The 70585-nt window shown below is 41.1% G+C and overlaps 3 protein-coding genes and 1 long non-coding RNA gene across 15 annotated transcripts in view; 3 read left to right on the top strand and 1 right to left on the bottom strand.

The window, feature by feature from the left end:
- RIC8B (RIC8 guanine nucleotide exchange factor B) overlaps window positions 1-20179 on the top strand; it is a 34990-nt gene extending 14811 nt beyond the window's left edge. Inside the window, exons 4-10 of the mRNA XM_027715220.2 lie at window positions 1290-1384; window positions 5903-6056; window positions 6369-6464; window positions 8885-9029; window positions 9183-9327; window positions 11115-11234; window positions 19078-20179. Coding sequence (XP_027571021.2) covers window positions 1290-1384; window positions 5903-6056; window positions 6369-6464; window positions 8885-9029; window positions 9183-9327; window positions 11115-11234; window positions 19078-19189 — 867 coding nt within the window. The 3' untranslated portion in view covers window positions 19190-20179. The remainder of the gene's footprint in view (window positions 1-1289; window positions 1385-5902; window positions 6057-6368; window positions 6465-8884; window positions 9030-9182; window positions 9328-11114; window positions 11235-19077) is intronic.
- Window positions 20180-27757: 7578 nt separating this feature from the next.
- On the top strand, window positions 27758-46638 carry LOC113984897. 4 transcript variants are annotated; one of them, XR_005563363.1, is made up of 7 exons: window positions 27758-29373; window positions 30911-32523; window positions 32703-32819; window positions 34307-34547; window positions 41572-43367; window positions 44051-44096; window positions 45287-46638. It is a non-coding gene; the product is annotated as an uncharacterized LOC113984897 (long non-coding RNA). The 4 variants fall into 4 exon arrangements; XR_005563362.1 differs by having other exon boundaries at window positions 41572-41660; window positions 42000-46638; XR_003539660.2 differs by having other exon boundaries at window positions 41572-46638.
- A 1380-nt stretch (window positions 46639-48018) lies between these two features.
- Window positions 48019-64168, top strand: TMEM263 (transmembrane protein 263). 8 transcript variants are annotated; one of them, XM_039380793.1, is made up of 6 exons: window positions 48036-48103; window positions 49715-49903; window positions 51568-51629; window positions 52656-52778; window positions 56292-56361; window positions 61492-64168. In XM_039380793.1, the coding sequence occupies exons 5-6, from the start codon at window positions 56298-56300 to the stop codon at window positions 61776-61778; spliced, it is 351 nt and encodes a 116-aa protein (XP_039236727.1). In that variant the 5' UTR covers window positions 48036-48103; window positions 49715-49903; window positions 51568-51629; window positions 52656-52778; window positions 56292-56297; the 3' UTR covers window positions 61779-64168. The 8 variants fall into 8 exon arrangements, with proteins under 8 accessions (XP_027570941.1, XP_027570940.1, XP_039236728.1 ...); XM_027715140.2 differs by lacking the exon at window positions 49715-49903 and having other exon boundaries at window positions 48019-48103; XM_039380794.1 differs by lacking the exon at window positions 52656-52778 and having other exon boundaries at window positions 48035-48103.
- A 2571-nt stretch (window positions 64169-66739) lies between these two features.
- The window catches only part of MTERF2 (mitochondrial transcription termination factor 2), a 5359-nt gene continuing 1513 nt past the window's right edge, over window positions 66740-70585 (bottom strand). For both annotated transcript variants that reach the window (XM_027715138.2, XM_027715137.2), the window contains exon 2: window positions 66740-68020. In XM_027715138.2, the coding sequence (XP_027570939.1) occupies window positions 66813-68006 (1194 nt within the window). In that variant the 5' untranslated portion in view covers window positions 68007-68020 and the 3' untranslated portion in view covers window positions 66740-66812. The remainder of the gene's footprint in view (window positions 68021-70585) is intronic.

Genomic DNA, 70585 nt, shown 5'->3' with positions numbered 1-70585 from the left:
GATGAGGTTTCATGTGGCTGCTGTCTGTGGGATGAGGGAGGTTTTGTCCCACAAATCTTTTCCTCTTTGAAAAGTCCAAGCATGCAGCTTTTTTTTTTTTTTTTTTTTTTTTTAATGAGAGTTTAAGACATCCCGGGGCAGGAGAAGTTTATTTTGTGTTTTGAGATAAAGCTTATATAATAACTCTTTACTAGAAGTTCCTAAAAGCAGGGAACCTTTAAATTAAAGAGCTTTTTAGTAGTTGATAACTGTTAGCCAGATATGTTGGTTGACATTCTACTGAGTGAATGTCCCAGTGGCAGTTTTAATGATCTGTAAGAAGAGTAAACAGCGTGTTAATGTTAATGAGGTGGGCTGAAGATACAGAATTTCAAGAGGTTCCAAGCAGTAGACAGGTTGGAAAATAAAAGGAGAGCAGAGAAGTAGAAAGGGTAGAAAGCTAAACGAGATCCATCCTAAGGGGGACAGAACCATTTGAAACACCAATATTTAATGAGTGGAGACGGTTTCAAAGTAGCAAAGGCAGACAAGAGCTGCAGGTGGTATAGCCGGCAGATTTGGATGCTGATGCTACAAAAAATGCATTGGGGCGCTTTGTGCTCAATCAAGCACACCAGAACATATGATGTATGCCAAGAAGACCTATTGAAAAAGGGTGAGGACAAGGTTACACACAGTTAAATGATTGCAGTTACTGGTGCACTTTTGTGGGGCTGCTGTCTGGTGGGAGGTTGGAAGGGGGAATTGCTTGGAGAGAGCAAAAGTAGGGCAAATAAGATTGCTGAGAAGTTACTAATGAAATGGAGGAAAGGTATCAAGGGAACAAAAGCAAGTGAATTAGGAAAAGAAACAGACTGAGTGGAGGGAATGAAACTGTTGGCAGCAAAAGGCCTAAATGAGGAGAAGGCAAATTAAATGAAAATGGTGTGTAATCTAAATCAAGAGGTGGTCTGATGTAAATACAAGAAGGAAAATAGCAGTGGTATATTAAGAATAATGTTATGGAATTGAGCAAACACTTGTAGTTGGTTTTTCTGGTAGCGAAGGCTCATTTAACTGGAAAATACTCCCTAGTGACTTTTACAAGGCCTAGTTCGAAGTCAGCTTATGACAGTTATGTTAAATTAAGCATTTAGTGAACTCTAAGGTACAGTCCTTTTATTGATAGGGATGGATGTTATGATCTAATAGGTATTTCCCATCTTTAATTTTTATTATTCTAGTGACCTGAAACCCTCACTTGCAATCTTCAAAATGAAAAAATATCTTCATAATTTATATTTATATAGAATGAATCTCATCAATTTCGTTACATGGCTGCCATCCTTCGACACTGCTTATTAACCACGGGCCCTACTGAAGACAAAACTGAAGAGTTGCACAGGTTGGTGGAACTGCAGAACCAGTCCATGTTAAAAGATTTTTGTTTGGTTTTTTAAGTAGAAATTACTTTGACTAAAATCTAAAATGGAAATCTGAGAAGCAACAAAAACTATTCATTTTGAGTAAAGTATTATTAATCTTTTTTTGATGAAAGCTATTTGCCTCAAATATTGTTTAGGCATGTCCTCTGTTCCAGACGGAAAGTGACTGACAAGGTTGTTATTTTCTACCAATGATTATGAAGCTCACCTTTTTATAATTTCTTTATGTGCATATGTGTGTATCTGAAGATGAAAATACAAATGGAAGTTCTAGAAGTAGTGTAAGTTGGAGTGGAATGCAACTTCTGTTGTTTTGCACAGAAGTTGATGGAAAAACTACATTTTGAGATTTTCATATGTAAGTTTTGCAATTCTGATGGATTGGGATGGAAGTAACAAGTTGATATTTAATCTCCAGTAGTTCTAGGCTGCTTCATTAAAAGTACAAACATTTTTTTTTTTTTTTTTTTTTTTTCAAAAATGAGTGAATCATCTTGCGGTTTTAGGTATGTGGGTGGGGGGGTTTCCTCAGTCCCGCACCCAACTGTTAGCTATTTGCAGCAAAAAATTCAATCAAAAATCAGATTATTTTTAGCGAGGTGGTGGTTTTCTGTTCAGTGTTATTGTTCTTTTTCTGTGAAACTCTTACTTTTATCCAAGTAGGTCAGCTGTTCACAGGGCCTGACAGTACAGTAGCTTCAAACACAATTCCCTGTTATCTCTCAGCAGTGAAAGAGCGTTGCCATTTTCTTCTTCAGAGATGTCCATAAATCTAAGTGTAGGATCTTTTGAAGATCTTCTGAACCAGCAGTCTCTAGGAAGAAGGATACACAGTTTTTCACACCCAGCAATCTTGAAAGTGTTAAATGAACTTGATTAAAATCTTGGAAATCTCTCAGAGATCAACAGTCTTAGTAGGTGAACCCTAAAATCCTACATCAGAGCCCTGCTCAGCTGGTGCAGACTAGCTTGGAATAATTTAGTATTCTGTGGCAGTAGTTGCCATGACTAAAGTTGGTGCTGTGTCCTAAAAGGCAGTCAGTGCTGCTGCTTATGGTGGGCATTTTGAGCTCTCATCCTCCTTGAAGGGAGGGACTGGTGGGAATAAATTCCCCACTGCTGGGAGAATTTAGCAGTTGTGGATAAATTCAACAACTACGAGAGAGAGCCCAATATTCTGATGAATTATGATACAGCTGATGCTCTTCCCAAGTTCTGTTTCATTGTCCAGAAATCCAGCTAGTCTAATCACCTCATTAACTACATTGCCCTGTAAAATTCAGTTATCTTGTGCTATTTCAGAAGGATGCATGTTATGCAGGTCCTTTTGGTTTTAGCTTTTGCAAACACTTGCAGATGAGATCTAAAAAGGCCTTTACGTAAAGAAGTAGGAAGCTGTGAAGAATATGTAGAATAGGTGTGATTTCTGTCCTTGTTCTTTTCAGTCAGAAGGGATATTCTGTGTAGTGATGCTGCCCATGTGGACCTTTTGGAGACACCGCGTCAAGGCAAAGGTTCTCCGTAATTTTGAGAGGGTGAAACAGAAAAGAAATGAGGACAAACATCACTGCTTTGTGTCACTTCAGTTGTTTCCCCTTCTCCATCAGACTCAGTGTAGCACTGCATCACTTTCTGTTATGCTGAGAAAACAACTTTCTCCCTCTGTTAGCAAACTGTAGCTAGTTTACTTAGCTCGAGTTCATAAAGAGTGCAAGTATAGCATTGTCAAATGTAGTATTTGATCTTGATTCACATGCTAGAAGAGCTCTGTGCAGGTTTTGACTTTTGCGATTCAGATATTTCAGCCCATTTGCAGAACTTGAGTTTTGTCTTTGAATGCTACAAGGATGTAATGAAAGCTGAATAATTGAATATGCTTTTCTACCAAGACTATTCATCACAAGGCAACTCTGGGATAGAAAACCTATAGTCAGAAGTAATACCCCTGCAAATCCTCAGAGGGATTGGGGCCTGGATCAAGGGCCCCACTTCAGTCCGCTGGTGTATTTGGACAAGCAAAACTTTAATTCCTGATAGGAGCTTCACTAAGGAATGAGTAAACTCTTGTTAGGAGTCTGTAGCTAAAAAAGAGAGGCTGTGTCATCATTTAGGCTGTTCAGCATGCTGGACTCTGACCATGCAGTCTTTATTGCTAGAGATGAGGTGTGAGTCAGAGAGCAGAGCATAACTTCCAGCTCTGCTTTCCACTTGGAGCCTATCAGTAAGGCAATTAGGAAAAATCTGTCAAAAGTAAAATAAAATACAAACAGTGTTGAATGCAGAATAAACTTTATGAAGCGTCAGGGAGATGTGTGTATTTCTTAGGATTGCCCATGACTTGCACTTCCCTAAGTTTATTAATGTGCAGAACCCAAGATGCTTAAATGAAGGGTTTAGGCAGCCTGTTAAAGCACATCATTTGAATGCTTGTGCTCTCAATATGTAAGTTGAGGATTTATTTTATGTGAACATCAGTGTTGGATACATGCCCTGTGCTATGATGTACTGATTGTCAATGTGACTCTATTTCTAATAAATAAGCAGAAGTTACCTGTAAGAATATCTTAGCTAATTTAGTACCTAGTATTGTTGTCATTATTCTGTCATGTCATTACTTAATGTTTGAATTAAAGTACCACATATTAGAGTGAGTGCCATTTTTGCCACTAACAAGGTTTTAATCAAGGCATTCAGCAGCTCTAAATAGGCCTTTGCTTTTAAATTTGCATATCAGGAGGGGGCTGGGAGCATGAGTGGGTGGATGTCATGTCCCAGTGATTAATGATCTCTAGGAAGCCGAGAAGGAGAGAGTAATATACGCAGTATTTCTACCCCCTGGAGTAGGAATGCAAACACTATTGTGCAGATCTGTGCATAGTCACTGACTTCCTGGTAGCTGGAGAATTTCATACACTCCTCTACCACAAATAAAACTGTCAGTGGAGTGACAAAGATCAGAAAGCCGGGCTTCATTTATTGAAAAGAATAGCTCAGGCACAGTGATCCAGAAAATTAATTTTGTAGGTGTTTGGGAACTTGGTTGTTTAATAAGAAACTGGTAAAAAGAGAACTTTTGATGAAAGGCCTGAAGGCACCAAATATTTGTTGAATTTCAGTCTATTTTGTTTCTGACTATTCCTGAATTGTTGGAGAGGAATAACTTCCGTGATATAAAAGACATATCTTGAACAGGAATTAGAAACAAAACAAAGAGAACAAGCATTCCCAAAAGTAATAGTTGTCTGAATTTCAATTGCTAAAAGAGCAAAAGGGAGATGGCACAGTGTGGAACAGCCACCCACTCTGATCAAACCAGAACCAGCACATTTGTTAGAAATCCTGTCTTGTCTGATTGCTGTGATTTTCTTTCTCTTTTACTAATTCTTTGTTAGAATTGTATTAATAACTTAAAAACAGAGGGCAGCTTCTAAGTAGATATTATTAAAAGTCTTAAATGAAGTTGTTTGAGAAGTTTTCTGAATTCTTGTAACACTTCACCGATTGTTGAAACATCAGTGCTCATTGCTTCATTGATAGCTTTGAAGTCTGCATATGTAAACTGGATAGTTCTGTAGTATTTCTAAATACATCCATTTATAAGTTTAGTTGGACATGAGCAAGTAAATAATGACAGAATTCTAATTTTTGCAGCATCTGTGTAATTGAGCCCAATATTCAGCAACAGTGCAAACACAAGTCAATGTTGACAATGAGAACAGGATAGATAGCAAACTCGAGGGATGTGTACCTTGCAAAGTAAGTTCCGTCCTACTCCATTAAAGAGGAGGGAGGAATCTTATGGTCTAATTTAAATCACTTAATGGCTCTTTGGGAAGCACTCCTCTGTGTGTTGCAAAATGTGAAGATGCTGGTTACTGAAAGGTAGTGCTTGGTAAATAAACCTGAATCTTTTTTTAATGTCTTAAAAGCCTTCTGTATTTCATTTACACTACAAGCTAAATAAAAGTGAAAATATTGCAGAGGAGCTAAGAAATTACCACCATGCCCTACTGTTACAGCAGGGGGAAATGTTTTCTGTGGTGTACTTTGTCACATTAATGATGGTAATGCAGATATGTGGTAAAATGTTTTAAGTTTCAAGGAGGAAAAAACTGACCACTGCAAATCAATGTGAGAGTTCCCCCTACTGTCCTTTGAGATCAGCTGCTGTAGCTCACTGCTGGAAGCTGTGCCTTATCCATGGAATGGGGAACTGTGGGGGCTGGAAGTATTACTGCACTGCTGCAGTATTGCTTTTGGAGCTTTTTGTCTTTCTTTTCCCTTGTTTGTCCCAAGAGCTGACACTCAGGCGATAATGCGTGCCACCTTCTTTAAAACCCAGAGAGCACAAAATAAAGCATTGTTTGAGTTGTAGGGCCTCTTTTTGATTGTAGTTGTACAAGCAGTTTATGGGGAGTTGTACTCTGTTTTTAATTCTTTCTTCCAAATGAATAATGAATTTTTAAAATCTGTTTCAGCAATGCAATCAACCTCTTAAGCAATGTTCCCGTTTCTTGTTTGGATGTTCTTATTAATCCATCATCCCAAGAAGAAACAGATATAAAATACAATGGTATGAATATGGGAGCAATTCAAATTTTACTGGATTTCATGGAGAAGAGAATAGACAAGGTATGGGCTGGAGGGGTTCCTTGCAAAAGGGACCTCTTTCATTAAAGTAAAAAGTGCACATATGTAAAGCTTGTTCCAAACCTTCCAGCCAGTATTAGCACAAATATGGATGTTCTTCTAGATTGCGAAACACCTCAAAGTTTAGAATAAATTCCTGTGAATATCTGAAGCTACTTGCTCATGCGTGTGTGTGTGTGTAACTATGTGAAGTTCATATTTTGGCTGTCATATAGAACTTCATTGAAGTGTTCATAGAATTTGTAAAGGAAAATTTGTTACAAAATGTTTTATTAGTATTTGGTTTTATTTTAGGGAAGCAGCTATAGAGAAGGTCTGACTCCAGTTCTCAGTTTATTAACTGAATGCTGCCGAACTCATAGGAATATCAGGAAGTTTATCAAAGCTCAGGTAAGTAAAATATTCATCAAAATTTGAATATAAAGCTATTGATAAACTTTGAGATTTGTACATTAGTGCAGGACAGTACTATAGAAATAATTTTTCAGTCATATAAATCAGTAGATATTATGGCCTAAGTTCCATGATACATTTTGTAGAGCTGTTAAGTGTTAACATCAGGGATATTGTAAAGCTGTGTTATTGTGAGTCACCATGGATCATATGAGATGGGGCAAAGAACTCAGTGAGGTCTATCCTCTTACAACTGGCATATAAAAACATTTCCATGCAGCTGATAAAACTTTGCAGAACTGTGTGGTAGCATGTGAGAATACAGGTGTTTTGATGGGTTCTACTTGAGCTTTAATTTGACCTCAGCAGGCAGGAATCATTGGGGTTGAAACTTGTGTGCCAGTGTGTATAAGCTGTCCTGGCAGAGTAAAACTCTGTTCCTGAACAGAGGCACACTTCATCCCTCGGTCTTTGAAAGGAGCAGTTTAATACAGTATGGACTGTGGATTGGCTTTCTACAGGAGAAAAGATTTCCATGCCGTGGTTAAAGATCTAAAGGGTCTGTATAGTTTGGTGGTTAGGTGTGGTGTTTTCTGTTTGTTTTGCTGGTTTTCCTCAAGTCAAGTGGAGAGAAGTTAAAGGATGAGCAAGGGAAAGACAGCTGAAAGTGGCTGAAAAATGTTCTTTTTCCTAAGCTGCAGTGGTTTTTGGGTTGCATCCTAGATGCTGCTCCCAGATCAAAGCTGTGCCTGAATTCATAAATGGAGTTTAAAACGGAAAAGAGCATATATATCATGCCTGTTTTATCTATACTAGAAAAGTAGTTTTGAGGAATTTAAGAAACTTGTTCTTGTTTTTTATTGTTTTTGTTTGCAGCAGTTCTTTCTCAGGATAATCTGCTGATCTGTTAACTAAAAAAAAAGTTGCAGAGCCAAATGTTCAGAAGCTAGAAAATGAAGTTGTCTGCATGTTTTTATGACATCTCGGCATCTAGATGTCAGGATATAATTGCATGCTGACTCCTACCACAGGACCACTGCCTCATATAGTGCAGAGAATGGATGGATACTGTTAACTGCATGACTGGATGTTTGATATTTTGAATTACCCTCATTGTTAAGTGTTGGCCTTAGGCTTTATTTATTGTGCACTATTCAAATTGTGATCTGAAGACAGTATGATTAATTTCCTCATGGACTGTCCTATGGCACTCATCACTGTATTAGTATTAGAGTACTCTAAAAACATTAATTCATTCTTACAACACACTGTGAAATGACAGTCATGGTACTATCCCCATTGAGTAAGCAGGGACAAAGTAAAATGTTTTTGCTAATTGTTTGAATACTTAGTTTGAAAAAGAGGGGTCTGTTTTTTTCAAAGTAGTCAATACTGTAGCATTCATTTGTTTAAGTATCAATTCCCAGTGAGTCTGATTTCAGTAGTAATTGTGCAGTAATTTAGCACAGGACATGACATTTTACATTAGACACCTAGAAGACAAAGGACCTGCAATTTCTTATGACAATTATTGGCATCTTTTTTTTCATTCCCAAGTAAACCATTGAAGATCTGTAATTCTTATTAGAGTCTTCAGATCATTAAATATTCCATATTATGGCCCAGATTTGTTTGCAGATCATATCATATATTCTGTGAATGTGAAAAAATTAGTGTAGATTTTGACTCTGAAGGCATACACACAGGGAGGCAGGACTTAGTTTGCCAAACAAGCCATTATTCACACACATCCTGCCTTTCCTGAGGGTTGAAGTTAACAATATTAATGACACTTGATGAGAAAATAGTGTTGAGGAAATGCTAAATAGTGTTTTCTCCAAAATATTTCTGAAATTTAGCTTGAACTTTTAGAGGAGTGTTTTCTGGGAGAAGTATGCATTTTCTCTATACATGTAGAGCCCATTTTTGAAAGTCAGCAGTAGAAATTTGAAGTAGAACTTGCAATATAACTTATTTTCCTGCTTTTTCATTATAAGCATATAGTTTTTCTATGTAAACTACACATCATGTTAATATTGTGAGATTCCTTAGGATGGTATTTATAATGCTTTTACCAGATACACGAGCAAAACAGAAGACACAGAGAACACGAGGTTACTGCTGCCTGTTGACCAGCTGTTTTGGTACACCCATTTGTGCTCATAAATTCCTGATAATTGTATTTTCAAAGTCTGTATTTGAGACTGAGTGCTTTTCTGCCCTGAATGACAGATCAGAAGACTTAAGAAGCAAGAGTCATTACTAAAGCGTGTAGGCATAGTTGGCTGATTTTATTGCCTTTTTTTTTTTGAAGAACAGAGCTTACAGTATTTCCTTGTTCTGTTGACTGTAGGGGTTTTTGCAAGTATTGGATAGATATTGCTGTGCACTCTATGCCATCTTTTTTGTGCTGCCAGGTATTGCCACCATTAAGAGATGTATCAAATCGTCCAGAAGTTGGCACAACAGTGAGAAACAAACTCGTGCGCCTTATGACACATGTTGACCTTGGAGTAAAGCAAATTGCAGCAGAATTTCTTTTTGTTCTTTGTAAAGAGAGAGGTAAAATCTACTTTTCCTTCTCCCTTCTGTATAAGGTCTTGCTGTAACTTGTACATTTGCCTCTTGCTATAACTCTCAATTCTAGTAGCACTATGGTGGGGTTTGTTTTGTAGCTGATTATAGCTGAATAATTTTCTGTATGGCTCTTTGCAGTTGATAGCCTGTTGAAATACACGGGCTATGGTAACGCCGCAGGATTGCTGGCAGCAAGGGGCCTGTTGGCAGGAGGAAGAGGAGATCATTGGTACTCAGATGATGAAGATACAGATACAGAAGAATACAAATCTGCAAAGCCAAAGTATAGTAGTGTTTTCAATTCTATATATCCTGTTGTAATTTAGATTTTTTTTTTTGACGTAATTTTTTTGTTTCACCTTTTCCAGAGAAGCCAGTTTTGGAATTACATGTGCTTATACTAACTACTGTCTTCTGCTTAATTCATGGTCTAATTATTGAGAAACCAGCCTCTAGTACTGACCATCATATAGTCATATGGCTCCAGAGGGAAAAAAAATCACAATGACAATGATTTAAAATCAGCCTGAATAACTATTTAAAATTCAAGTGTGGAAAGATATTTTTAATCAAATTTTAGAAAAAAAATTATAGTAACAAACTTAGCAAGGATGGCTTTTGCCCCAGATTTTCTAGGAACTCACATGAAGTTGCCAAACTGCAACTGTTGTTTGTGGGGTATATCCCTGTAATGGAGAAAACAGAAGTGTCAGATATGGCTTAAGATTTTAATCGGAACTTTGTTGAAAAAGAACAAACCAGTAGGTCTAGTTTCAGTTTTGGTCTAGCTTCAGAATGGTGGTTACTAAAATTTTCCTAAAGAATCAAGTGGGTCACATGTAAATATGGAAGGAGGAAAATAATTTCTATAGAAGTTATGCATCAGGAATCCAATTGATTTGAAGGATTCAGTGATCATATAGAAGCTGTCTGTTGCTTTTTATTAATTGTAATTGATTGGGTGTTAGAGGTTTCAGTTTGTCATGTTACATCTAAGATTTGATGCCATTTTAAGTAGGTTCTGAAATTGTCGATAGTGGAGATCTGAAGGATGTTATTTTTCTGTTTTACTGTGTTTTCCTTGAATTACACATATATGGTAATATGATATGATGGAGAGTTGTGGTTTATTGAAAGATTCTTATTAAGGTACATGAATGAAACACAGGATTAAATGTATGAGAAGTTACAGGAATTACATTGCTTCTCTGTGAAGAAATTAACTTTAAACCAGGAAGTTTCTTTTTATTTCTGTGCTTCAGGAATTTTTTTCTTGCTGTTTTCTCTCTGTTCTTCTTTGAAAAACCTGACATCCAGTTATATGCATATAAGTGAAACTATAACATCTATTTAGTTAAAAACTGACACTTAAATGAAATATTCAAGACTGTCAGCTGATTTATGCATCTGGTTTTCTGTATGGCTGTTAAATGTTTGTGATTAAAGTGTTTGAAAGGATAATTTGCCCTGAAAGTGTCCTTTAAAACTACTTCTCTGCTTGTTACCCTTTCCGTAACACTGTTGACTTGTTTTAACAGTGAAAATAAAACTGGCACTGTAAATTCTCAAAGTAAAGTAACTTAATTTGCACAAAAAATCATTATCATGGAAGGGCAATAGTAAACTAATACAACAGTTTTTCATGAATAAGGAAATTAACTGGAACCTGTCTATAGTTTTAACGTTAAGCCTGTACAGAATTAGTTTCAAACATGTATCTGTCATTCAGTTCCCTATTTATGTCATTATTACTCATGACATTGTCATTGCACTATCATTACTCCCCTGTGTGTGGGTTATAACATAACAATTACTGGGGGGCTGTGCATTTCTGGGTAGCTAACAAAAAATTAATACAGTGAATCAACAAGAAGATAGAATTACATTTCATGAGAAAAGGCTAAAAAGGGTATAAATATGAAGGTTGGCTATTTATAACAAAAATTTTCATGTGCAGTTCAGACAGTTTTAGTCTTGGTGGTTTCTGTTAGTTCCTTCCTCGCTATTAAGAAGATAGAAAATGTACATATTTCTACAGAAATGTAAACTGTATTGTTTTTCCATCTCCAGCATTAACCTTATCACTGGTCACTTAGAAGAACCAATGCCCAATCCAATGGATGAAATGACAGAGGAGCAAAAAGAATATGAAGCTATGAAGCTTGTCAACATGTTTGATAAACTTTCCAGGTATTGTACTCTAGCTGCTTTTGAGAAAGGCAGCTTGTATCCTGGCTCTTTGCTAAGGTCTGGTGCTTCAAAACAGTGCTAGAATCAACTTCTTTGGAGGATTAGGACCACTTTAACTGCAGAGAAAAATGTTTAAATGACCACTTCAAAGAAAAGAGTGGTATGTTGCAGGACTTCAGAGGAAACCTCTTTAGGAAACGAGAGGACAGAATAAGAAAGATGTGATGGTGAGGGGACCTGCCTCCTGAATAGATAGGCTGATGTTAATGGAGAGAATTTCTTCTTTTAAAGTATGGGACAGATCCAAGCCCAAGGCAAATGTACTCATTTTTCCCCGAGTCAATCAGCAGCATCTCATTGTAACTACTTACCTCTGCTATTTATATGAAGAACAAATACAATGTGAAAATAGTTGTAATCAGAAACAATAAATTGTATAATGGAGCAATTAAAATGGAATTTACATTTAAGACTTATTGCGGATTTATTAGATTAAGGGTGGACTGGATTACAAATCAGTCTTTGTAATTTGTTTTATGTGACTAAGGTAATGCAATGAAAGAAAATGGTACTTAGTGTGACATACAGGTGTACAGTATTGATACAGAAAGTTGATCTTTGTTTTATAACTTCCTACATACAAAACGGGTACAAAGCTATTATCTGTAACTTTTTTCGCTTGGATTCAATACACCTAGAATTTACTGATTTTTCTTTCCACATACTTGTAGATTGCCTGTAGTTCGTTTTCTGTGTAAGCAGAGTTCTATGTTCTTGAGGAACACTTGATGTAATACCAATTTACCATTAGCTGTAGGAGATAAATATATAAGTGGATCGCACTTCAAACGTGGGAAAACTCAGCAGCTAGAAATGGGTTTGTTTTGTGAGAGTGTAAATATTCAAATAACAAGATCACTTGAGAGAAATTCAGCAAAACAAGTATTTTGCTGTATTCCTAATCTTTATTAGAGATGTAAAAATACTTATTTTGCTGAATATCTCTAATAAAGATTAGGAATACAGCAAAATATGCAGGAGAATCTGAATTTTACGTTAGCTGTCAAAGACTGAATTGCAAGCAGGATTGAAAGCAGGGAAGAAACTTGGAACAACTGGTCTGAGACTGTCAGTGAAGTAATTGGATACTTTCTCACATTATTTGCATGGAAAGCAAATGCAGTATGTCATAGTCTTTTTAGTAAAGAGAAGAAAAAGCAATGCTCATATAATCTTAATTGACCTACTTTTTAAATTGGAATCATTGCTATGTAAGCTAAAGAATTAAGATGCTGAGCAGCAAGGGTACCACAGTAAAATGACTTAATGGTCTAAAATGTTTTTTAAAAAGAAAGATTGAGACTGGAGATGAACTAAGACTGCAGACAAGTCAGTTGCTATCACTACAGCAGTTACACAAGAACTCCCAATGGCACTACTGTAGCATAAGAGCCTTTTCAGTTTGGAGGATTGAGACACCTGCTGCGGTGCCTGCTACAGACTGACAATGACTGAGCAGCTGCTGCCCTGGGCCGACACTTACCCTCTTGGCTGGTAGCACTACTGTCACCTTGGGCTTTCTGTGTCACTTACTTCCACCTGCAGCTTCTTCTATAGTACTTAGGCTGCAAACACTTCAGGGCTGGGACTCTTTGTGGTAAGGTTTTTGTTTGTTTAGTGTAGTGATTACTGTGGGGCAATGTTGTTGGTGTGACCACTTTAGGGGCTGTGATAACATGAATAAAATCATTTGACTGTTCTTCCCACACTTTTTGTTTTACTAAAAATCGGGGAGTAGGGAAATGCTGGCAGGAAGGAAAAAGAAAGTAGGACTTGGTCTGGGGTCTGGGAGGCTGTAGGACATTTTTCATGAATGTAATTGAGTGGGCAATCGGGGGCTTTGAAGATGTTAAATAAAATGGGAAGCTGCCAGTCTTGTATACAATAAGGAGTTAGTAACACGCTGATCATACTCAGAGTCCCTATCTGGTTTTGGAATAGAACACTTGTGCTGCCTCAAGCTTGAGCCCTTCAGTGCTGGGAGTTTTCAGACGCTTAAATCTGTGTTGAATGCATTTTTTGCCTTGATTTGCACCCCACAAATGCAAACCAGAGGTTGCTTTGGTGGGAGTCTTTGGTTGATTCTGGGGTTTGAATCTTGCTTTGAGGCAGACTGCTCGTGGCAGGTGTCCTTACTTCTGCTGGCCTTTGTTGTTGTCATCGTAGGAGGGGAAATACGCCATGAACAGTTTCAGTTTGGTGCAGTGTTATAAGTGCTTGCCAAGTGCAGTGTTATAAATACAGTGTTATAAATGTTGTAAGTGCTTATAAGAGGGGGAGGAAGTTGAACAGGAGCAAAGAGCTGGTTCTCATCTTGAATGACTTTATGTAAATTTGTCTGTGTAACTTGAACAAGAGCTTAGAGTAAACTTGTGTGATGTGCAGCAAAACTGGTTTAGTGCACTGGTATTGTCCCAGTAATGGAAACTAAGCTTTGAAAAGCTGACACACTTTTACTGGAGAAAGATATGAAAGAAAACATTGAAGGACTGACAAACTTGCTTCTGCTCCCTGACTGATGAGGATAATCAGGCCACTCTGTCACTGGAGTATTCTAGATATGGCTTTCACTGCCTGAGTATCATTTTTGAAAGCTACCTGATGACACAAATTGAACTCAGAAAACAAATTTGCAGAACAGTGCTGCTTCATTGAAAATTTATAGCCTTCATTAGTGCTGCTATTTACACTGTACCCTGTGTACAGGTTTATGGAAGCCATGAGTAATAAAAGGACATTTTTTCTCTTGTTTCATAATAGGCCAGTGGATTTTTGCTTTTCGGATTTCTCTTTATTTTCACCATTGACAATGAAAAATTTAAAATTTTTGAGGTGATGTAAAACTGATTCATGCATTTGGTCATTTCAGGTCATACTTCCAAAATTTTTTAGTTCTATTAGGTTGTTGGTGTTTAGGCCTGTTCATGAGGTAATTGACAATTGATGAGGCTAAATTAAAATTAATCACCCAGTTTTGATTTATCCAGATACAGGTAGGAAAGCTGAATATTGTTTCTGAATCCATTTCCCTTACCCCAGTATTTTACCATAGACTTTGGTTCTACAGAAGCTTTTATAGAAATTAGTATTTTGCTCAGATTTGACTGGACCAGATATTTTTTTAAAAATAATTAAATGTATACAAATTATAGGTATAAATGAACATGAAAAACCTTGATTACTGCAGCTCTTGAGAGATGTATATATTACTTAGGTTGATTGCTGGATGCCTGAACTTGGCCCTGATGTGACTCTATGGGTCTTGTCTGCATTAAGTGTCTTGTTGATTCTTCAAGAACTGTTTGGTGACTGTAAACCAGTGTTCTCTGCACGTGATGCACATCTTTGAGCTTTGAAAAACTCCCCAAATTTGCAAAAATATTTAACTCAGCCTCCCAGTTTTTGCAAAATATCAAGTTAGCCACCTTGAGTCAGTGTTGTATGATATTTTGTCTATATAATGGATTATTGGAAATACTCTGTGTTAATTAAAATGTCTGGAAAAAACACTAACATTTTTTCTATTATAAATGGCAGGTAGAATTGTATATTAATAGACTAATTTAAAATGTCAGGATGCTTTTTCCAAGCCAACCTTGTATTAATAGCAAGAATCCTTTTGCTGATGAAATGGTCTCCAATTATCACAGCTTGGGTTTTGTTGTACATTGAACAGAAGTCAACAAAATGAGTATGGAAGAGAACCTGTCTAAATAAGCCACCATACTCATTAAAAACACAAAATTAATCATAGGATCTATGAAGAAGGCAACGTTACATAGATCTTTTTTTTCTTCCCCTTTCTAATCATAGAACAAAATAATGTTACATGAAAGGATCAGAACTATTATTTAGTACTCAATTATGAGGAGGTGAATAGGTCCCCAACATACTATTTTATGAAAGGAACAGACTGGTGTTTACATGACGGCTGTTTGATTACAGACACCATCATTAATTCCCTGTGTCAGCACTGCCCTGTGGCAGAGAGCAGACAAGAAAGAGTCACCCTGCAAAACAAGGGAATGATTTTTAAGTCGTTATCAAGCTAAATGGCAAGCAGGAAGCCAAAACTTGTATAGATATATTTGAAGGGACTCTTGGGAGACCTGGAAGTGGAAGAAGAGAATGCATTTTACCAACTGTTTAATTATGGTGTGTTTCTAAGTACACTTGAATAGAATGCTTTGTCTGCATTAGAAAAAGAATGTTGCAAGGTGCATTTGAGTATGTGGGAGGTCACATAAGGATGTTCAAACATGCATAAATACACACATTGTGTGCTGGTATAGATCTTCATGGATACAGAAGAATTCTCGCTGCCATCTACTAGGCTGAAGCCTTCAATGTTCTACTCTATAGTGTACTATAAACATCCAGTTTCTGGATAGTAAACTGTCTGCTGAACTGGCAGTTTATGGCACTTCCCTTGCCACCTTCTATCTCACCATAAACAGTAAGTTCATCCTCAGTTAGCCCAGGGTATCAAAGCACAGTTGAGGTCTCTAAGCAGCCAGTGCTAAGTGTGCAAATTGCTGAGGCTGGCAGGGCTGAGACTGTTCATGCCAGATAAGGATAAGCTATGTGGGCTCTTTCATGGTCCTTCAGTTTAGCTGAGTGATGCCTCTTGCAATCTTTTTGTTATTTAGCAGAGAATTGTTCCAAACTTCAGCAACTGGCTTTGTAGGCAGCCCAAATCTTTTCATCTGTTTGTCTCTCTCTGTAATTTTCCTCTTTGGAAACCAGGAGTAAGCTTGTGTGGTGTTCAGAGCTGGCAGTCAAATCTTCACTGGTGAAAGGATGCCATGTTTTACATGGGTTTAGGACTAGATTATGGTTGGAAGCAAAATAGGCTGATCCCTTCTTCTCCTCTTTCTTCTTCTTTTGGTGGCCTAGCATATTTCTGTGTTCACACAGTTCAGTTTTACTGTGTAACATTTGCCTAAGGAAGGATGTATGGAGTTCAGCCTTCTACTACAGAGAGAACAACAAACTGTAACAGCCATCTTTCATCCTGCTCAAGGGTTTGCAAAGCAGGAAGCTTATGTAGGGGCAGATAAACATCCTTGCTATTCAGTGCAATGCAAGCTCAGCCTAGATTGAATCGTTAAAGCCTAGAGAGGAGGAAATGCATTGGGAATAATCCTCAAATGCAGTACCAGCACAGTCGGCTATGGTGCACTTGGAAATGAGCAGAGTGAGCTAAGAAATGGGCTGTTGAGCATCATGAAAGAAAATACAAGTTCACATCCATGACTCAGAGTTCTGCATTGCATTGTCACGCAAAACTTGGTGCATTTATCCCCAAAAGACTCCCACACAAACCACAGACCAAGCCTTGAGCATAAGGATGTGTCTGGTCTCCTGCGTCTGATGTTCAGTGTCTCTGCAGGTGACCCACCAGGAGAGAAAACATTTGTGTGAAGTTCTGGAGTGTGTGTAGTGGGATGTGCAAGAGAAGCTTGAAAAGGGCAGTCGCAGAGAAAGAGCTCTTTCTTTATAATTGACAAGTGACGAGATAGGACTTCTTGACTATTTACAGAAATAAGTATCTTTGTGAGGAGAAGGAGGTTCCCACATAAATGGACCTTGCACCCTTGTTTTCCTGTGTTTCTCTTGCCTTTTTCTTGAATGATTTCTTTATCCCTCAGTAATTATAATTTATTTATTACCAATATTAAATGGTAAATGACTAGAAAATTATGTGTTTCTATGACTTTTGGCTGCAACATTAAATGTTGCAATATAAGAATGTGCATTGGGATTTTTGAAACAAAAATCTAGGACCCTCTCAGCTTAGAGGACAAGCAAAGGTGATTTGGCTCTTTGTGGCCATTTTTTTACTTTTAGGACTTAAATATGAGCAAGGACTTTACTCTTCAGATTACTCTTCATAAATAAGTGTAATAGATCACTATTGAGGCTTGAACTTCAGTAAGTGGCACTGAAGAGTTCTTGCAAGATGGCGAAGGACAGTTGTTTTGTTATTATGGTTTTTAAAGTTTGAAAGCCAAAAAGACCTTAGATGTATAGGGTTTTTTTCATGTGAAAAAAAGGTCTTTGCTATTGGACACAACTCCAAAGCACTCCAGCTTTGCCTTTTGTGGGACCCCTACAGCAGGCAGGCAGAGTTCTGGTCCTGTTTGGACCTATATCTGTAATCTTTGTGTTTTGAGCCCTTTCAAATCTGATTTCAAGTATTCTTTTGATGTCTTCTCCACACATCTCCAACAGATTCTTGAAAATTTAAAAGTGCTGTCATTTGGGCAGAATCTGCATGCTACAGATTGCATTGCCTGAAGCAAGAGGACTTGCTGTCAGTCCTTAAATAATGGCAAGCCCTCTCCGGTCTATTTAAAGGTGGCTCTTACTCTTCCACACACACTGAGGGAGAGTCTGGCCTGTGCTCTTTGAATATGGTCTTGCAAACCTCCTTCCCTGGCCAGCAGCTTCCCACCAGACCTGGTTTAGCCAAGCCACAGCAGGTTCTCCACATCCAGTTTCTCCTGTGGCATTTTTGATCTTAACCACTGTAATATCTGATTGTCACATCTGCACAAACAGCTGCATTTATCTTGCTGGTCTCTGCTCTTCCTGAGCAAAAGGACTCTTTGAGACTTAATTTGACTGCTTCTTGCCTGTACAATATCTAGCAGATGCCTGCCATGTAATTCAGAGGTCACCTTTCTTGCTGTTCCTGATGTGTTAAGGTTGGATCGTGAGCTGTGTGCAAGGAATTTTTGTCCCTTTTTTCAGCCAAGGGAGAAGTGCTGCCCAGACAGAGAGCTGGTGGGATGCCTTTGCTTCACCATTGAGTGATGCAGTTTTACTGTCTGTGACTCAGGAGGGTGGTAGATGTGTGTTAAATTGACAGTTTTACTGGGCTGCCTTTCAAGTAAGGGATAAATTGACATCAAACCTCCACTCCTTTATTTAAGGTGACTCCTGAATATTTAGAGGTATTTTCCTTTTTTTTTTTCTTTCCCAGCAGAAAATCAAAATGTTATCTTTGCCCTTACAGCTTCTGCCATAATCCACCTACAAATGAGGTGATAAAAAGTGAGGATTAAATAAATCTTTGCTAATACTTTTTGATTGGCTTAATCAATAATTAATCATCTCTTAGATGAGGCTGTAGCTTGTGGAGTAGATATAATTGGATTAACTGCTGAGCAGCCTTTGGAGCCTTGAAGAGATTAAAATGGCTGTAAATCCTGTAATTAAACTGCCACAAACAAAAGCAATAGTATTAGAATCAGTCAGCTTTTTTAAAATGAATCAACAAGTACTCAAGACACCCCTAGTAGTGGTATAGGCAGCGTCTGTTCTCTTAACTGATTTATTTCCTTCAACAAGATGAATATGTATCAAATCACTGTTTAAATTGCTTGGGCATATATTAGCCAGAATGGCAGGTGAAATTTTAGGAAGAATTGGCTCTCAGAGAGCTTTTCGAAGAAAAGCTAGTTTGTGTATCCAAAACAGTGAACCTGCTCCTTGTCTTGAGCCTATTAGGCACTGACTTTTCATGGTGTCTTTAATTGGCTAAGTAAGTTTGGCCTAAATGAATGAAGTCTTTATCTGTCCCGCTCTTCCCCTCCCACCTATTTGGGAAGGGTTTCTTATGCCTTTTTCTTAAAAACGGAGGGCTTTAGCAGAAATAACTTCCTTTTAAAGGTTCATTATGTACTAAAGCATATACTGTATGTGATTGCATTATACACATGTGAACTGATATGTGTGCCCATGCTAATATATGTTCTTTTTTTTAAATCTCCTACAGAGATGAGCTTATAAAACCAATGGGAGTGCGACCGGATGGCACAATGGCTCCTTTGGAAGAAACAGTCAGCCAGTACCATACCAACAAGCAAGAGAGTTCAGATTCAGACTAAAGCATCACCTGCTTCACTCGCAATTCGCCTCTAATGCACACTTTTCCTTAGAGCCACATCTTTTATCTAGGCATTTTATCCTCAAGTTAGCCAGCATAACTTTAACTGTTCTATTATTGGAATATTTAAATGATGGATCCTGTGCTGTAATGTCTGAATTTTTATTATGTCTCTTTAGAGAACAAATCAATTTATTAGTTTATGATCTTTATTAATTTAAAACTAAACGTATTTCAAAGGGATAAAAAGTGAAAGCCTATAATGTAAAATAAAATACGAACACTTTCATTTTCCAGAATCCTGTTTTCTGAACTCTGTAGGTTTTCTCACTCTTGATAATTTTTTGTATTGTCTTGCCAGTCTTCCTCTTTATGTAACTGTAATTAATGAAGCGTGTTTAATTGATGGCATTAGGAGCAGAGGGTGTTTAAACTTAGAAGTCTGATTGACCTTATGAGGCTGCTTCAACTGGCATTGAGCAGTGATTTCAAAGCTACCCTTTTTAAAGTGTCATGAGGTTTCTTACTGCTACACACTTCTCGGGTTAAGCTGCTGCTTAAGATTCTAACAATGTGTCAGTCACTGCTGCTAAAAACTACCTTTAAATTGGGAACAAGATCATGTACCTTGTATGTCTTCACTCCCTCCCCTCCCTGGTTAAGACCACACAAATATACCTCCCTTCCTCCCCTCTTTGGTTAAGTAAAAACATCCCTACTCAAAACCGTGTTCAAGTATGTACACTTAAATGAATGGGAGTGGACTGAAGTGAAGTGCATGTGCCGGTGTTTTACTGAGTTGGGGCCTACTTGTGGAGATTAGCGGGTATGCCTCACTTGAAGGGAAGTCAAACTAATCAACAAAGAAATATTTCCCTTTACAGAGAACTTAGAAAGCAGTGGGATAGAGAGTGGGAAGGTGGGAAGGAGAAGTGTCACTTTCAATTCTGTACTCTTTGAAAACAAAGATTAAAGTTTTAGGCGTGCTGCACTGCTGTTCTTGCCTCTTTGCCTGCTTGGTTTCTTTCTCTGTTTCTCCCAGCATGACTTACATGAAGAATGTCCTCGTTTCTAATTCCCGTTTTTGCGCAGAAGCATGCACATGCCATTCCCTGTGAACCTTTCAGAGGTTGGTGATGGTTCTCCAGTTTGTTTTTCTTTCCTGTGACTTGACACTGGTTCCCTGAACTAAGGAGGTTGGTGTTCAAAGATCTCGTAAAGGGGGGGATTTGGTATGAAGTTGTGCTGTGGTTGCCTATGCGAGGAGCTTCCACAGATCTCCTTAGGCTTCCAAAAGAACTGAAAAGAAAAAAAAACAATGCACTGCTGTCCTCTCAGCAGTGCATCTTGTGTTTCCAAAGGACAGCGTCCAGCCACACCAATGTCCTTCCCACCCCCTGCCCCCCAAAAAAGTGAGAGCTTAGAGAAATTTATACAATTAATGTCCCTATGCTGGGACCTTTCTGAATGTTGATGATATTTTGGGTTGTGACTTGGCTCAGTCTATATTTGCTGCATCCATATGGATGCAATTTGCTGAGGGGGAAAAGGAAGCCACCTTTCCCACACAGAAATAGCTAAAGAAAAACAATGTACTGATAATACTGTAATTGTACCTATTCCTCCTCTGAAAGAGGGAGGGAGAAGTTGTCCAGGAGCAAGAAGTATGCTTGGCTGCCTCTAAGCTGGGTCTCAAAAATGGAATTCTGGATTTAGTATCATCCACTGACTGCTCTGAGCCTATCACAGGCAAGTATAAACTGCCCTGCAGGTGCAAAGAATTTGTGAACTTTCCCTGAAGAGCAAAACTGAACTAGCTCTGCTAATGAGGAATTGAGCACTGTCTTAGTATCAGCTGAGGCTGATTCTTGGGACTGGGGAATCTGTTATTTCAGTAAGGGGCCTCTAAATGGATTGCTATAGAGGGCAAAGTACAGAGCATGAAAAAGGGGGAAATCTCAGTTTGTTGTTTTACAAGCTGTAGAATGTGCTCCTAACAATCTGGTTAAAGAGATTAATAAAACAATAATGGCTCCAGGGACCTTGTTACAAATGGTATAGCATGAGGCTTTTGGGGTCTGTCTCCTGTCATTTGCCGCAGGGCAGCAATATTTGAAATAAACAGTTCTTCTCTTTAGTTTATCTTGGAAAACAGATGCTCTTAGGTTCTACAGACATGAGATGCTGCTTCAAGTAAAAAGAAATGAAGACCAAGCATAGAAGGTTCTGCCTGAATCCTCTAGCTCGAGCAATTGTCATAACTGGGTTCCTGTAGTGCAGGCTCATGTTGTCAAATTAATAACTTGTACTACTGCAATGCCCCAAAGCTGTTCCAGGGTGATAGGCTGCAGGATTTTTGCCTTATCTTTGAAATGTGACATAGGTCCAAACTTCGCTGCGCTGGCTGGAGATCTGGGAATATCTTGGGACTTCAACTCAACAGTGCATGTGCTTCCTTTTGTGGTGTATGGTATTTTCTCTTCAAAGGAACTGTGCATGTGGTAAGATTTCTCTCGGAGGGAGTCTGGAGAAAAGTGAGTATTTGGAGGTTAAAAAACCCCCAAAACCAAAAGAGCTCCCTGGAATTTTTTGTTTACTGTGAAATTAGGATTTGCTTCTGGATTTATTTTCAAAGTTGAACCTCCAAAATTGGAGGCTTGGGCACCTGAGCCTTACTTAAACTGGCAAACTGGGCAATGAGTCTGACTGGTTTGGGGAATGCTCTCTTTTCCCTCCCCAGCAGGGTACAGAGGTGCTGCATCTGCGTTTGAGTCAGTGTCAGATGTTCCTGGCCAATGTGACCGTGAAATCTGCTGCAGTCAACAGTGCTGTAATACCTGGTAGTCTCAAACCTGGAGAGCGATGGAAGGTTTGCTGCCTCAGCAGGTCTGATAGGGTCATCATATATGTATCTGATTCTATTATTTCATTCAATTATATGAAACAAAGATATGTGATGATATAAATGCATACTTTCATACTGTAATCAGGAAAAGGATCCCTTCTGAGTAAAATGTCAATAGATTTTCTAGCAGTGACTGTAAAGGGTGTTAGGTAGTGGGTTTCAGATACATGTACTTTCATTCCCAAAAAGCCTTTCCCAGTCAGTCCCAAAAACAAAAACTTGTGTTTCAATCTTTATTTTGGCATCAACAGTCCAAAGCAACATAGTTCTCATTAAAGCTCGTCAATGATTTGGAAGCTTTGCTTTTCTTTGTTTCCCATTACAGTTATGAAACAAAAGATGATGGGATATTGCTGAAATTTGACAGAATACTTTGTTCTTTTGCAAAATAATGCAGATGCATTTGTTTAAATGTTCATGAAAACTTCCTGGCAGGTATTCTCAAATGCTAATTGAAACTTTATGTGCCCCAAAAGTGGTTTTCAGGAAAAAGGGACATTTACAATCTGTTAAAAATGTTGTTGTGAGAAAATTACCAGAACTTTAAAGAAAGTTGCCAAAGAGGAAAACCACATTAGCTTCAATGTTTTGAATATGCAACATTGCTGTATATGTGCGTGGCCAAAGTAGATTTTTCACCCTATATCTGGAGTTTTTTCAAATACCTGAAAACCTGCAATGGCTTTAAAATACCAAAAAAAACCAAAACAAAACCCCAAAAAACTCAGCCAGGCAATTTCTCTTACAGTTCTCTAAGTAATAATTTTCCCCTACCTGGGTGAAAAATCAATTGTCAAAGGTGGCTTTAAGGAAGAGAATATTACAATGAAGCTGTAGAATTAGTGGGTTGCCAAGCACCCAAGTCTGAAAGAAGAAAGTAAACCCCAAAGTATACAAGATCCCAAATCTCCTGAAGGAGCATTCCACAACATTGTACTGCACCTTATTACCACAAAACAGCTAATAAAATCCTGTGCTTTAATAAGACTGGCTGTAAAAAGACTGTTCCACTGTTCAAACAGTTGAAAGCCAGACTTTGCTGGTCTTTGATGAGCAGCAAGTTAAACAGCTGCCCAGGTCAGATTCTTTTCTGGTCAAGCATGGAAAAGCGATGATTTAGTAGCAGTGCAAAGATGGAGCTCACTTTCAGATGAAAAGAAAGAAAGAGGCACAATTTAATCCTGCAAATTAAAATCTTTGTTGCATTTACATCTTAGTTACTTGGATGGCTCTGGCCCTTATGAAAAGTGATAGGGAACATTTCCTAGTCTCTTCGTGCAAAAGAGTTTGCTCATCCTGAAGTTGGTTCTCTCCAAAATACATATTGTCACTCTGGTGATGCAATATTTAGACCAGGAATTTTGGGGGGAAGTGATGTCCTTTTAGTTTTTCCATGTATTCTCCAGCTGGCTGTACCTGAGAAGCAGCTCTCTCAGCAGTGGCAGAGGAGCAGGCAGAAGATCCTGGAAAGGTATGCTGGAACTCCTTCCTGACCTCTTCTGCCAGCCGGCTGCTTGGGGTGACCTGAGTGAGGGCAGCAGAGGCCCTGCCTGGCAAAGGTGTGACCTGGGAGGCCACACTGCCCATCTCCTGCTGAGGGCCTGTGGGAAACCACGGCAGACACGTGGCTGCAGGGCAGATGGGGAGATACAGGTGGATATGTGGTGTGGGAAAAGGTGGTGATTGCCTACTTGTAGTAAACCTGGGTATTTTTCAGGGCTCCTCCTCTCACCACCAGCAACACTGTCTGCAGGTGAGTCCTGTTAATCCTCTGCTTTTACCTGTTACTTGGCCTAGTGGAAGGCTGTGCCTTCCTTAGGTTATTGCCTTTGGTTTGGAGCCCTAGTGATGCTTTGGCTATTGCTTGTCTGTCTCTCATTTGGGAGGTCTGCCATGCCTCCATGGCTTGCTTTCCTTCTTGAGAACAAGCCCATCTTCCTTGCTCTGTACAAGTGAGGAGGAGGGGGTCCCTCAAGAAGGGATCAAACTCATTTGTTGGGAAGGAGGTAGGAGCAGCTCTGTCTTCTGTCTATGCAGCACCAGAGCCACTTTCAATTCCACCATGAGACAACCCTGAGGGCCAGGCTAACCTACAGCTACTCCCATCTCAGTGGCTTCTGTCTGGGCTTGAGGACAGCAGATAGAGTCTGACAGGTACGGGAAAAAAAAGCAAAACCCAAACCTGACCATTGCCACAGCCAGTCCAACAGCATCATCTGACAACACATGGTCAGCTCCCTGCCCTGGCTGGGAGCTACAGGGTCCAACAGGATTGAGTAAGTTCCTCGAGCATCCCAGCTTTCTCTAGAGCAGGCATGAGCACAGATTACTGAACTGCTGATGTGCTTAGGAATTGATCCCTCCAACAGCATGCCAATCTCTGTGGGGTACCTAGGAAGGCTTTTAGAGGTTGGTGGGGAAGGAATTATTCAGACCACCCATCCTAGCTGGCTAAATTACCCGGATAGTCTCTTCTAACTCCTTTTCCAGTCACGGATGAGAGAGAGGACAATTCAGAGTAAGGCTAATTTGGGTGCACTGAATGACCCTCTGCAGGAGCTTTGCTTTCCCTCCCTCGACTACAGAGGGAGCCTGGGGAGACCAGCTGGTTACATTTAACTGCTAAATTGATTGCCAAAAGATGGGTGGTGAGAATTCCTTCCAGTTTCCACTTTGCCATGGACCACACTCTTCCCACAGCAGGATGCTCGCTTGCTCTCTCCTGCAAATTTGGAGACTGCTCAGTGCAGTGGGATACAGGCCCCCAGGAGCCACCACAAGACAAAAGCTGCATTACACAGTTGGCAGGTACTGTACAGCACTGTGTGCAGGGTTTCATGGACTTTAAAGCAGCTTTGCTTTTGGGAGCCTGTTTAACAACTTGAATTCGTATAAGCCAAGTTTTATGTATGTTCTGAAATTTAAAAAACAAAGTGAAACCTCAAGCAAAAATTGTCACTAGGGAGAGACAGACAACAGAAAAGACTTCTAAGTTCATTCCAGATGTTACAAATGGAAAGGAAGGTGAAACCATTCAAAATAAATGCTGCTGAGGTTGCCCTTTGCCTGATAAACCCATTACAAATTAAAACAAAAGCAGCCAAGATCCAAAGGCTTCAGGGCATCCATTAGCCCTCTTTTACCTTTTAGAGCTCATAACACATACTGACTGTGGGCGTTAGTACTTCTCTAATCAAAAAGGCCAGTTCTCATTCTGGAAGCTTAAAATAAAAATTTCTGCTGTATAAAAGCCAGCAAGTGTAAGAATTCAAACCTAAACCTGCTACGATAATTCTCAGGCTTCAGGATTATTTTATGCTCAAGAAGTGATCTTGCTTGGTAAATCACAGTGCTGTGGCATATCACACTTCCAAAGGCATTTGAAAAAAAACAGTAGTTTATTAGAGTTTTTTTCCTTTTTGAGAAGAGAGTAGTAACTGTCTGGATTCCCTCCTGTTTTCTCAGTCCCTAAATGTTCATAACACCCTGTTGGGGAGGAATAATTCCCATCCAAGTTGTAAAACACACTTATAAGTAGATGGGAAAAGCATGAACAGAGCTGTACGGAAAACAAAACCGCCAGGAACAAGATCTTATTTTGCATGCTTCTCACTGTTGTATTTTTGCCCCAATTAGCATATTTTAAAGACAAGGCTTTTAAAAAAAAAAAATTCTGCTATCTGCCTGAACTGTTCTCAAGCTTTGAACTTTTCCATCCTTTCTATTGATTATGGCCAAGTGACCCATATTTAAAAAGCATTTACAATAAAATTATAGCACTTTCTTTTGTGCTGCTGGCTTTCCCAGTGAAAAGCTAAAATGTTTTAAAATTGTCACTTTTTGACAGAGGTAATGGCTGTAATATATTTAGTCTCTTCCCCCTTGTTGTGCTTAAAATGGCTATGCTAATAAAGGGCACAGCTGTCGATACTTTATGGCCTGCTGGGGGGAAGAGGGGGAACGAAGGCAAAAAACAGATTGACTGTGTGTCAACAAATGCAGCTGGGAAAGAAAAAAAGAAGCCCCTTGAAGGCCCCTGCAACCTAAAGTCCAAGATAAATGATGTCCCTATGCTTAAAAAAAAAAAAATGGAGGTTGGAATTCAATAAAGGGGAACTGAAAAGGAAACTGCTTAAAACTGAAAGCCTTTTCTCTGCCTCTAGACAGCTTACAAGAGAAATGAGCAAAACTGACCACAGAAAGAGGGTGAGCAGCCAAGAAAGAAAACAAAAGCCTATCCTGGAAAATATATTGCGTCAACGAATTATCTGAAGTGCATTACCGCCAGCGGGCGGAGTGCGTACAGTTTAATGGAGATGCGACAACTTTTACATGCCGCTGCCTTTTGGGGACCAGGCTGCTTTGTGCGCAGCAGAGGGAAAAGGGGAGCTGGAATTATTCATAACAAAGCAATAGGACTGGGACAAAACGGCCAGCGGGGTGATGGTGAATGTCGCTCCTTGGGATCTGGGCTAGGCTGCCCCCAGGGCTTCTGCGGATGTCGCTCCTTGGGGATCTGGGCTAGGCTGCCCCCAGGACTTCTGCCCATCTCAGCAGTGCCCGGCAGCTTCGCTCCCTGTGCACCCCGCTTTAAGGGTTTTTTTACCCCAGGGCTGCTCTGGTACGAGCTTCTCTGGACTTTGGGAGGCACCATGAAAAGAAAAAAGTAATGCTTCTCCCCTTCCCGGGGACAGCAGCCGTAGGAGGGAATGCCATTTTACGTCCTGGCAGCCCTGTCAGGCCTCATTCCATTACCCGCAGTGAGCTGGGCCCACATGACATGGCAGGCACGGCCCTTCGTGCCCACCTGCACCTGGCCTGGGAGGCCAGCAGGGACCGGCCACTCTTCCCAAGCCCTGCAGTGGGGACAGGTGGTGGGAGCTGTGCCTCAGTAGGCTGGGGAGGGCAGAGGGAGAGGCACCATTGCCGTCGGGAAGCCCTGCAGATCATGGTGGGCCTGTCCTTGCCACCCCAACTGTGCTGCAGCTGGGTTGATTCCAGAGATGGCAGACCCCAAGGATGTACACAGCTGGGATCCTGGTGCTTTTGCTACTTGTTAACTAATGGTCTGTCTTTTTATTTTCACAGCAATGTATGTTAGGACCCAGTACAACGCTTCAGATAGAGATGGCTCCTTAAATGCCCAGCTCAGAGGCAGAAACCCCTGGGCTGTCCCTGTGAGGGGCTGCAGCAGGTCCTGCCTGGCTGGTCATGGAGAACCTGGGCACACCATGGAATGGCTTGGGGCCATTCCTGAGGTACAGTGAGAGAAGCAGTAGGGTCGTAAGGGGTGTAGGAATGGGGAGCTTGAATTAATGCAGTGAGGAAGTGGCAGTATTTGGTGCAAACCTGCAACAATCAGGCGGTTTTCATGCCCCAGGTCATGAGACAGCTTGTTTGCATGGAAGCAAACTCATAATAAAATAACAAGTGACAGGGAGCCATTTGTTCATTGTCATTTCTTAGACAATTATGGAAGATGAGGACAGTTTTTCCCAGCCTTAGGCTGGGAAAATGACTTTGTAAGTAGTCTTGTCTCCTAGAGGTATGCTGAGAGTATGGGTAAGGCTGCGTCAGTGCCACCAAAGCTCCTGTATCCCCTGGTAAGAACCAGGACCCAGACACTCCTGCTACCTGTTTTGGGTCTGGAAAGAGGCTTTCTGGGAAATAAAGGTTTGACAGCAGGTGAGGCCAGGAGAGCTGGTTAGCCTGCATATAATCTCTGCTTCTGCATTTGGAGGGTGAGGAGACACAGTCTGAGGTGGGATGTCCTGCTTTCAGGAATCATTCTGAAGGTCTTCTCTTTCACTTTCCCACTTCTGTCATTCTTGACTTGCACCACCTTTTTTTTTTATTTATTTTTCACTCAAGACCTTTTTTGCCTAATTACTTGCTCCTATTCAAGAATATCTGGAAAAGTTTGTCAGATGGAAAAAAGAGTTATCTGTTTTCTCAGTTTCCCAATTTTTGCATATGTGTATTCTTTTTAACCTCTGCAAATTCTCTAAGAATAGGAGGAAGGAAAAAATGAAGTAACCAAAGACAAGGCAAAATCAGAAAATCAAAAAAAATTCTGAAATTAAATTAAACTGTCATATCAAATTTTTACTAAAACAATGGGTTGTTAAAATGGCGTAGAAAGTGCTCATTTCCATTTGTAATTATTCGAAAGAGTTTTAAAAGGCCATAATTTTTACTATTTCTGCTAGATTTCATTTGGTAATGCCCTTGTACCAGTAGAGGTCAATACCTCCCAGTGATTCTGTGTCTGTGGGATGAACAGTTTGGGTTTGGTTTTCTTTAGAAAAGAGTGGAATTTGGTATGGCTGATGTGCAAGAGGAAAAACTGAAAGATAGCTGTGCCCAAGGACAGAAGAGTTAAGAGATTCCCCACCCACACTTGGGACTTTGGGAAGCAAAACTCCTTGCCTGTGACTGTGACTCATTGTGTGAGTCCCACTAGCTCTTTGTAGGTGATAGTTGGAAAAAAATGGGTAAAAACAAGAGAAAAATATGTGCACTGTGTGTGTGTTATACAAATGATATGTTTACTCGTGTGGCCAGGCAAAGGTTCTCCTGAAGCTGGGTTAAAGGTGGAAAGACGTGGTCTCTGTTAAAAGTAAGAAGTAATGCTATGAGAAAAAGCAATGCTGAAGTTGGTGTGGTGCATGTAGCATGACTGTAAGTAGCTCAGCAGTATCTGAGCTGTAACTGCTGTTGGAGAACATTGTCCTCTGGAAAACGTTCGACAGGTTCCTGGAAGGTCTGTGGCCCTGGGGAGACTCAGTGTCTATATTCGCGATTTGGAAAACAACCTGAAAGGGCTGGAGATAGCACAAAGATGGTGTGTGACAGTCAAAGCCAATGAGTTACACAGTGGCTGCATAATCTCTGCAAAAGTGCCATTAGCCATAAGGAGCTGATCCCTTCCATACAGTGCTGGTGAGACCATGACTGTGGGCAGCTTCCACGCCCATAACCCACATATCTGCAGAGGCCTCAAAAACCCAGTGAGGTGATTTATGATTGTGCTGCTTAGCACACTCAGTGGAAGGCTGAGAGAAGGCTGTGTGGGAGCCACAGCAGACAGTTTTTGTAATTTTTGCTTTGCAGACCACCACGATTTTCCAGGGGAGATGCAAGCCTGGGATAGCGGCTGTTGAGCTCATAGACTCGCTTTGTTTAATTATCATTCGCAGACTGTTTAACAGGGGCCTGGAGACCCTAGGAACTGCCAAGAGCCAGAGGTTGGCAACCACCAACATCTCTGTAGGAAGAAGGTATGTAAAACCTCTATTTATTTAATGGAGCTGAAAAACAGCCTGAAATGGTATTTTATGTACGTAATTGGGCATTGAAGTGACAGATTGAGAGCTCTGGTGGGCTTGCTGTCACCAGAAGCTCTTCAGTTGGTCAACTCGCTTTTGAATCTGGACAGCCATGCTTGCTGCTGCCATTGGTGTTTCATGGGCTGTGGGGTATCTGAAGGCTCTCAAAACATCTGTGCTTTGTACCAGTTACTTGTAATGCCTCTCTTCATGTCAAAGCCTTTCAGGTATGGGGTCTCCCACAGTCCTTTTAAACAAAAAATTTCAGCAAGGAACTGATCAAATTTTGCCTCCTGTTGTTAATATTTATTTTTAGTTTCAGGCACTTTTGGATGTTGTCCTCATTGCTTGGTCTATCAGTTTTAATGGATAAAGTTTTAATTATATTGTGTTTCAGCCAGAATCCTTTAGGACTGGTGTTAATTCTCTTATTTTCAACTCAAAAAGTGTGGGGGTGCCTCTGCCTTCCTCCCAGGCTCTTGTGCTCTCTGATTGGTCTCCTTCCACTGCATGTGGGTGATGGGTTCTCAGAGATATCAAGTCACCTGAAATTTAACTAGAGGAGGGAGGGAGAGGGGAGGGAAAGGTTCAAGTGTGCCCTTTGCCTTTATAAAACATGACAAATGGTTTGCGGTCAAGCTGATATCTTCCTGTGTGCTATCAGGACCTGGGCACAGATTTGTAGGAAATGGGTTTTGCTGGTTCTTATGTGCATGAGCAGAGAGTCTTTCTCAACAGTTTCTTTGATAATTGTTTCATCCTGCTAATAACATTGTCGCTGTGTGGAGGTTCATGTGTGTTTCTGTCCTTTCCCTGTGCCCCCTCCGGTAGCTTTAAACCTGATGTCCAGTTTAAAACACATCTGTCAGCACAGTAAAGGTGTCAGAGACACAACACTCCCACGTTTATTGAAAATCTGTACCCTCGAAGAAAAGAGAGGTGCAAAATAGGCCCCCTTGAAGGAAAAGGTTCCAGTACGTGCTTGCAGTTTGCTGGAGAATTTCCCATGTAAATACCCCAGCTCAGCCAGCCCCCAGGTTCCCATCAGACAAACATCTGCAGGAGGCCAGATGTTAACCCTTCCAACACACTGCAGTAGTTTTGCCATGCTTCCTTCCTGCTGTTTTCCTCTCCCTCTCCCTTCTCTCCCACAAAGCCCCTGTCTTTACCTTGCCAGATGATGTTTAGAGGTGAATTTAGGGATGCTTATAGGACATTTAGGGGATGTGCTAGAGCTCAGGGATGTATCTAAGGTAGGTGTCTCCTTGCTTCTCCACTCTAGAGAGCAGGTCATCCCACCTGTGAGACCCATCTTGGGAGGCATCACTCATTCTCCAGGAGTACCTGTCTCTACAGTGACTCCAGAGAAACTGCAGTGGATCAGACATCTATTTTCCAGACAATTAAATCTTTGAGTTTAATTTTAATATTGCCTTTAATGCAGGTAGTTAAATCCTGAGACCCGCTCTCAGCAGATGTGTTTTTCCAGGTGAAAAGGGAGGGCCATTTTGCCTCCCTGCTACCCCAGAGCTGCCTTGTGAAGTGAGACATGCTACAGTTAAGGAGCCTGGAATGACTGTGCCACCCTTGCCCACACCATGACCATGGCCATTCCATGTTTCCGACTGGGAAGGGAGCTTCCATGCAGCACAGCAAGTCACCACCTGAGCGATACGTGCGCACATGTGGGTGCCCCTGTGTATTTTTGGCTCTGCTGCCAACACTTTGGAGAGAGTTATGAGATGGATGAGAGAGATTTGGTCCAGACTTGTGTCTCTATCACAAAATCGGGCTGTGGTTCAGCACCGGGCAGGCTTTTCTGCCATCAACTTACCCTTAGATGGGGACAGAGCAGCTGCTGGAACAATTTGTGGTGTGGATAACTGAAGAGTGCATCTGCAAAATACCTTCTGCTTGCAGACCCTTACATTGCCCTAAAGGAATCAGTCGATTTGCAGGGGAGGATGCTACAGTGCAGGATCCTAGAACTGTTAAAGGATTTAATCCAAACATTCAAGAGTCAGAAAGCCAGTTGGATCCTGACAGGAGGGACATTGATGCAAAGTCCTTGCTGGGTTTCTGGTGCTCAGAAATCTTCCTAACAACCCCCATGTCATGAGTGTTTTGGTGAAGAACTATATAAAAATACCAGAAGTGTGTTATGCAATAAGGTGTTTGGGATTACAAGGGAGACCTTGCAAATCTAGCCATGAAGCATCTGCATGGAAAAAAGAAAATTTAATTCGCATCTTCTTTCAGCTGCAACCTAAACTTTGTGCTAAGTTAAATCTCCCCAGCCCTGGGCTGATCCCTGTAGCCCCTCCAGGGTTTTCAATGCATCCAACAATGAAAGTGAAATCCAATCCCATCCAATTAGAGGAAAATGAATGGCTCATCTACAATAAATGGGCTCTGAATAACAATAAGCCAACAAGAGAGCAATGAACTGGAGACAGAGTACAATCTTCCTGAATGTTAATCGGCAACTAACTCCACAAGCTTCTTAGGGATGGAAAGAATTGGAGGAAAATAGATTAGGGAAGCTTTAGAGCACATTGCCTTTTAACTGCTTAGGCCTCACATTTTTACCTAAATACAAGAATGTTTCTAATGCTGCCTTTTGCAGAGTGGAGGGAGGGTGTGTGTGATGGGGGTGTTTGTTCTCAAAGTTAAATGTTTTCAGTTTATTTGTAATTTGTCGTGGTAGGTCCTACTATATAGCCTCTACTGTTATTTCATGGTTTTATTTATTCAAAAGTCCTTTTCTAAAATTAAAAATGGCAGAAGCCTTGGAAAATGCTTTCTGTAGATCTGAGAATTTGGGGAATGAGGCTGAATGAATTCAGGCCTTAGCCTGAGACTGAAGAGAAGCTGGAGAGGCAAAAAAGAAAGGATGAGGAAAACTCTGCTGGAGTTTTCCTTAAGTTCAGCTTAACTTAAGTTCAGCTGCTGAAGTGCCGTCTGTACCAGCAAGGTCCCCCGATGCTGCCTGCTCTCTGGTTCCACCCAGATGCCTTTTCATGCTGTCAAGGCTAGTAATACCTGAAATACCTCAGCTCAGCTCAGCTCAGCTGCCGCTTTCCACTGCCCTCAGCCTCGCAGGTAATTTTTGTAAAGCCAGGGAAGATGCAAGCTTTCCTGACCCACCATTAAGAAGCCTCTGCAGCCATGCAGGCTCCATATTCAAGGCAACCAGGTCTCACCAAACTGAGCTGGGCTGTCTATCTTCTCTATTCAGCCTATTAATTCCCTAATAACCTTTGCGGTTTTATCCCCTCCAGACAAGCAGAGATCTTATTCAGCCAGACCAGCACTACCATCCCCTACTGCCTACCTTCATCCCCAGGAGTCAGCTCAGAGGCCATGAGCAGTGTCAACAGCTGATGAGGCCTCACCAGGTGAGAGCAGGTTAACCTCACTGCAGCCTGAGTACATGCCTCGGCAAGCTGGTCCTCTGGGAAGTGAAGTGCTCCTGCGCTGGTGACATTTGAGGTCCAAGCCAAAAATGGAATGGAGTAACTTTTAAGTCAAATGATACAAAGTGCCTTTGTAATTTATTCTCCTAACAGGGGTTGTTGATGCAAATATGCTTTGTGTGTTGCATTCTTTATCACAAAGGTCTTCCCAGAAGCAGCTCCAAATTTGCTGTGTCATGGCCAAGAAAGCTAGCAAACAGGTCTGTAGAAAACTAAAGTATTCTTTCTTTGTATGGCAAGATGAAAATGGAGAGAGGAGCCATATCCCCCTTTCCCTCTCCTAATCTGCTGTACAAGCAAGGGGTCACTTGTATTCTTTCAGAGGAGCAAGAATTTGATAGATATGTAGATCAGCTGTTAAGTAATATACATGTGAAACTAAAGAGGAATTGGGAGGGAGAATTATTAATTTGTTAAATTAGACAACATTTTTGTCTTGGCAGCACTAAAATAAATTTCCAAAGGCCATTGTTTGTTTGAACAAAGAAAGGAAAGGAGTTGTTAGAAGCAGTTTACACAGCTCAAATGTGAGGGGTTGTGTGCATTAACAAGACCAGCCCTGGTGCTCAGCATGTAGCACAGAGAACACATTTGCTGTAGTGTGCTGGACACGCTCTGTCCAGCACTTGGGAACAGCATCACACCCTGCCAAAACTTAACATTGAGAGCAAAAAATGCCAAGGAGAATTTCAAACTCAACAAACATATTTTTTCTAAAAAGTGACTTAAACTGTTGGCCAGGACAAGGCAGTGGCCAGTAGAAGCCCCTGGCTTTGACCATTTGGGGAAAAAATACTGGTCCTTTCCCTTTCAGCAGCCTCAAAGCACCATCATCCTTCCCCTATCTTCCTTCAAACACTCAGCAGTAAACGCAAGCCATTTGCTAGAGTCTCCCACTTTGTTTTGTTTCTTGGCTTTGACTGTCACCAACCAAAAAAGCAATTCTTTGGTTAGTTGGGGATTTTCAATGCAAGAGGTTTGTTCTGCAAGTCCTGTGAAGAGTTAGGAGTGCTTTGCTCCCCAGATAAGGTGCAGCATAACATTTAGCCCAGGCCCAAGCATCTTAAAAAGCATAAAAAATCCTAGCCTTATTGTGCAAGAACTGCATGGCTTTATGCTCATCGTATGACAAAAAGGGAATGGTACCAACAGGTTAAATCGTTGGTTCATAAAACCAGATTCTGGTAACTGTTTACCCCAAACAGCAGCACCTGTTCCTCATGTGTAACAAGTTGCTACTCATCATGGGTGTCACAGTGAAGGTACAAGGTAGGGTAAGGACAATTCTGATGAAAAAAAAACATTTTCTGTGAGAGCTTGAGAGTAGGCATTTTCATTTAGAAGAGCAATATCCCATGAAAACCAGTTCCTTTTTCATAGATGCTCATCATGTTTTCATTTTTTGACAGAAAAGGGAACCATCGCCACTTTTTTCTGTGACCATCATACATTCAAAGCACTGCAGCCCAAGGGCTGACATCCATTTTCTTTTGGCACTGGACCACCTCTCCCATGAAGACCTGCACCAGGGGCTCCTACAAGGCTCCTGCCACTGCTTCACACAGTGGGCAGCTGAGATGCCCAATGGATGGATGATTTTCTCTCAGCCAGGAGTGCTTCCTCACCAGAAACTTCAACATCAACCCTGGGGTAAGGTGGTTGCATTTTGGAGACTTAGAGCTGCCCTCATTTCTCTCCCTCATCCCATCTCCAAATCTTCCTGTGACCTCGCAGTGGCAGCCTAGCCTGCAGCAGGCTGGCTGCAACGCTGGCAGAAAAGAACTTAGAGCTTGCTTACAGCATAAATCTTAGCCTTGCCAGGCTACAGGGAGAGCTTGCTGCTGAAATCTTTGCTCATGGCAAAAATCTCAGTGCCTTGGACAAGGTGTGATCTTCCTGCTTCAGTGGCCATGGTGGGCTGCTCCAGGTCAAAAGCATTTTTGGCCTGGGGATCTTGTGTCTCCCCTCAGGTCACTTACCAAGCTGAGGACCTCCATGTCCATGCATGACCCAACCCTGGGTCATCCATATAAAATGCTTGAAAAATCTCTTTTAGGTGCCTCCATCAGCTGCATCTCTGTCTGGAAACTAAGAAACAAAGACCTGTGCCTTTAATCTTGTTTGGTCTTAGCCCCTTACTTTTAAATTCTTTACTAGGGATAGATGTTCCCTGTCATATTTTGTAATCCCAGCCTGCTGAAGAGGCTGATGCCCAGAGCAGAGTGCAAGGCCAGCGCTGCCCTGGCACTCTCACAGGGCTGTTCCCACTGGAGCTGCTGGAACAAAGGACTGTTTGAGACTGGCTTTGGCGGCCCATGGCTCCCTATGGGGATCTCTTCCATTTCAGAAAAAAATCTGGCAAATTTTTGCCTTTTCTGTCCTGATGTTTGTGACTGTTCCCATGTCAGGAGGGGTAAGTCAGGAACAGAATGATTCGGGTCCTGCAGGCTCCCAGCAGAGCGCCAAAGACCAGACACCTTTCCCTCAACAAGTTTTATGGATGTTGCATAATTTGTGGGTTGATAATTAATAACTAACTCCTGCTATAGTAATCTGCTTTTGCTCTCCTCTCTGGTATCTACTGGCTGGGAAATCAAGGTGGGTTAAACAGCATTATAAATAAGGTAAAATTTTTCCCCAGGTAGTTCTTAGAGGGGATGGATGCTCAGATGACTTTTTTAATTACTGACATGAACATCTTTACTGATACCAGGAGTATCAGTGGTCTGAAAGGGAGTGCTTATTGAGAAGCGTAAATTGTTTATTAAATAATATTTTGAAAGGAAAACACCTGTTTTAGGAGGATATCTGTCTGGATGGAGGCTTCCTGTGCTGAACTGCATTGTACATGTGGGACCCAAAGTGGCCTTGTGGGTGGGCAATACTGCTCTACCATGAGACCAGTTGTACCTGTCATGGCACCCATGCCCAGGAGAGCGTGGGATATGACATAGCTTTCTCACTTCAGTTACCCCTCTTCAAAAACGGAAGCAGATTTCCGCCTTTTGTAATTTCCAGAGGCTTTACAAAGGGAGTCAAGTCTCAGGCCAGAGCTGCAGGTGGCCCTTTGGGTGGAGGTGTACAGCTTGAAGTACCCAGCTCCTTTTCTAACTTTAGACAGTCACCATCTCCCACATTTATCATATAAACACATGCTGTTTACATTCAGATTTATCCCTGCTACTGTCTTTCAAAGTCTCTTGGTAACCCCTTCCACAATCAGCTTGCTTTTATTTGAGTGACTGACCCTATAGACAGCGGCAGATACTCTGTTCCCGTGGATCTCCTAGGGGAGCTCAGCCCTCTAGCCCAGTATCTACATCCAGTGTGTCCATCAAAATTCAGGAACTACCATAATGCTGTCATACCCCTACAGCCCAAACTCAGGCCCAACTTTTCTAATGCAGAGCTCTCTGCTGCATTTTTATTAGCTGTAGGACTGCAGGAAGGAACATCTCAGATCTTCATGTGCACCTTTGCTCTGCTCAGCTTGCCTGAAAAGAGAGATTTTAGAATATCTTTGTCCCGGGGCAGCCAGGATTTAGTCTGCAAGCTCTAGCTGCCCCCTCCACTTTCTGAGGGGTTGCAGGCCTGCCACAGCCTTAGAGGCTGCCAGAGTGTAGCACAGTTCATTTGAATTTGAATAAAGTACTGAACTTTATTTTGAGCCCTAAAATTCAAATCAAAATGCAATGAGCGCACGCCTGGAGGATGTGGATTTAAAAAAGAGCCACTGAGCTCTTTTTCAGAGCTATCCATGTTTCCCATCTCTCTGGTTTTATCATCTGGAGAGCAAACAGTAAAAAAAAAAAAAAAAAAAAAAGAAGCCTCTGCATCCCAAAACATGGACTCACTGAAAGATTTTCACTGACATTTTTCCGGTGATAGGAAAAAAAATGACTCCTTAGGCAAGATATCCTTGTTTATTTCTCATCAGAATAAAATTCTGGTTAACACAGAGAGGCTACCCTAAATATCTTAGGAGGGCTTGTTTGTTTGTTTTTAAAAAAAGGGGGGAAAAAACCCTAAACCAGTAAAGTTTAATACCAACTCAGATTTTGACAATTTGGGCAGAGTTATGTTGTTTTGGAAACACAGTCAAAACTGAAAATTATCTCAAAGTTTGCTGTAGGAAAATGGCTGCCACATTAAGTGGGTCTAGCAAAAAATGCTCAGTAGTTTGTCAGAGAGGGAGAAAAACAACCACCCTGTCCCTGGAGTTACCAGGGCTCCAAATTGGGAAGAGTCACCAGGTAATCCTTTTTCAGTAGAGGCTTGCAGAGGAACTATCAAGCCAGTGCAAGAATAATAAAAACGTTAATTATAGGCTTTCTCTCCCTACAGAACACATGGATTTTAATGCCTCTTGCAGGGATTTATCACACATGAGAATGTGGTATATTTTTTACTGCTACTTCTTACTCTTTTACTCACGAAATACTGGAGTTCTCCAAATATGATGTTCTCAAAGACTAAATCCTTAGCTGGTAGAAAATGGGATAATGCAGCTAATTCCCTCTGCAGCTACACTGATTTGCACCAACTGCAGATCAGCCCCGTTACATTACCTAGGCACAGAGTGGAGTTGCCTTAATTCTTTTTTCTTTTCTCGATTTCAGTTTCAAAAATTAAACTGTCTTACAAAGTACATGTTTACAAATGAGACAAAACCCATTACACTGAAACTATTTAACGGTAAGCAGGTTAGATCAGCTGTCCTATGATAACAGCTTCTGATATTGGTGTCTCTTTTTCGTGCAGGCTTAAAACTTTACTTGCAAAATCTCCTTGTATTCCTTTGAACTCCCTTGGGAGATTAAAAACAAACAAAAAAAAATACTCCAGTTAACACTCCCTCGTTTCATTTTTAAAGGTCATGCTTAAAGCTGGCAGTTGTTATAGGATCTGTCCTCTGTAAAGAAAAGTCTTAACTAGCCAGGCACAGACTTAACCTCACCATCGAAAAACTAACATTGTCACTAGGATATGGAGAAACCATGGTGAAGAACTAGCAACAGCCAGACCACGGCAGAATGAGCAGTCGGCATCTGCTCGGTGGGCCTTTATCATGCAGTGTTGTATGTACGATTCAAAATGCACAGAACGATTGTTGAAATGATGTAGACAAATTGACTCAAATTAGTTTAGCATGGGCCATGCAAAGTTTAAGCTTGTTGAGCCCAGACACATAGCAACAGCCTCCGCGCTTTGCGAGGCTCCGCGTTCGAAGCGGTAGCAGGAAAAGTGGTATTCCAGCCCATGTTCACGGGGCTTGCTTTTGTGCCTGCCTGCCTCTTTTCTTTTAATTTTGCCTGGCTCTAGAAAGTCTTGGCAGAAGCAAGCCCTGCTGAAGACTACACTAGCACTGATAATTTTATAGAAGTACTTGTGAGCTTTAATGTCATTTTATACTTCCTTAATCTTTTGACTGTTACTTAATGACAAACAAATCCCCAAAGAAGTGGGGAAGGGGGGAAGATTAAAAGGATTTCGAGATTGTATTCTCTGCTTTCAGTCAAACTGTCCCAAATCCTGCCAACACAATTCTCTAGTGCCCTATGACACCCCTCCCCAGACCACCAGGAGTGAGTTTCTTATTGTATTTACAGTAATCTAATTACAACAGTTCTTCAATTCACAGCCAGCTTTGGTATACAGACTTTAGCAAGAACTCTCCTCTCAGTGCAGATTGCAAACTTTAATCTTTTAAACTAACACAGAACACGCCCCTTCCCCCCAAAAAATTTCTGAAATGCCTGTGTAAGCTACTAAGATGTGTTCTCCCTCCCACGCCCGCCAACGCTTTGCTTATCTTTTTGTTAAGTTTTTCTTTGTGCCAATTTACTGCCTAAGGTAATGAGAGAGTTCCTGAGAGATAGTATTCTGAAAGGTTATAAAATGATGGTAAAACCAGGTTGCCTGCCAGAAAATTTGTTTTAAAAATTTCTCTAAATATGTGTAGTTACCTTAATTTTTTTTAACTTCTTCCTGTATTTTCTAGTTGAAGAAGCAGCTATGTAGAAGAAATATAGTTTGAATGTTTTACTTAAAAATGAAATAGTCTTGGCTTAAAATTGTCGTTGCTCAAAGTCATTTGATGCAAATCTTAAAGCCAATTAACTTTATTTAGAAGAATCAGATGACAAAAGCAGATGGAGTTTGTACCTAATAAAAATGTCAAGAAAATGAAGATAGAAATTATTGTTTTACATGAAGCAAAGTATAAAACAAAAGTAGCATCCACAGTGAATTAGCAGATCGGGACATTCTTCGTGCATCATTGCAGCCATCTAGCTCTATACACGAGTATTGCACCGTTCAGTGTCAGTTCCATCACAGGTTTTTCTCTTAGAGCTTTTACAGTAACAATGGGTTTACCAATTAATATCTTCAGCAAGTTTGAGGGAGCTTTTATCTTCTTCCAGTCTGGCATTTGAATTTATCAGCTCACATACAGCCTAGTCTTGAACTCACTAAAGATAATAAAATCTTCACTCCTAAAGAGATTAGGAATAATTTCAGTCCAATATTACTGCAGAACTTGGGTCTTCCCCTGTACTGTGTTCTTTAGAAGATACACAGAGGGCAGAAGTAATGTTACATATTACATATTTCATATTACATTTATGAGTGTTTCAAATACTCAGTTTGTCCTTTGGTATCTGGTTGGGTGGTTTCTGTGAGGCTTACCAATCATTTTGCTTTCTAGTATGTTATCAGCAGTTCTTGTCATGTCAGAGTTGTTTTAATATTTAATTCCTCCTGTTGAGATACATTGCTATGTAAGCTGAAATGAGTGGACAGTCAAACCTCAGCTATTTCCTAGTATTGTCTGTGAACCTTGAAAAACTGGGAACATAGTAGTGTCTTTCTGGTCTCTTGAAAAATTGCTTCTAATGTGCTTTGGTGCTGTTTTCCTGCAAGCAAACTGTCCATGGTAATCCTCAATAAATGCAGCACTTAGTCAGTTTGTAAAATCTTTAGGTTTCTAGATAATGTGTATGCTCTGCTTGATCCAAGGAACTCAAAATAATTAAATAGCTTTGAAAAGTTCATATGAAAGATATAGCAGCTGCTTGAAAACCTCCAAGCTTTCACCAAAGTGTTTTGGAAATGACAGATTGTACACAGTAGTTAATTTCTGTGCAATTTGACTTCAATTTTAATCTCTGGGATAATAGATCTAATACTCACAGTCCAGTAATTTATCAAGTTGGACAAGGTACAGGAAATACTCCTAGCCTTATAAAAACAAAGTTCATTACCAATTTGGGAGATATTCTCATGTCAGGGACTCGGTCTCTATCGAGGGGGAAGATGCTGCATTGGGAAGAGCGGAGCAGGGAATCCCGAAGCGTATGAATGCCATCTGCTGGCACTAAAAAATATGACCCTCCACCTACCTTGAAGGCGGGTATGGAACGCCAGATCTCGATTCTCGGATTGGCATGAGCCAGTCACGTTATTCCATATATAAACTCACGTCAGTAGAAGAAGAATTAAATTGCAAACATATAAACCCTCCTTTAATGGGTATCTCTGTGCCTGAGCATTAGGTTTGTTTAATGTTTTATGTCATTTGGGCTTAGCTAGATTAGGAATAAAAAGACATCTGTGCTTGCAGCTTTGCTAAATATCATGTTTAGATGGACTAATCCTCATGTAAGTTTATATCCATTACACTATGGTTTTATTGTTTTACATGCAATGCTGCACGGAAAGGGTTCTCCCAGCAAAGCCAGGTTTAGCCCGAGCGATTTCCTCTCTCTGGGTTCATAACCAGCTTTCCTTTTCAGGGCAAAAATCAGGCTTGCTCCAGAAGGGAGTCTTGGGAGAATGAACTGCCCAGGAGGACCTAGGGGTGAAACACAGAGCAACCCAACCAGACAGAGAGAAGCCCACATTTCTACAGGAGCTCATAGCCTCTGTGAAATTCTTGGGGTTCAAAGTACAGAAAACAATAATTAAAAAAAAAAGGTGTATTTTTAAAGCAGACTAGAGTCCAACAATTTGCACAGGTCAAATAATTATGAATTTTAGAAATATTTCATGAGTATTTTAAGGTCTATCCTCTCAGCACACTCCTTCAGGAACTGGTAGTTCTACCTGGAGTATGATGCTAAAAGACAATCTCTTCCTGAATACAATCAAGCCCATGCCTTGTATTGCTGCTGGCAGAGACCTGTAGCCCATCTACCTTTATCGTGATGGGACAAAAAATCAGGAAATAAAAACTAAGTACGAGCCCTCACCATGGTTTGTCCATCTCTTCTGGGCTGATCTCAGATTCCAGACGGGGAGGTGAGGTTCCTAGGTTCACCCCTAGATTTTGACTGAGCCAGCTGAGTGTGGGCCCTGCTCTTTCTTAGCTGCTCATGTCTGGCAGAAAAACTGGCAGGAAATAAACCCAACCTGTCCTCTCATTTCTTTTTTTTTGTGAGACTAAACCAGAGAAACAGCCACTGATTAGGGACTTTCCAGCTCACACATCCAGTTCTTTGAGGAAACACCAGATCTCAGTTGAAATGCCCTTTATCACAGCAGTGCAAGGCGCAACCTTTCCAAATTTGACACAGACCAACAAACACAGAGGAACTGAAAAATACAAAATGTCAAAGGGATTTGGCTCCTGAGCTGTTTAGATTTACGGGCAATTCATTCTCTCTCTCCATAGCATTGTTCCAGACAATAAGAACCGTAAGATGTCATGGATGGAACAGCTGTCCCGGGAACTTCCACTTGGGGGGAAAGCATGTGACCAAGGTGTGTGATTTAATCTCTGTAGAAATGGGAATGATTTGAGTGGTTTTGCTTGGAAGTATTAGGCTGAATTTAGAGAGTATGTTTACAATTTTTAATCAGAATTATCACATTGTCATTTTGTAATCAATGAGTAGTCAGAACATTCCTTTGTACGTTTGATTAATTGTCTTGGGTCTATGCATGAAGAAATGGCACCACCTCCCTCATACTCCCCATAATGCACAGTGGATATGATACACTATATTTTGTCCAAGAATGGTCCATTCTTGTGAGGCTTTACCCTTTCCATGATTCATCTCAGAAAGATGTCTTCTCTTATTTTTTACTTTTTTCTTCGAGGTACTTCGTGTTGCTCAGAAATGAACCAAAGCTAAGCAAGCTGGGAAGGCTCTCATTATCTAATGCCTGAACTCTGAAACAGTGCAACTAATGATGGCAAGTGGTTAATGATGGGTCAACAAAGGGATATGACTAATGAAGGGAAAAGGATTGCAGAAATGCAAAGTCACTGAGTGCACTGTATGGCAGATAAAAACTCCCTAAGTCCTTGTAACCCCAAGCCTGCAGTCATGTTTTCACCCTCCCACTCCCTTTCCTGGTAGCACAGCAAGAATTTCCAAATCATCCATGGCAGGACCTGGCAAAGCTGCAACTCCCACTACACGAGTTCAGGCTGACCACACACCCCCCCAACCTCTGTCTGCTCCATGGGATGTCAGAGAGTTGTACTGGCATGTCCTCTAAGCAAGGACAGCAATCCCAACAATTCTTTAAAACAAAAAGTAGTTCTGTGTCTTCTACAGACTGTTAACTGCATTACAGGAGTGAGTCAGTGCTTTAAAATGCAAGTAATTAACAATTACTCTCATCATCACTGCTATTATTTTTATTCCTTTTCTTTAAGGGAAAAAGCAGTTGAAGGAGAGGGTTTGATTCAAAAATCAGGAGAAGAAAGGAAGCTATACTCCACATACTGAAGAAGGGTACAAAACCATTGTGCAGAATCTAGATGTGGTTGTATACAGGAGTCCAGGGTTTGTGAAACCATGTGATTTCCTTTACTTTTGAATGTTCCTTTTATTCACTCGATATGCCAACTGTAAGTATGGAGTGATCAGGCAGAGATCAGACACAACATTAGAAAGCTGTAGGATCACCAACTATTCACTCCTTAATAGTGTCAATAGGATCTTACTTTTTATTTAAAGTAGGTGACTTGTAGTTCAAAAGTGACACGAAGGTACTTTCTGTGACTTTTTCCACACCTATTTTACACCTCTGTGTCATATTTGTCTTTTCGTTTGTAGGAATAAACACAATAACAGCAAAAATAATCTCTGGTATGTCACTACTGTGATAGGCACAACTTGAGAACAGGGCAAGGTGCTGGCTCTCTTGATTTAGAGCTAGCATTGATCAGACCATTTACTAGAACCTAAGACAGACCCTGGTGTGGTTTACTGTTATGCTGCTACCTCTGGAAGGTACCAAGAGTACCCGAAAGCACTTGCTTATCTATAATCTGATAATTAAATAGCTGTAACTAGTCTGGAGATCTTTGCCTGATTTTTCAAATGCTTGTGTGTCTCATCAGTCCACTGGGAAGAACAAGGAAGCAGAGCAGGGAGTTGAATGTCTAATTAAACTGGTGGAAGGCAGGTATCCAGCTCTGCAGAGACATCTTGGGAGAGAAAAGCAAGGAAAGAGGTGCTCAATGCCTTTACATGCCTGGGTTTTATCTTTGGTTAGTCGTAACCTCAAAAACATGGAAGAACTTCTTGCTGCATATATCTGTAAATCCGATAATGTTAATGTTTTATTTCACAACAAAAATGGGGGCATGGTAGAGATAGACTTGAGGAGTGACTTCATGCTTGGCACGGCGTATTATTTTAAATGTCAACCTCTTGGGGAAGGTTCCCATGCCAACAATTTTCTTCAGAGGTTCGACACTATGAAAGTGGGTGAACACATACCCAACTGATAACTCATTCAACCTCCCACCTTCATAAAACAGAGTAAAAAGTCTTACAAAAACACAGTAGTAAGTAGAGCATACAGCTGGGAAACAGCAAGAAGGACATTTAATTTAAAAATTAATAACAAAAACCAAAGCGTCACAAAAGAGCTGCTGCATTTCTATGCAGCATGCCACACCTAGGAGATTAAACAGAAATATTATCATCTATACCTATTTATTCAAGGCAGGGATCTGACCTTTCCAGGCTCATTTGTTTCAGCAAACTTTGCTCATGCTACTCATGACTGCTCGTATTCACAGGACTTGCAAGATTAGAACATCAAATAACTGCTGACAATAAAAAGACAGTGTAAGACAGGAGGAACAATAGTGTTTCTTCTTATGTAATTATCTTTTTTGTTTCTTTAAGACTCTGAGAAACCACTTCAAATATTTTGATCAGTTTCCTGTCAAAGGTAAGTTCTTTAATAGGCCACTGTACTTCTATAGATAGGAAGCTTTTCTGCGATTGTTGCGAATCTCAATTAATACATTAAACCAGGTACTACAGTTCTAGTAAATACTATTATAGTGATTATTTTATTCCATGTTTGTCAACGTCTACCCAATCATTTTCTCAGCTCTACAGAAGAAATGCCACCCTGCAGGTTGAGCAACAGATCCAGACTGCCTCAGGGGATGAGTGGCTTCAGTCTTGTCCCTTGACCCCAAAATGACACCATGGCCTGACCTATAAAATGTGGACAATAGAATCTATTCACCTTTGTAAACACTAGTGCAACATATGGTTGAATAGTAGTATGTAAATTTGAAATCTTAATTAAACTGAGGCAGAGAGCCAAGTAATCACAAGACACACACTACTTGAAGCAAGCTCATTAATAGTCCTGCTGCTGGAACCAGTTTCTTAATGGCTCAGTAATGAGCTGACTACAATCTGCAAAACCACGGATCTTGATAATTTTTTAAGTAAATAATTAGATTGTAATAATGACTTGAACTTGTGTGTGCACATGTAACAAAAAACCGATACCTCCAAGCACTTAACAGACTAGGACTTAAAATCTGTTCTTGCTTATTCCCAAATTGTATTGGTATAACTCTGAAGTCAGCTGTGTTACAGAAAGGAAGGAGGATACTCTGGCTTTTCTGTCAGTACCTGGCACTGTCATGGGACTTCAGTAGGATGTTTAATCTGTTACTTTCTGACCCCTCAATCAAAGATGTTGCACAACCAACCCACATCTTTGAGTTTCTTCCCTTGCATGCTCCAGTCACTCTGTACTCCAACCAGACAGACAGTTTCATTTGCTATGAGATGAGATGCACCTGCAGGTAAGGTATCACGCTTAATCAAGCATGTCTCTTCATATGCAGTGACAACATTACATACATTTGAGTAGGGTATCCTGCTCTTTCATTCCACCCTGGTTTTGTTAGGAGGAACGTTGGCCAGCAGCCTCACTACCATCAAATGTTGGATATTAATCTCCCTCCTTCCCCTCCTTTCTTCTTTCCTTCCTTCCAGCACATTATTAACCTAGGTCATCTATTCAGGGAACTCATTTTTAAGCCCCAAGATAGATTTATATTTCTAATTTGCAAAAGCACAGTCCTTGCCTAATCTCTCTCCATTACATCACAGGTATGGATCTGCAATGGAGATGTATTCACATCCATGGCACACAACTTAGAAAATAACATCCCATAAGGTCCATCTCCGGCCTTGGCTGCTCCACTGCACAATCTCTAGGAATGGATCAAACGAAACAGCACATGCAGTATCTCACATTGCCTCCCTCATTCAACATGTCTCCTGTTTAGCAAACAGTTCAGTGGGAGTTTGCTGTCCAGTCACATGCCTGCAGAGTTCAGCAGACACATGCTCTCCCCACAGCTTTGACTTTTCACAACGTTTACCTATAATGGGAAAATGGAACTGCAAGGCCTAGGAATTCAGCAGACACTCATCACATTTTCAATTAAGTTCTGCACTGAGAGCAAAAGACTTTCAGGGCTCTTTCCTACGTCTACATTGAATCCGATACAGTAAAACTCCAACTCTGGCTGCAGCTCCCCACAGATACTGCAGCAGTAGAAGCAACCACAATCCTCATAATGGAATACAAAACGTATATATTTTTACTTCAATTATTTTCTGCATCTATAATCATAGTGCATTCACAGACAAAATCTAAAACCCTATAATCTAAATGAAGGAACCACTCCTCCACCAGGGAAGACAGAATGTTGTATTTTTTCCATTTTAAAATTGTTAAGAAGGTAATTATATGCTATTTGCAATCAAGGAACGTTACTTATTTCTCAGTAAGATCAAATAATATAAATAAGTCTTGACTGAATATACCAACAGCAGACCATCTTTGAAACTATTTATAAAGGAAATGTTCAGTGAATGAAAAATTAAATGAGACCAAAAATAGCCATGATGATACCTCTGCAACCAAAACCTTTTCCTCAGCTTTGACGTTGGTTTAGCAAAGTAACAGGGACACTGCTCATTTGTTTTCTGTTGTTCACAGAGATGTCTGCCTGAAGTTATTTCAGTTACTACACCTGTTAGTGAAACTCCTCTGCCAGTGGCTGTGGTTTAATGAGGAAGTTGGTTCTTTCTGTCAACTCAGCAAAACACTTGACTGAGTCCTTCTGTGCCATCCTAAGTCTTTCAGAGTCTGAAAAGGTTTTAATCTCTGCAATGCCTTTAATTTTCAGTTACTAGGAGGCAAAACATACTTCGATGCCTCATGCTGTAAAGTTTATGGGTGATTAACTCTACTACAGAAAAAATATTCAAGCAGCAACTCTTTCTGTTGCCACGAGAAGCTACAGGCCTTGCATTTGAAGCAGAGCACCGCATGTAAAGAAAACACTATGTACAGCTGGGCCTTAGGGCAAGGAATGAATAGCAGCTACAGGTAAATATCCTCATCTCAAAGATCAAAAAGGTGGCAACAGTTGTGGGCAGGGTTTTTTAGTACCAGGCAGGTAAACACTCTCTGTAAACACTGAGTTCGGAGAGTCCCTGACCAGTCCTCCCAGACGGAAATCAAGATCCCAGAGTAGAGCTCCTCTGAGCCTGTGTAGTATTTCTAAAGAATGCAAATAGTTCTTGCACTCCGTGTGTCTCCCATGTCCTGGAAGAACCCAAGGGGTGCTCCCTACCAGACACAAGCCTTGCTTTTTCACTTGGATTCTCCCACGTTGATGCTTTCACTGTTCAGATCCAAACCGAAGAATATGGCTGGTATTTGTTCAGCAGGTCAGGAATGCCACGTCTCTGTTACCAGCAAACCCCTCCGAGCCCATGCAGCATTGCTCTTATGGATCACATTGATGCACAAAGGAAGGAGGAAGTTTAGGCGGTATTTTGCCTATACAACTTTTTTAAACTCACAAAGCATTTCATAGTGTATGTATTCCTGTGCGGCTGAGAGTTCTGTTTCCAAACTCATATTCAAAGTGCCTGTGACTTTCCTCTCTCCCTTGGCCATCCAGCACTTCCTTATCTAACAAACTTGAAAGTCACTGTTCATCCCCAGAGATCCTTAGAGATGTACATGGAGAGGTCCCAAAGAAGGGGATGAGCACCAGAAAACTTGTCTTTCCCCAGTTATTCTCATTGGTGTAGTTACCTAGAAAGCCATGCCCACAAACCATGATGACCACAAGTTTATTCCCTACAGGCTGCATGTGAGAAGCTCTGCTCACTCGAATAATAGCTGGGATACAGGGTGCAACGTAAACATTGCTTAACGCAAACCCAGATCTTCGGGATTAGCGACGCGGCTTCACATCACGCCGCTGCCCTGGGCTGGGTGCAGCTCCTCGCAGGACAGTGCTGCTCCGTGCCGCACGGAGCTCCTGCAGCCTCCCCGCTGTGCCAGCAGCACGGCCGGGGCGCCCCAAGGGCGCATCTCTTCACCCCGACTCTCGCCCGAGGCGCTTCCCAGCCCAACCGAGCGCCGCAAACCCATCTCCTGCACTGCGCAGCATCTCGGTCAGCTACGGCAACGCCGTCACCCCTTCCCTCCTGTCCTGTGCCCTGCCACTACCCGGCACCTTCCTTCGCCTCGGTGCCCTGGCCCTGCAGGACCCTTCGGGGGCTGCCCCGTTCCCCGGAGGAGGAAGGTGCCCCCGGGCCTGTGGAAGCCACGAGGGTCGGGCGGAGGGGCGGCCCCTCTGAAGGAGCCGGCAGGGACGTGCGGCGGTGGAGGGGGCGGAGGCCAGCGGGGCTCCCGGCGCGGGGCCCGGCAGCCCCGGGGCGGGCAGGGGGCGGGGGCGGCGGCGCCCCCCGGCCGCCGAGGGGCCGCGCCGGGCGCTGGGGCGGGGTCTGCGGGCGCCGGCAGGGCGGGCGGCGGCGGGCGCCACGTCGGCAGCGGGGACGGGCGGAGGAGTAAAGTCTGAGCGGAGCCCGGGCTGAGCGAGCCGTGACCGCCGCGCGGTGAGTGAGGGAGCGGAGGAGGGCTCAGCGGCCGCTGCCCCCCGGCCCCGCCGTCAGTCGAGGAGCCCCCCGAGCGCCCTTCCCGCCGCCGGTCTCTTCCTCCCCGCGCAGGAAGGGAAACTTCGGGGGCAGGGGGCGGGAGGGCGCCCCGGCGGAGCCGCTGGCGGGAGAGGCGGGTCCGGGGAGCGGAGCCGCCGCCGCCACCTGCCCCCGGCGCGGGCTCAGCCCGGCCGCCTTTGTGCTTCCTGCCGCGGCTCCGCGGGGCGGGAGCGCCGGGCCGGGCGTAGCGGCTCCGCCGCGGCCTTGGCTGCCACGTCAGGGCCGCCGCCCTGCGCCGCCGTGCCCGCGGTGCCTGCGCCGGCCCGGCGGGGACGCAGGCGGGGGTCGCTGCCGGGCCGCCTCCGGAGCTCCGCCGGGCACGCAGGTACCTGCGAGGGGAGGAAGTGGCGGGGGCTGCGGGGCTCCGGCCGCAGTACGGGGGGGTGTGGGGTGGCTCCTCGGGTGCGGGACCGGGAGCGGAGTGGGCTGTGCCCTGCAGCTGCCGCCCCCCGGGCCGGGCGCCCTTGGCTGAGCGGCCCCCGCCCACCTGGGAGCGAGTCGCGGTCGCCTCGGCCTCGCTCCTGGATGAGCTTGTTCTCTCCCCCGTGAACTTCTCCGAGCCGGGAGACGCTTTCTCTTGGGTTTTCTTCTTTTTAAACTTTGCTGTGTTCAGATGTTTGCTTTAGTTGTCTCCTCTTTGTTTCATCTATGTATATTCAAGTCCAGCTCGATGGAGTAGGGTATGAAGAGTTTTTTTATGAACTGTAAGGGACCAGCCTAGTTTGCCATATTCACCCAGTCTAGTTTACGTGGTGTGGCCTGGAAATAAAAGCCAGTTATTGTAGCCATACGACTGGTTCTGGTCATTGTGCGAAGTGCAGTGGCAACCTCTGCAGATGCAATTAAATGCTTCCTTCTGCTTGTTTAATTGGGCTGAAAATGAGAATTCTGATTCAGGATGTCACTCTGTAAGGAAGATAAATACCAAGTGTAGGTAGCCTGCTTCAGTGTGTCCACTGCTGTGCTTCAGGCAGCAAATCTCTGTGTAATTGGAAGGCTACATAGAGGATAACTTCATTTAGTATGTAAGTACTGGTTTGTACGCACATCAATTTTAAGACTGCTAAGTAAATACCATCCAGCACTTTTTTAGAAATCTTTTCTGTTAAACTGTGGTTAAATATTCTGTAGAGTTAGTGTTGCCTCCTCAGTATAGAAATGGACTGCATTGCAAATGCACAAACCAAAAAGTGGTCCTTGTCCAGCAAGTGACCAGGTCTAAATGTCAGGCAGGAGCCAACAAACAGGTGGTGGATGCTAGGGGAAAAACTCTTTATTTCATTAGCAAGGGTGGCAAGGAAGTTCAGAAGCTGCTTTATCGCTCTGGCTGTTAGGTACTGCTGGGTTTTGTCTTTGAGGGCCTTCTGGAAAAGGAGATCTGAGACAGATGTGGAGGTCAGGCATTGGGGAAGTGTTATGAGAAATGGGGAAGGTTCTGCTTCTGAAAACTGAGCTAGCCGGAGGTGGAGGGTGACAGGACTGGTAAATGGAGTTTTCATTGTCTTTCTGAAGGTATGCCTTCCACCTTGCTGGAATTTACCATTGAATTTCTAGAAAACAGTTTTGGAGGACTAGAAAAGGGGAATCCTGGTTTCTGCCACCTTTGATTTGGTATCTTGTGAATCATTGCAACGGAGAAAACTTGATTGCCAACATCAGGCGTTCCCCAGAGCCGCTTCTGGAGCCTGGTCTATATTTTAGGTGAGAGTGATGGAGAAATATGATGTGGTAATGTCCCAGTCAGAGTTAAGGGGTTTTTTTTGCAGGAGATATAGCTCAGTTTTGCCTTAATTGTGGCACGTGTTTTTTTTTTATAACAGACATGTTGCATTACCTTCCCAGCTGTGTACTGTACCTTCCCTGCATACTGTGAGCCTGTTAGGTACATTTCTTATGACAAACTTAGTATCTTTTGGGGGAAGTTGTAGCCCATCCTCCTGTAGCTTTAGAATTAAGCTGTGGTTCACACCTGGGAACTTCTGATTAACTCTTTGTAATCTTTCTTTGCAAACTGTAGTCTTTTTTTTTTCCTCTGAAATGGGCATGCTTGCTTCCAAGCCAGTCCTGCTGTATATGTAAATCTGAATTTTGAAACCTGGCTTTTAAACAGAAGGCTTGTTGAAATGCTAGCTATGCTCTTGGTTTTTAGCCACATGCTTTCTACATGCCTGGATTTGTTTTTTTTTACTTTAGTGCTGTAGTGCATTACCTTAGTGCATTGACTCTTTCTTCTTGCAGAATTCTGCTCAGTCAACTCTGTCCCTTGCATTAACAAACTGGAAACCACATTTCCATGTCAGCTGTGCTGAGGGTTATGGCTGAGAGAATTAACAGCACTGGGCACAGTTACGTGTAACATGTCACAAGCCCCACTCCAAGGTGTAAAGCAGGGAAGCTGATATGAGGGGTTGTTTGTGCAGCTTGAAGCAGTACCCTGAAGAGCAGCCATTGGTGGATGAACCTCTTTTGGCTTCATGCTTATTTTCTCGTTTAATTTGGAGAGTAGAGCACTGTTTCAAAAATTTATTGCTTGAAGTCTCATTTGTAAAAAATTTTTTTTTCATGTACTTGAAATGCATCGGGTTCATTCATAAATCTGCTGCAGCTGCTGAAAGAGGGGGAGGAGAGCTGCGCATGTGGCAAGGGTTGATTGTTTTCCATCAGCTCCATAGCCAAGCTTCCTAACTGCGTAGCTGGTGGACAGAAGGAAGACAGCTTTTTTTGTGGTGGACTAAGACGAGGCGATCAGTTTGTTTGCAGTTTTGTCAGGTGAATAGTTATAGCACTATCTGCTGCTGCTGCAGCCGTCTGGAGCAGCATTATGCTGCCAGCTGAAATTGGCCCCATCCTTAGGTAGTTTCGTTGCTGCCTGCAAATATCCAAGTAGTGGCATTGAAACAAGGCAGTTTTCACTGGCTGCTGCTTGGGCCAGGTTTGCTATGCTGAGACAGTAGGGCTTTTTGTCTATGAAGTCAGAAAGACATCAAGGGCATCAGCTGAAACTCATGAAGTTACTCACAAGTCTATAGTGGTTAGAGCCCACTTCTCAATAGAAGGCTAAAACTTTACAAGTTGCTGTCCAAGGCTCATTGAGTGGTTCTGTCTTAACATGGATTAGCATGCTTCATAGCAATCCTCATGGCAGCACATGGAGCAAGTAAGATTATCTCTATTGCCCAAGAACACAGAAGGCATCAGTGTTTCAGTGAGATAAATCTCATAAAATTTTGGCACCTTAAGGCCATACCAAGAGTACTTCTTCCATGCTGTGGGATTTGTATATGATTCCCACCATACACCCATGGCAGGTATGTGACAGTAGCACTGTTCCATCAGATGTCATTAACCTTCTGCCTTTCTCACAGGTGTATGCAGAATACTTTTGTGGAAACAACTAACTAGAAATCTTCACAAAGGAATATATTTGGTAAGTTTTATTTTAATCAGCTTTTATGTGAATGTACGTACGGCTGTACCACTACCTCTAGAGCTTCCTGACACTTTCATTCAGGGTCTTATAACACAATGTTGTAAATAGCTCCTGAATTAAAAATCCTATTCTAAACAATTTGGGTTTTTTTACAACAGTGTAAAACATTTAAGCTTTCTGTGTATTTCATATTCTGACAGTATGAAAGTGTGCTTTCTTTCAAATCAATTGGAAGAGTGACTTTCATTTTTACCCTTTTTAATATTTTTTTATGAAGGTTTTAATTTATTTTAATGTGTTGGTACGAAAGATGAGAAGTTATCCCTTATCTCTTGAATGACTAGCACCCTCCTAAATACACAAGGGGAAAAAGCCCAGAAGTAGTTTACGTTTATCCCTGTTTGAAATCTCTTTTAAGATCTGGGTTTGCTTCCACTTCTTAACATGAGAAAACACAGATGAAGGGGAAAATGAAGTGTGTCATTGATAGGCTGGATGTGTGTTTCATGAATGAGTTCTGCCAGGCTGCATGGAGATCCTACCTCATTCCGTGTGATCATTTAATGCAGATGTTAAATAAAGCTCAAGGCTTTTCCCCAGTGACACAAGTCACTGTGAATTTGGCATCACAGGATAAAAACGCCAAAGAGGGATGTCTTTGCTTGCTTTCTTTTTTCCTTTCTTTTTTTTGACCAGTCTTAGCATACTTTAAAGAAGATTTTGAAAAACGTATCAGAAAACTTCCAAATTTCAAGTTTCTGATAAATCTTTGCCTTGTTGCATATGCTTGCATTACTGACAATCTTTGTGACTAATGGTTCAGTGCATATGGGGGACTTTGAATCTGCAGCTTCCAAGTATCCAAAGTTTCTTAACCAATAGCATGTCTGAATGACCTCACTGTCTGCACAAAAGTCTTATAGTTGCACCTCCAGATCAGTGCCTTAGTTGTTAGCTGAGATGTAATCTCTGTTGGGTCTCATGAATTTTGCTTTCTTCTTCTTTGTGGGGACGCATCTTCAGCTGGAAGCACAAACAGGAACCTCCTTAGGATACACTGCAGTCCCCCTGTGATCAGGGGGCTCTGATATAAAGTGGGACATACGAGCCTGGATCTTAATTGACAAAGGAGGCATTGAATTGTAGGTGAGTCCTTTCACCTTGATGGTATTGTAAAATATAGCGAGTGGTATCTGCTTTTCTAACTCAGATTTTTGAAGAAAAAAATTATATTCCTGCCCTCTTTGCCTGAAGACTGGATGAAGTAATCTGCCTCTAAGTAGTTACTCCAGGCCTTTGACCTCCAGTCAGTAGAAATACCTCTAGTCAATACTAACCTTAAATCTCTGGAAGGGAGCCAGGTTTGAAACATGCTCCTGTGCATAGTATTTCCTGTTCACCAGATATGCACCCTGTTTAGCACACAGGATTTTTGGATCACTTTTCAGTCTTTTAAGTCTCCTGACATGTTAAATTGGATACAAGGATGCATGACACAGACTGTAAACTAGATATCTGAATATTTTCTGCAGAAGTCCTTTGCTTGGTCTTGATCCTGTGATTCACTGGAGAGCTTCTACAGAAAAACAAAAAGACTTTTCTGACAGTGATGTGATACTGTTTTCACTTGCACTGATGTCGTAGGTGAACAGTGAGTAAAACCTGGTACAGGCTGGTTAGGCACATCTCTTGCAGCATCATAGAATCATCAAGGTTGGAAGAGACCTTCGAGATCATCCATCCAACCATCCACTGGCACCTGTAAAACTAGCCATCATACAGTAGTTTTCAACTTTCTGATCTGCAAAACCCTGAAGGCTCCCTTCTGTGTAGAACAAATTCAATCCTACCAAGAGCAACCTATTTCCCATAGCTGCTCTTCTCAAGCCTGTAGTTCTCCATTGCTTTCTGGGGTCTGAGAGCAGCAAGTTAGCAGTGGCTGTGCTGTGGAAGATAGACCACTGTGATCTGTGTAATTGTGAGTGAAGTATTTCTGTTGCAATTGTTAAATCGTTGCTTTGCTCATTTAGCTTTGCAGGAGCTGAAAGCAAATCTAAGTGTCTGTCTGACTAGATTATGGAGAGTTAAGAAAGCATCTTTTACCTGTGTTGTCTGCCAATCTTTAACTCTTTTCAATGAACAGATCTGGTCTTAATTGTATGATGTTGTACCCTAGTACAACAGATTCTTGGGGCTTCATGTGGGCTGTATCTGCTGTCAGTGCTGCTGCATCCAATACCTTCCTAATAGCAGAAAGTACTAAACCTTGTGTGTAGCCTTGTGAGCGTTTCTAGTGTTCTAGCCGTGTCCCAAACTGGTTACTTATTCCAACTTCTCTCTGAACTTGTTGATGATCCTTGACAGTGTTTTCTCTGTCCTCATGAGATTAAATAATTTTGTGAGCCTTTGCTGACAGAAACATTTTGGAAACTCCAACAGGTAATTTCTTCTGGGGTTCTTTTAGGAGTTACATGCTGGCTAGATACAAATATATTAATGGAGGTTGTTCTTTGTAAAAAATAATTTATCTCTTTACTCATTAGTCTCCCCTGACTCTGCTTTAAAACTCTTTTGGTCACTTTTTTGTTCCATTGTTTGAATTAAGACTTAATAGGTTCTGAATTTTATTGTACTATTTTTAGGATTTCCCCTACTGCACCAAATAAACTCCTTCCAAATTCCTGACAGAGTAATCATCTTAATGACCAAAATGGCCACATGTCAAGTAGGAACATTGTCATGTTCCTACATTGTCATGTAGGAACACATGTCAAGTATGAAGTAGTTGCTTCATCTTGGTACAGATATTTTGATCTGATAATATCAGGGCTATCAGTTTCTTACTGCATGTCTTCTCTTTCTTACAGTGCTTTATATTTTTGTTTCATGTGTTTAGTCTTCCAACTTGATGTGTTGCTACTTTACATCTTCCTGGTGAGGGGAAGAGGAGAAGAAGACACTGATCTCTCTGGTGACAGTGACAGGACCCAAAGGAATGACATGAAGCTGTCCCTACGGAGGGTTAGGTTGGATATTAGGAGAAGGTTTACCCAGAGAGTGGTTGAATACTGAAACAGGCTCCCCAGGGAGTGGTCACAGCACCAAGCCTGACAGTTTGAGAAGTGTTTGGACAATGCTCTCAGGCACATGGTGTGATTCTTGGGCTATCCTGTGTTGGGCTTCGATGATCCTTGTAGGTCCCTTCCAACTTGGGATACTCTATGATACTTTCCTATTTCATAGCTTATATGTTTGCATTTCTGGCTTTTGAGCAGTACTTATTCAGCATTTCCATGGTATTGGCCATCCTTGTAGTAGGTGTTTTTGCTTGCTTTCCCATTCAGCTTCATGTGTAAAGGTACCCATGTTTTCTGAGTTGTGAACTGATATTGGTAGTGCTGATTGTGAGGAATCTTTAATATTCAATTTAGGCTTGCTTCTCATCCAAAGATCTGTGATTTAGCATGTGGGTGCCAGTTTTTACTGTGATGTTTTGACTTCATAATTATACTGTGAGAGTTTCAGCTGTTGTTTTCCAGGTGAGTGTTCCCACCTGCTTCTGTGTCCTCATTCCTTCTTCAGATCCCAGCCACTGCTTTCTCACCCAGAGGAGGTACAGAGGGATCTCAGCACAGCAAGAGAGGTTGGAATTATTTTTGTGGTGGTCATTGACTCCTGAAAGAAATGAAATTATTTAAAGACGTGCAGGGAGAAGGGAACTAAAAGGTCACTGGCAGGAAGATAGAAGGATACTGACTGGTATAATGCAACTTGTTTTTCCTCTTTGTCATCTTGATGCCTGCTGAGGAGGGAAAGCAAGATTAGCAGGAGAGCTCAAGAGAAAAGGCAGGACTTAATAACAAGGCATGCTTTGGTGGGGGAGGAAAGCAGGAAGGAAACTTGGACTTAGATATTGCTTTTTTCCCCTCCAGAGAGAAAACTCAGCTCAAATCAGCAGCTCCACTTACTTTCTCTGTGCTTCTCCTCACTGTCAGGGACTCCTGCTCTAGAACTGCTCTAGGAAACGGCTTTTGGTGTAAAGAAATCTTTTCTGAAATGTTTTCATTGGGCAGTTTTTGTGTAAAGTTAAAACAGTCTAGTTCTGCTGCTGTCACCACACGATTTATGCAGTACTGCGACAAGATATATTGTGTGTTTCCGTTGCTATTCTTCCATCTTGTTTTCATGGCATTTGTTCAAATTATGCTGCAAGGACTTGTTTCTTTAAGCTATTGCTTTCCAGGTACCTGCAGATCTTATAGGCATGCTGCTGTCATTTCTCTAGTGTCCACCATCTCTGTGAACACTTGGCTGTTCCTTTTCACTACATAAACATAAGCTGTTATATGGCAGAGGCTGTTTTGTTTTCATACTGGTTGTCTTCCTGATTGCTTTTCAAGTTGAAGATGTACTTGGTGTGGGGTGGCAGCTCTCACCAAGCCTGCTGATGTGGTGGAGGGCTCCACCTTGAATCTGGTTGAAGAATGCAAAAGCACAGATAAAAAAAAGAGCAGCAGTTTGACAGGAGCTGCTAGCTTATCTAGTAATGAAAAAGAAGTTAATTTTCTGTGGAACTTAAACTACTTGAATTTTGGATTCGTGGATTAACTTATGCTTTGCCAGAAGAGATGTATAGCATATGTGAATTTCTTTTTTTAGGCAATAATGAATCAAACGGACAAAAATCAACAGGAAGTCCCATCCTACCTTCATGATGAGCCACCAGAAGGTATGTACTACTTTTCATGATCTGAAGTAAATTAATCAGAAGTTCAGTTCTCTCTTTAAAAAATGGAAAGTGGATCTGGAAGCTTTAACTTCCATTTAAGTAACAGTAAACAAGCCAACCCTGTGTTTGGATGGACCTGGATTATTGTTCACTCCTGCATTATTCTGATTACAATAAGGCCACTGAATATAACTCAGTAAACAGCTGTACCTATAAATTATAGAGAAGATGGGCAGATACTGAAGGACTTAATTTGCAGATTATTTTACAGAGATATGAATTGGTCTAATGGGTATTTATTTCTTCTGTTCATTATGTGAGATGGGAAGAGCCCAGCTTCACTTTTGGACACCTTGCTGTGTTCATAGTGCTTGTGGCTTTTAAAAAAGATGTGTTTAAAAATATGTAGAACTTTATTACCACTTTTGGAGACCTTTTTTCATCATACAGTTAACTGTGGTTCTAACTGCGATTCTAACTGCTGACAATCTCATGGTTTCATAAAAACAAACGCGCACTTGACTTCATTAATGCAGTGACGTCTTGGTCTCCTGAACCAAATGAATCATAAATTGGTTATTAGATCTGCAGAGGAAATGCAGTTGCAAATGAGCAGAGTTCCTTCCAGGCTGTGGACTGGCAAATTAGTGAAGAGTCCTGTTTACATAATGTGACTGGAAGCATACTAGATCAAAAGCCATTCTTGGCACATAGGTTATCTATGTTGTCTGCTCTTGCTTTAAGACTAAATGTGTTGGACATAGAGGTCGGTGAGTCATGATTCCTCTCTGTTTATTGCTCTTCAGTTTATAAGGGCCCTTTAAAGCTCTGTTTGTTTGTTTGTTGTTGGGTTTTTTCCCTCAGCTTTTATATGTTGTATAACTGAACAATTTACTTAACTCAAACAACAGTATTATCCACTAACTGCAGGAGAAGGGATTGAAGTGGAATAGCTCACTCTATTCTTAACAACTATAAGGCAAGAAACACAAGTACAAGAAGATGAGAGGAAAGGGAGAGATAGATTTTCATGGCACAGTGATTCTTCAGCTCTCCTGTACTTGAACTTGTTAAAGTATCATGGTGTGAGGACAAAAAAATCTTGCTTCTTAACTTCTTATGGTGTTGTCAAGATCTCAGAAGCATTTCTGATAGCAAATGCCAGAGTGGAAACTATGCCTTAATATGTGTTATCTTCAAGTCTAATTTTTAAGTCCAGGTTTTGTTTGCTTATTTGGGTTTTTTTGCCTTAAAGATCGAATTGTGTTTTATACATATTAAACCTCATGTATAGAAAGTGAACAGTGGTCTGAAAACTACAACCGATTCTTTGAGTAAGGCAGTGAAACAAGTGGACATTTTTTCTCTTCCTAGAATATTCACTAGATTTTCCAGATTCGGCATAAGAGCAGAATTTGATCATTGGTTATTGCAAAGTTTCATTTAAAGTTTACGATCAGTTAAATATTTTATTCTGCACATTTTCTTATTTCAGTTTGACAATAACCAGTTTGAATATGAAGTCTAAATAGATGGAGAAAATTGATGTAGTTAGAGGAAGTAGAATGAAACACAGCTTATCTTAATGTAAACTCCATCCTTGAAACGGCTTTTTCCTTCTGATTCTGATTCATATGCACTCTCTTAGCCTTAGGAGTTCAGTTAAAATGTTGGAACACCCTTGAAGAACAACTGGGTTGGAATGTCGTACAAGGCTTCATATGTGATACACTTACACCATCGTAAAAAGATGGCCAAATGTGGATGGAAGGCTACTAGTTCAATGCTGGCAGGAAGATCATCTCTCTGAACAGGCAGCCAAAATACTCCTTGGAGGAAAGGCTCAATTCCAAAACCAATTTGCAGCTTTTCGTAAAGATAGAAGTAGTTCTAGTTTGTCCAAATCACGCTCAACAAGCTTTGTGCCCAAAGGCTTTAAAGAATGTGTGGAAGAAGCTTTTGTGCTCCTGCTTTTTGAGTAGTGCTATTCCGATGCTGTATTTTCCACTTTGCAAGCGGCGCCAACCTTTGCAACCGAAGTTCATTCGAACTCTTGTTCGTTGCTGGATTCCTTTCAGCAGGAAGCTGGCTGCCAGATAGCCTGATAGAACCAACTCCCGGACAGGGAACTTATGTCATTTTCTCCCTCAATTTAGGAATGATCTGGTTTACCTTCTTTTTCATACTGTTTAGAAAAAAGGAGACCAGGGTTGTGTATGCTAGAACAGAAATCAACTGGCAATAAAACTTTGCAGCTGTGGGCGTTCATTAGACCTCATGGACAATGCAAAGGGGATGGAAGTCAGAATGTGTCAGCCATCGCCAAAGTTATTTATACACTGTTGCAGTCTGTATTTACACTTGTGAAATAGAGTCAAAGGATTGGCTACCTGAAGTAATGTGAGGAAAAACACATTAAGATTACTTTTGTTTGTTTCTTTCTTGTTATTGATAAGTTAGTAATGATGGATCATTTCTTGCTGACATCAGATCTGATTCACTGAAATCAGCTCTTAAAATTCAATGTGATAAAACTTTACTCCTATTTCACCCTGATGATAATGAAGCAGTTAGGTGGAAGCGAAACACTTTCTGACCAAATCTGTTACAAGCTCTGTAAGTCTGGTCACAAGAATCCTCTTAATGAATAATACCTAGACATTGGATTTTGTAGCAGGCTCTGCATACTCCTTTCCAAGTGTGAGTTTTAAAGGCTTTCTGTATGTACATAGAAATTCTGATCTCTGTGTTTGTGTTGGCCATGCGTTTTTGCTGGAGATGTCCATGTTGAAAGCTGCTGACCTAGAATGAGCCAGCAAGGTATTACGTGGCTTTAAGTAAAAGGCTGTCATTTCTGTTTTCAGTTTCTGTTCATTACCTTTTCTGTTATCTATATCAATTTCTTAAATAAGAGACTACTGTAAGCTGGGAGCACTTCCAGTATTTTCTGCTCCCTTGGGCTGCACTGTTGCTCTCTATCCCTTTTTTCCTTTTTGTTAGACTTGTAAGAAATTCTCTCATTTCGGTGGCATCTTTTGTTTGAATTATTCCAGGCATGCACACAGGAACTCTGAACTTCACACTTTTTAAATTAACTCTGAGTTCTGAGTTAGTCCTGGCATTATCACAGACTCATTGGCAGTGCAGGGAAAGTTGTTCACCCTAGGTTTCATCTTGTAGAGATGAGTGCTGAGAGGTGACTCTTGGAAATTGTCCTCTGGATGCAAGTTGTCAGCAGTCAGGGCACTGGAGACAGACTTGTTCTGCTGACTCTCCTAAGGCATGTTGCAGTGAAAAGTCAGTGTGTTGACAGGGCTGGATAGAGGTCTCTGGTGGATCTAGATCTGATTTTTCTTTTCCACTATCTCTCCAGGCTCATTGTCCTTATCCAAGTATGTTATTTCTGCTGCTGACTCCCTCACCTCTTTATTTCATGTCTGTTTCTTCCCTGGCTCTGCCCCTTGTAGTTCCACTTGCTCTTTTTTTGGTTTCCCCTGTTGTTTTTTGTGAAGAGAGACAGATGTTAAATCCAATATGTTATCTACAGGTAGCTAGAAAATAATTTTAAAAACCCAAATCCAAAAAACTGTGCAACTCTTAACCCTGCTTGTGTTCACTGGCTGAATCTTGCCATGGTTCTCTCTGAAACGTTTTTTTTAAGAAGTGGTGAGGTATTGACAGGAGAGGAGCTGAAAAACACTTACCTGAACAATGTTGTTGTGAAGAGCAGAGGTTTCCCCAGGGTCACGTGGAAGACACTTTGCAAACAAGTGTATATTAGGGCTACTGGTTTATAGATGCAGTGACTGCTATTTTCTTATGTGCTTAAATACCACATTAACATACTGTTTCATACTGCTGTTTCTTTGAAGATTGGATGATGCTCGTGGCATAGCAGGGAGTGGAATTACAGTCTTAATTCCCTTCAGAGCCAAGGTGCATGTATCTCTTAGGATTTTGATGCTTACATTAGAAATATAAAGTAATTCTGGAACAATTGGAAGGCAAAGTGGCTAATTCCAGAGGTCTTTCTATTACTCTAATACTTTCTATTATTTTGAGGCTGTGTAATTGTACCGTAAATATGGAATAGGAAGTGACCTAGAAAGCACATAGCATGAAACTGCACAAAATGCAGGTTAAATATAACATTAAGAAGAAAAATTCTTGTGGTCAATAATATGCAGAAATCCTACGGTTTGAGACTTGGTTTTGTGCATCATAGTGAAATTTCTTTTGGGAGCCTGTAACTCTTGCTATTAATGCCTTTGGGGACCACTTTTGGTATTTAAAAAGCTTATTTGGCACTTGGACTTTTTACATAAACATGCCTCTTCTGTAGCCAAATTACAAAAAGACCCTTTTGGAATAAACTTAAATTTGTATACAGGATGAAGAAAGGAAGTGATACAGAAGACTTGGCATCAGTTTTGTCCTCATGCTTCTTTTGACAACTCTTGATTGCTCTCATTTGTAACCTTCTCTTTCTTCTTTCCTGACCCCTGCACAGAACCCCTGTAAGCACATCTTCAAAACAGTAATTACTAAGGAAAGAAGTGACCTTATCTCACGGTGCTCTTTTCAAAGAACAGCTCTTTGTTTAATAAACTTTTGCCTCTGTTTTACCAGGAAATTTTTTTCAATCCTGTCTTAGAGATTTGAACAACAAGGTGGTGCTGCTGCCCTTGAGGGTCCCCCCTCTGTGGGTTAACTCTTAACATTAGGATGGAGGCCATAGGAGGACATGTCATTTCTCCCCCATTATAAAGTCCAGAAATGAGGCTGATTTGGCCATGAGACTTTCCAGAGTCTAGGAAGGAAGTGGTACATACAGAGGACAGAAGTTTATCATGTAAGACACTCTGGAAGTCATATGCCTGATATTTTAGACTCCATATTGACTTGTGTGTTAGAAAACGGCACTGAGGAATGTCTTGCTGCAGCAAAGTGTCTTTTGTTATTTGGAAGTAGGTGTTGTAGGAGCATCCAAGAAGAGCAACCTGCAAGGTAAGTGTATGCTGTGTGCAGTGTCTGTTAGTCTAGAAAAGGAAATACTTATGAATAACTCTTCTTTTGAAAATGCTTTAATCATAGCACTGAGACTGATTTGTTTGTTGTTTCTTCCCTTAGGTTCACTAAAAGACCACCCGCAGCAGCAGCCTGGGGTGCTTTCTCGTGTGACTGGTGGCCTCTTCAGTGTCACAAAGGGAGCTGTTGGTGCCACAATTGGGGGTGTTGCTTGGATTGGAGGGAAGAGCTTGGAAATTACCAAAACAGCGGTCACATCTGTGCCTTCAGTGGGAGTGGGTCTAGTCAAAGGAAGTGTTTCTGCTGTAGCTGGAGGCGTTACAGCTGTAGGATCTGCTGTTGCAAGTAAAGTGCCTTTAACAGGAAAGAAAAAAGATAAATCTGACTAAAACCAAAACTGAGACGTACTCAATTCTCCAGAATATTACATCAGTGGCATTAAAATCTGCTAAGATTGGGACCATGAGAAGCCATGTGTCTTAGACACTTTATCTTCCAACGAGTTGTGCAAGTAACTTGATTTCATCTGAAAAGGACAGAAGAAGCTTGGTTAGCACAGCATAAGAAGATTTATTAGAGCCTAGATTGAAGCTTTGTATCTGGTGAAATGTTACACTTGATAACTATAGAAGTGAGTAAGTGTATCTGAAGGAATAATACATATTTGAATATTCATTTACTGTAAGTCTTCTGCGGTTTTGGACTAAAATGTGAACACAGAAACCTGGTCATCTCTGCTGTACCATTGATACAATGAGATGCCAATTCCTGTTCTCAGTGGTTTCCACATGCTCCTGCTAAGGATCCTTCAGCTGTGTAAAGGCATTGTTGGATATACCCAAACAGTCTTGGTTATGAACCTGTATTTTTAAGCAGCCTGTAAACTATCCCTGACAGCATTCTGCAAGCAGACTGGAGCAAATAGAACTGAAGGTGTGCAGAAATTGGAAATGAGTGGGAGATAGAGGTGAAACAGATTGACAACATGGTAGAAGAGATCACAAAGAGTAAACTAACTTAATGCCTTATTAGAAAAAATATCTTTACTAGGTGAAGCTGTGTAAAGAACTGTTCTGTCATTTCAGTGCAGTTCACAGAATGAGCTTTAGACTCTTTACAAATCCTGATATCTGAAGCTTTTTGTCAGTTTTTACTGAAAATATTATTGCTCCATCTCAGGTGTATTTAATGATATTCATCTATCTCCTGCAAGTGAAAACTTGCTTCTAATAAACTTTTTATAGACACTAGAAAAAAAGATGGCTTAATGGAAACTGGGCTGATGTTTGTGGCTATCTAGCACAACTGTCTTACTTGCTGGAAATTCCTTTGTATAGTTGGAAACCACTGAAGAATTAGCAAAGCTGTTGTCTGAACTCCATAATGTGCCAGGTTGGCTTCTTGCTCTGTTCAAGCAAATGCAAGGAATTTTTCACTACATCTCTTTCTCATACTTTACATTTTGATTTTTGAGTAAAATGTAATACTTTTATTTAAAACAAACCAAAAAAGGTAGATGAGGCCTTAAAAAAAAAAAAGAGAAAGAAACATCATTCCAGTAATTTGTATACTGACAGATTCCAAATATTGACACACCTCAAATGGGAACATCTGTAGGTCCTCTGCAACGTGTGAGGCAAAATGCACTTGTAAAGACACAGCTTGAGGTTGCCTTAAAATAGAAGCTGTTGATGATCTTTTATTTGTGTACTGACTTTGCAAATAAGTAACCTCTTTAGAAGCCCATAGAAGGCGTCTGTTCATGTCGTGTATGCAGTATTTTCTACAAACTTGTGTTCCTATGGAGAACTTGTAAGCTTACTTTTCCAGTGTCTGTGGTTGTACTAGAAGGACATATGGGGAGACTTTTTAAAAATGAAAAAAAAAAAAAGAAACATATCGCTCGTCTAAAACAGTCCTCTGTTCGTGCTTGTTGAATGTACACTATGTCTAAATTATGGTACAGTAGTCACCCAATCTCTCTGAGCCATTGGTACTTGAGCTGCACTCTGTAACTAACAACTTTATTTTATATCAGTAACTGTGTGTGTTGGAAGCATGATACTCATAAGCATGGGAACTTGGGGTGCTGGGAAGAGCATCTGCCCCTTCTGTTAGAGGCACCAGCTGCTTAGTTCTGATCTGCTGCAAGGGTGTAACAAGGTAAGTTTATGCAACAACCTGAAGACTTCAACTGGTTTTTATAGTCAAAACCTAATTGCATAGAGTGTAGTATGGTTTAAGGGTACCAGTTAGCTCTAGAAATGAGCTAGCCTGGGTATCCAAGGCAGTCTAGCTGCAGCATATAATTTAGTATGGTCTACTCCTCTGCAGTTTCCAATGTAGCCATATCCTCAGAGTGCTGCCACTGAACTCGTAAGAGTCACCGTGGTATTTGTGACACCAAACTAAACCCTTCCTGAGAGTTTTCTGAAAACATGAATGTTGAACTGATCATACCCATTTTTTTAAATTATATTCTTTAATTGTTAAACTATGAAACTTGCAGCAAAACAAGTGTGGTCTGAGATAAACAATGTTAGATCTGTAAAGAGCTGCCAACACTTCATTATGTTTTGTTCATAACATATCCTGTAGCTATTGCTTCTGAGTCTTGTAACTGAAACACTTTTACATGGCATATGGTTTTAGTTTTCAAAGAGCTTTGTCCTATATCCTGTGTATTTTCCATTCACTTACGAAATTTGCTTGATCTTAAGAACTTGGCCCGATTCTGTCCTGGCACTTGTGAAACATTAAATTGTTGCTGTTTCAGACATTTGAAAGCTTCCTTAGTTTTGTGGAGAAGGACATACTTAGGTATAAATCTTCCCACAGCATCGTGCCCCAGAGTGTCTTTTATCTGCATCTACCTAGTGCCAACCAGCTCTTAACAAAAACTGTAACTTCACTGTGTAAGTTGTTCACAGACTCAGCACAAAGTCCCTTGCACTAATTTTCTTTTCAATGAGGCTTGGGAGTACCCACTTTTAAGATCATAGTGAGCTGAACGGAATATGGAACTTAAATTTTCAGGGAGAGTGGAGTTGTTTTTTGTGGTGGCTTTATTTTACTGTCCTTTTCCCAGCCCCCAGTTTGAAATGGGAAATGTTTATGAAGGCACCTTGTATGCCTGACTGCTCGCTCTGTAACAAAAGGCTTACCTATAGCCACATCTTTCTGTGCCAGACTTAAACAGTACAAACTGGTTCACATCCATTGTGAGTAATGACAAGAGATGAGGAAGTGGATTTCAGCAATACAATGTTTTGGTGACTGGGAGGTTCCCTGAGGTTTTATTACAAATGAATCCTGTGAAGAAGAGGAAAACAGGTCCCAGGCATAGATTTATGAATGACTGACTGAATTTTCATCTGGTGGTAGAGAAAAAAGAGCATTTCTGCTCATGCTTATGTTTTGAAAGGGGAGGAGGAGAAATTGAAACATTCAGAATAGAAAATTAATGATTACTCAGGCCGTGACTCACTTAGGGAAATGTGTCCTTTTCCTGTTGTGTTGCCACTGAAGATACTTTAAGTGATGGGAATATAAGCTGTTTCAAGAACTTTAAAAACAGATACCTGTAGAAATGCTGAAACTTTTCAGGGAAAACACTGTTCTAAATCTTGGTTTCCTTTTCATCCTAAACCATCAAGCTCAGTTACAGATTGTGTTATGAACAGCTTCAGAGAGCTGAAATGCCCTCTTGTGTCTGAGGGGAAGAAGGCTTTTGAATTCAAATAATATTGCGGTCTGCTTAATAGCTGAGCACGGAAAGACAGAAAGTGACAAAGGCAAGTTCCTGTGAATTTGCAATATGGCTGTCTTTCCAGTTTCCTCCTAAAAACCGATAATGTGATTTGAAAGAGTTGGCAAAGATGCAGCCTGGTAACACAGCCTGACTTTTTTCATGTTGGGGATATGTGCCCCTTCTTAAATTCTCACCGCTGTTGCCCACACTCCTGCAGGAGCGGCATTTACCCACACAAGCTGCTGTCACGTCCGCACTCTCGCCTGCAGAGTGGTGAGTTTAAGACTTTCAGCTGTTGAGATCTTGGCACTGCTCTCACCAGGTGTTTCCAGCCCTTTCCAAGCTCACAGCAGATAATGTGGCAGACTATATAAAATCATCATCTTGCAGCCCGCCCTCTAAGCCAGCAATTTAATACCTGCTTTCTTCAGCAATTTAAAACTTCACTTGAAGAAAAGGAAGCCTGGACTTGCTGCCAAAATGTGTGTTAAAAATGACCTTGAAGAATGGCCTGGAATGAGGGGGCTGTGTAACTGTTTTTTCTCCTGCTGTCAAGAGGGAATGTGTGTGGAACAGTTGCTTAGGAAAGTCTTTCTGAGAAATAAAATCACCGATGATCCTAATTCTATTGAGATGATCGTCAGTGATGCTGCTACTTTATATTACCATTCACAGCCTATAAATGAAAAGAAATCAAATCCCCTGAGAACTTAAACACTGTCCGGTAGTTACTATTTTGAGAGCCAGCACTTGTCGACAATTATCATTCGGTGTTATCTGAGAAGCGGTGCCGCCCATATATTTAGAAACTGTGGCAGCTGTTTGAAAATCTGGTAGTCATTTTTAATCACCAGTGGTTTACAGACTAGAGTTTTGTCATACCTAATATAAAACCATGGCTTTTTCCTTTCTCCTACCATCATTTGAGACTAACCTCAGTTTCTCCCTAATCTTTCCTGTCCCCAAACCTTGCTAGAAAAGAAGAAATTAAGAACTAGCAATACATGGTTTTCCTCCTGCCCCGATTTTTTTGCAAAAGAAGTAAATTTTGAAGTCTCAGAAATGTAAAGGAGGTTGTCTTGTAGTTTCTTTGCATTATGGTTTGTACACAAACATATTAGGGTCTCGCTGTAGCAGTCACTGAGTAAAAAAAATTATGTCCTGCCCCTGTGCTCAAACTGCACTCTGGCTAGGCTTTCCTAACCAAAAAATCAAGTCTGTTGCAGGTCAGGATCCAGGAGCTAGAGCTACTTACTGCAGCAATAAGGAATGGAACTCCAAGAGAATTTCCTGAAGTCAGTGAACCAGTGGGTTGCTGAACACTGCTGGAAAAATAACCCTCTATTTGCTGTTCTCAGACAAAAATTGTGCTAATCACTACCACAGGATGGTCTGTGCAGTGACAGAGCTGAAAATCCAAAGCAGTTAATGCCCTGTCAGGTAAGAAAATGTAACGTGTGAGGTACTCTCTAGAAAAAGGCAACCTTTATCATAACCAGGTTCTATGACATTATTTGAAAGCATTAGAAAGCTAGAAGTGTATAATGAAGTTGTGCCTAAAACCCACTCCAGGACAAAGTACAGCATAAGACTACAGTCTGGTTAAGATTACTTTTGTTTCATCTCAAAAAACCGACTTTTATTTTGCATAACTTGAAGTACAGCATTCAAATTAATCTTCAATGTGTATAGGGGCAACAGGGTTAAAAATTGGTCTTTCCTTCTTTGATTGTATCTTACCATAAGTGACTTCAAAATCTTTCTTGGTACCATTCAAGCTTTCTAGATTTCCACTCTTTACATCATATCCTAGTGCAGAGAGCTTTTTAATTCGGTACTGAACAATTTGTGTTGTCAACTCCAGCACCATTGGTGTCTCTCTAATCTGTGCTACAGAAATTCCTTCCTTCAGTAGTCCTTCAAGTCTTTCTTCCAAAACTGGAACAGAATAGTAGAGGAGGGCTGGGCATTTCAGCACTAGTTCTTTTAGTTCTTGATCACTGCAATTAAAGACATTTTTGGAAAAAAGCATACTCTTCTGCATAGTAGTAGAATTAAGTTGAAAAATGAAGCCTTTAAGTTTAGACAGCAGCTGTAGAACTTCATGGTCAGTGAAGTCATTCTTCTGGAGAAATTCCAAGTTCTCCTGGATTGTGGTGGAGGTATTTAATAAAATAAATGGATTTTGGCTCAATAGTTTCAGTATCCAGATCTTCATATTTGCTTCAGAACCTCCTAAATTTAAATAACTTCTTTGTAATGTCTCTATCATGTTTTTGTTTTTCTCAACAGGATTATAAAAAATATTGGGTGCGCTTGTCAAGAACCTGGTGATTATATTATTCTTAAGTCCTAGCTCTTGAAAAAATGTTATGTTTGCCTTCTGATTCTGGTGATATTTGGTAGTAAAAAAAGACTCTGGAAATTGCTCTATTAATTTAATCAACTGTTTTTCATTCTGGCATACTAATTGCCACAGAGCTCTTTGAGAGTTTATCTCTTCAGGGGTGCGGAGAATTGCCTCTGGGCAACGTTCTAAAATGTTGGCTACAGCGGTTTCATCTGCTCCCATTTCTTGCAAGATACCAGCAATTTCTTTAACATAGGCCACATCCTGGAGAAGGACCCATTCCTTCAGTCTGCGTATCTTCTTAATGTCAACTGACAAACCGTAGAGACTCTCAATGGTTTTTTTATTTTCCTCTCTTGACTTTGTATCGGTTGTGTAACTGGAATGTATTAGGAAGCTCCTGCTTGCTACTTCAGGCCATACTGATGAAAATATCAATCCTGGGTTGCAGCGCTGAGATCTTGTCGACAGAAGAGCGAATGTGTCTTTTGCAGCATGAGCGATTCCTCTTAACATTGTGGAGGTCAGCCCTGTGGAGACGGAACAACGGTAAGAAAACACATTTAAAGAATTAGTTAATGCTCAGAATCGTTGATGTTTAGACAGAGCTGGCATAAGAAATTACTCTCACCCATGCCTTTGTTACTAGCACAAAATCCAGCTTTCACACGAAAGCGAGGGAGGGGAATATTTTTGAAAGGTAATGTTCTGACGAATGTGTCACTGGAACAGTGTCTGCAACCAGGCCTGATGTAGGGGCAGTGCTCTGTCCGTATAAAAGCTTGCAGTCATACGAGATCCAAACTGTCAGCCATTTTCTGCAGCTAACATTGTTATTACATTACAGATCGCTCACACCATAAGGGAAAAATGATTCACCCAATTTCATTTGACAGTCATCCCACTAAACTAATAAAAAAAGGCAGCTTTTTTTCTATCTTCCTTAACTCTTATGAAGGTATTTGCTAGAACTTCTCAAGCATCATTTGGAGTGTGACTTGTTCCTTCCTGTGTCAGAGACACCCCCTGCTCAGTGCTGCTTCAGCAGCAGTTCGTAGCCTAACTTCATTTTGAAATCATCATTATTAAGGAAAAAAAAAATCACAGAAACCTTTATGTATGTGTTTTTCACTAGCCAAGTCTGCTAACTGAGTTCTGAATAAGCACACTGGTATTTTGGGTGAGGGAGCAAGTACACTGTAACATTTCCAGGCGTTCGCTTGCCTCTCCCAGCACCTACTTTTCTACAGCTGCTCTTTGCACCAACGCCTTATTTCTGCCTCCAGGTCGCTTTTGTTGATGCCAGCCACCCCCAGTAGGCAGAGTCCTTGTGGAATAGGTACGTGGCGGTATTGGAGTCCACATGGCAACCACAGGTAGTTGTGGGCAACCCCACACCTCACCTTTGCTCCAACTGGCTGCTAGGTATCACCAACAGCATATGCGCTGTCACCTGCTCCGCAGTGGCCAAAGGAGCCGCAGCAGTCAAACAGAGATATTAAGTGTATCTTTAACTTCCTACGTGGTGTTTTCATAAGAACCCTTTGGAAGCACTGAGTCTGAAGGGGAGAAGTGCTGATCTGTGAAATACTCAGCAAATGGTTGCTGCTGGGAACATGCTCAAATTGAAAATGAGAATAGAAATACAATTTTGCATTTGACAGTTCTAAGTATAGCATGCTTCAAAAAGTACCTACACTAGCATTCTGTTAAATTACTTTGGTTGTTTTGGTTTTTTTTCAGAAGAGAAATTACTGTTATGATAATGCAGTCTAATCTACAGAACAGACTGAGAAACCTATTGTTGGAATAGCTATACAAGATTCCTAGAATCTATAATCTGTCTTCTAAGAAAATACCTGGTTTGTTTAGAGAATTTGATAGATCCTCTATCTAGTTGCCAGGTAAGACTAAATATTTTCTAGAGGTAAAACACTCTATCTCAAGAAAGTGTACCTTTGCTTTTAGGTTGCTTTTTTATGCTTCTAAAAGCTGGACTCGTGTCACTGTATCATAAACTAACAGAATAATTTCCTATATGCAAGCTTATGTTATTAACAGAAGCTGTTTACTGGTAACTTCTTGTTTAGTATTACTTCAAATCTCTGAGGCAAAATCCAATTGCCTAATGAAGCTGCTTGTGTCGTAACCCCAAGGCTGCTTATTTTCTCTTCATAAACTTTGTAACTTGAGAAGTGCTGTCCAGCAAGCCCCACCACAGAACAAGCGATTTTTCCCAACAGCCCTGAAAGCACTGGAAGTGTAGGTAAGTCACAGTCATTTTGTGTGCTGACCTTTCCATGTCCTGAAAAAGTGACTTTTTCAGGGGAATGCAAACTAAAGCCTCTCCTCCACAGGCAGGAGACAAAACTGCCTGTGTCTGAGCAGAGAATTTAGGGAGTCCAGTCAAAGTAAGTAAATCTCTGAAGGATCAGGGCTCTCTTCATTAATGCTTCAGCCCAGCTGGAAACTGCCAGCAAGTATTGTTAAAATTGTATGGCATGTCAGATGATACAGTACAAACTGGAAAAATAACCATGACTTGCTTTTACTTCAATAAGTAAAATAAGTAATCCTGCTCTTAAACAAAATTGCCTTGTGAGTAATGCAGCCATTTAAAATACAGTAATTTTTACTATTACAGAGCTATTAAAAAATTCTGATAAATTGTGCCCTTCCACAGTCTAACATGGAAATGATTGTTATGCTCACTTAAAAAAGGTTCTAAGTTTTCTGAAAATTTCTAACATCAGTCAATTTTTTTCCCTGTTGTGAGGATCATCAGAAACAGAATACTGTAAAAGGAAGAAAAACTTTATTTGCTAAATAATTGCATTTGACTGGGGTACTCAGGAGCCCATGTAATTAAGCACTATGCAAAATACAACATACAAAAAAATGAATGAATTTTATGTCATGGTGTTTATAGAAACCGAGGTGATGATTAAGAGTTATGATGTAGTGTATTTTCAAGTCTATAGGTGACAGTATCACATTTCTGGGGCATGTAACCAATTTCAAGAATTCAGAGTTCTTTTAAAGCTCATGCTGGATTTAATGCATGCTCTAACGTGCAGGACCCCACTGTAACTTTT

This window comes from Pipra filicauda, unplaced genomic scaffold (assembly GCF_003945595.2).
Source record: "Pipra filicauda isolate LSUMZ 115617 unplaced genomic scaffold, ASM394559v2 scaffold201_size1378038_pilon, whole genome shotgun sequence".
Taxonomy (NCBI): Eukaryota; Metazoa; Chordata; class Aves; order Passeriformes; family Pipridae; genus Pipra; species Pipra filicauda.
Note: the sequence above shows the minus strand (reverse complement) of the source record. Positions and strands in the feature narration are given on the sequence as shown.

Excerpts from the sequence above, each read along its gene's own strand:
- TMEM263 (XM_027715139.2), top strand. The coding sequence starts at position 56,298 with ATGAATCAAACGGACAAAAATCAACAGGAAGTCCCATCCTACCTTCAT. Across the intron at positions 56,362-61,491 it reads TCATGATGAGCCACCAGAAG|GTTCACTAAAAGACCACCCG; the intron begins GTATGTACTACT and ends TTCTTCCCTTAG.